This window comes from Cotesia glomerata, linkage group LG2 (genome assembly GCF_020080835.1).
Source record: "Cotesia glomerata isolate CgM1 linkage group LG2, MPM_Cglom_v2.3, whole genome shotgun sequence".
Classification (NCBI taxonomy): Eukaryota; Metazoa; Arthropoda; class Insecta; order Hymenoptera; family Braconidae; genus Cotesia; species Cotesia glomerata.
Window position 1 is genome coordinate 17471236 of NC_058159.1, and position 58984 is coordinate 17530219.

Consider the following 58984-nt stretch of genomic DNA (forward strand, 5'->3'; position numbering starts at 1 on the left):
ATGAGTTCTGGAATAAATTCGACAACACTATCGTTGAATACGAGAGCTGTGATAACGCAGTACCTCTGATAGATGAAGAGAAACGGTCAGCTTTTTACCAAGCTGTCAGTAAAGTAATTCCAGAAGCCCGAACTGCTGATTTATTGCATAGGCAATTTAAAGGCAGATCAATGACTCTGGTTGAGTTAAGGTCTCATTTGCTGCAGCTGGAAGCTGAGAAGAAGTCAGAAACTTCTCAAGAACAAGACGCGTGTGCAAACCAAGCAAAACGGTTTAAATCACACCGTGACAACTGTTATAGATGCAATAAGACGGGTCACTACGTCAAACAGTGTCCTTTAGCAGCAACTAGTGAATGGTACTGTTATATTTGTAAAGTGATCACTGATCACAATACAAATTCTTGTCCAAAAAATGAGGACAGTCAAAATTCAGGCAGGTCTGACTACAGACGTGGTCGTGGACGTGGTAGAGGTAGAGGTAGAGGTGCTTTTAGAAGAGGTACGTTCTTCAAAAGAGGTTTTGGTGGCAAATCCAAAGAATACACCAAATCCAAGTCGAAGACGTTCAAAAAGCAAGCAACCCCACCAAAGGATGGAGATAAAAAGAAACCACAAGCACGACAAGCAGGTATGAATTTTGAAAATATAAATAATGTAGATAATATTACGTTTATTGCGGACTCAAGCGCAACTGAGCATATAATTAACAAGAGTTTGATTTTAAGTAATTTTAAACATTGCACAGGCGAGGTAATTAAAAGTGCAAATAAAAATAAGTCAGCTGACATAGTAATAGATGGAGTCGGTGACCTTTACTTAAAATCAAATCTTAGCAAAATAAAATTAACGAACGTATTATCTGCAGAAAATATCGCAAATAATTTAATTTCTCTTAGACGATTTGTAGATGTTGGATTAGGAATATTTTTAGATGATAAAAAATTAGAAATATTCGATAAAGAAACAGGTGAAATATGTTTAACAGGAAAGTACCCAGTCAGCATCCAAGTCAGAAAGATTTCAGTATGAAGTCTTTTAAAAAACTTCTTATAGAAGTCCTAATGTGACGTCTTAAGGAGCTCTTTTTTACGAGGTCAGAACTAAGAGCTCTTAATGAACTCATAAGTTTGGAGTCAATTTTCTGACATCTAACTGTCCCTTTTTTGGACTTCTTTTTGAGTTGCGTATAATGAGCTTATAGACATTATAAACAAAAACACAAATTTCTTTTTAATATAAAGCTGTCAAAATCTTATTCATTTTTCATTTATTACTTTCCTGATTGAGAAATTAAATTGAAAATGATTAAAAATAATTCGAATTAAATGATTTAAAACAATTTGAATAGATTAATATATAGATATACACTTGTTAATTCATTTCTCTTAATCCAGGTTAATTAAATTTTTCAAAAATTTTAAATTATATTATGAAGTAATAGGCAATAATGTTAAAATCTGGTTCGTAATCAAACTAATTTAGATAAAATAATAAAATTGGATTCTAATCTGAAAAAATTATGTGAACTTTCTACATTTAAGGAGTACTTTGCATGTATCAATTTTAAACATTTTATTCGAATTTAACGATATCTTATAACTATATACTTATTAATTATTGTTGAATTTTTAATATTCATTAATTTATCTATTAGATTTTATATTGTGAAAAGTAAACAAAATTTATATAGACTATTTAAAAAAATATTACAGGTAGACTTTTGAATATTTTTTAGTATATAAATATTCGTAAAAGTTACTTTTTCTCTATCGATACACAGTATCAAATAGAATAAATAATATAGACAATGATCGCAACGTTTCATCACTATATAAACTTAGCTTATAAGAATAATGAGATGTGTAACGACATATCGTTTGAACAGCGTAGGGGGTTAGGTATCGATCTAGCACGCGCGCGACACGGGTTCGAATCTTAGTTACGGCAATTGCGATTTTCACTTTCTCTCTTTAAACCGACAATATTTGGTCTAACTAAAATAATAAACATTCGAAATCAGCATCGGTGCTTCATGAAACTCTGAATTATTTTTCATAATTTACTTTTATTATTATTATTATTATTAATATTATTTTTGTTGTGTTCTTATTATTGTTATCATTATAATAGCGTATAGAGATAAAAAATCATTCATTTGTGCGAGTTCAGAAAAAAGAGCTCTTTAAGAGCTCGTTTTGATGAGTTCTTAAAGTCTACAATAAGCGGCGCATTCGACCTCTTCAGAAGGTCTTAAAGACGTCTTTTAGACGTAGACTCTGACGTCCAAATCAGAAATCTGAGCTCATTCGGAATAACTTAATACGTCATTTTGCTATCTGGGTATGTTAAACCTAACTGGCTTGTTACCTTCGAGGTAAAATATACTGAGGAGGTTAATAGGCCAGATTACACAACGTACTCTTGTACTGCTGAAATTATTTCTCCAAATCAATTTTCCGAACAATCTCAGACGGTACCTGTTGATTTAAATTTGCAAAAGATGGAGGGAGATTTAAATGTTTCCTCTCATAAATCAACATCATCTGAACTTGGGAGGGAGAGTAAGAAGAAAAGTCTTTTGGAGAAAGATAGAAGTAATATAGAAGCAGAAATCACAGATTTTTTATTAGATTAACAAACTTTAAATAGAAGAATTTTAAATTTTAATTCAGCTAATGCTCTAGAAGAATTTAATAATATTAAAAGTGCTGAAAATAATATACAACAATTAAAAATAATAAAAATAGATGAAGGTATGTTATGGTACATAAGACTAGGTCATCCAAGCTTGAATTATCTAAGAAAACTTAAAAAAATTTGAGCAGTCGTTGTGTAATGTAAACTTTAAAGAATATATTTTAGATTGTGAAACCTGTATTCTAGCTAAGATGGAAAAATGACCCTTTAAAGAATCTAGACTAATAGCAGATAGACCGTTACACACAATTCATTTGGACACTATGGGACAATTTAAAATAAATTCGTTCCCAGGTGCTTACAAATACATTATTGTGTTTTTAGATGATTTTTCTAGATTTGCAAAAATTTATTCTATTAAAAATAAAAATGAAGCTGCTAGCTGTTTAGAAAGCTTCATAAATACAACTAGAAATTTATTAGGTAAAAATGATAAAGTGTGCTATATCAGAACTGATAATGCTAGGGAGTTTACGGGAGGTAATTTTGTAGATGTTATGCATAAAGAAAAAATAGAATCAGATTATGCACCACCGTATGGTATACTCCAGAGTTAAATGGTACAGCCGAGAGATTTAATAAAACAATACAACAGAAAATTAGAGCGTTATTGTTTGACTCTGGCCTGCCTAAATCGATGTGGATATTGGCAGCTGAAACAGCTGTTAATATGTACAATTGAACACCTCACAAAACCAATGGTTTTGTATCACCATTAAATAAACTCAATGCAAAGATTAGCACACATATGAATAAAATTAGAAGGTTTGGATGTTTAGCTCATGTTAAACTTCCAATATCAGAAAATAAATTTTCTGAAAGAGCAATAAGATCCATACTGGTAGGTTACTCACGTACTGGTTATGTATTGTGGGAGCCGACCTCTGGAAAATTCTTAAATTCAAGACATATCAGATTTAATGAAAAACTAGTTTATAAGGATATTTACAAAACAAAAGATTTAGAAGTTGAAGATTCTCCAACAATTGAAAAACAAAAAGATGTAGAAGTAGATGATAATTCAATTGATGGGAAAATAGATTCTGAATCTTCTGATGCAAATACTCCTGTAACAATAAACTCTAAAGATAAACTAGTTAATTCAGACAAATCTAAAAAGCGTAAATTAGATGATAATTAGATGATAATATATCAATTGATACCAAATTTAAGAAGTTGAGAGCTTCAAAAAAGAAAACCAAAACCCAAGATAGATGATAACTTCATTTATGCCAAAACAATAAAAAAGTTCACGATTGTAGATGAAGAAGATTTTATACATGCTATGCTTTCTTCTATCAACAAGGATCCCAGTAATTACAAAGAGTGTTTACTGCGGAAAGACTGTGTTGATTGGATGAAAGCAGTTAAAGAAGAATTAAAATCAATAGATGATAACAAAGTCTACAATCTAGTTAAAAGACCTGTAGATGCTAATGTAGTGAACTCTAGATGGGTTTTTAAAACCAAAATTGGCAAAACTGGAGAAACCATCTATAAAGCTAGAGTGGTTGTAAGAGGTTTGCTAGATGTAAACGAGTATGAGCTGAAAGAAACTTATGCTCCAGTCTCAAGACTTCCAGTAATCAGATTAGGACTAGCAATCATAAATAAACTTGATTTAGACGCAAGACAAATGGATGTAAAAACTGCCTTTCTGTATGGGACTCTGGAAAAAGCAATTTTTATGGAGATTCCAGAAGGCTATGATTGCAGTGATGAAATCAGAGAAAAGATGGTCTGGAAGCTTGAAAAATCTCTTTATGGATTGAGGATCAGTCCTAAGAGATGGAACAAAAAGTTCACTGAAGAAGCACTGAAACTAGGTTTGGAGAATGATCTAAACGAGCCATGCTTATTTACTTGGAGAAAAGATGGAAAAATTGCCATCGTAATCCTATACGTAGATGATATGATTGCAGCTAGCAATGTACCCGAAAAATTAGATGAAATTATAAATCATTTCAGTAACGTTTTCGAAATGAAAATTTTGGGAGAACCGGAGAATTTTCTTGGGATGAAAATTCACCGTGATAGAAGTAAATGTGAAATGTCTATTACACAGCCTGAGTACACTGAAAAGATCCTAGAACGTTTCGATCTGAAAGAATGTAATGCTCAAGACACACCCATGATAACTAGACAAGTCAAAAATAGAAACAATAAAAACATAGGAAAATTAGATGATTCCAATGTTCCAGCTAATGCACCTTATAGAGAGGCTATAGGGAGTCTGTTGTATCTTGCTGGTGCAACCAGACCAGATATAGTATATGCTGTAAATTTATTGTCTAGAAGACAGAATAATCCAACCAAAGGAGATTGGACTGAAGTCAAAAGAATTTTCAGATATCTTAGAGGAACAACTGATTTGGGTTTGTACTATAGAGGTAAAACCGAAATTATGGAAGCTATGACTGACACTAGTTTCAGAGATCGTGAAAATTCGACTTCGACAAGTGGTTACATCATCCAAGTGTACGGTGATACAGTAGCTTGGAGAAGCCACAAACAGTCCTCTCCTGCTACATCAACTTGTCAAGCAGAATATCTTGCCATGAGCGAATCTTGTAAGGAAATAATTTCCTTGGATAAAGCGATTAGAGATATAATAGGTAAAACTATGTATCCAGTTACTATTAGATGTGATAATAAATCAGCCAGTGACTGTACTCAAATGGAGGGAAGTCACAAATTGAAAGATTTTGATGAGGACGTTGAGCTTATCAAATCCAATCTGGCTGAAAGAGAAAGAACAGGCAAGAAACCTCAAATGGCTGAAACTCATGGTGATTTTGTTAAATCATGTGTCTTGGCGGGCAAAATAAAGGTCAAATGGATATCCACTAAAGAAAATATTGCGGATATTATGACTAAACCTTTACCCTCTACATCACATATCAAACTCAGAAATAAAATTATGAATATTTAGATGATAAAATTTTAGATGATATAGATCTTAAATATAGATGTCGAATTTAGATGTTAAATATAGATGTTGATTTTAGATGTTAAATATAGATGTTATATAGAAGATTTAAACTAATAAGTTTAATCATATAATTAATTAATATTTACAGAAGTTAATATTCAATCTTAGCAGAGTGCGCAGCGGAGAAAAACAAAGAAGTTCAAGGACCTTGTTCTTAATTGGAACTTCAGATAAAGACTTTACCTTTTTTTATTAATATTTAATATCAGATGTGTTCATGATCGTTAATCGATTTTAGATGTAATTTTTGAAATTATATGTTATTCATTATATTTAAAATATGTATGTGCAAAGGGAGGGAGTGTCAGAAATAGTTTACTTTGCTCATACATGAGGCACCATCTATTAGACGTTTAAAGTAATTACTAGGCCTCTAGAGTAGTCTCTTACATTGTGACATACTCACTCTTGACTATAGCTCTGTACCGATCACACGTACATCTAGAAGTTCTGTGTACAAGACATAATAAAGCTGCAACTACATATAGACGTATATATAATCAAAGTGTTATATTATTACTAGAATAGCCATCCTTCCTATTTTCCACAAATTATTATAAAAGTCCTTCAGATAGGAATCTTTGTGTACGATATCAAGTTCAGCTGAGAATGGATTTTCTCGAATTTTAAACCCAAAAGGGATTGTGGGGGCGTTAACAATGGAAATCTCTCATTTCCAATCAATAGTTTCTATGGACTCGAAGTTTTGTTGGAATCTTTTATTTATAATGTAGAAATCATCTCGAATAGGATTTTACGAAATTCCTCTCCAACATAAAGTGACAATTGTCAAAAAAAAATCATATTCTTCAAATACAGTTCCTACAGATATAAAATTTGATAGAATCTCATGAGAAACAGGCAATTACCGGGATGTCCTCCAAAGTTAACGGATTAAATATTTTGCTTTCTTAATAATTATATTTTCTTAAAACAATCGTCTCTTTGGCAGCAGCAAATAAGACATTGTAAGGTTTTCAAAATTTAACATTACATGTAACTATTTAGTCAACGGACTAAGAATTTTACATATATTTTATTTTTGCTGATCACATAATCGATAAATTGTTCTTATTACGGGATCGCGGGAATGTAACAGATTAAAATCAATGCATCTTCTAAACACTTAAAATATGGAAAAAAAATTTGGCTACTTATTATGAGAAAATTCGTAAAAACCATGTACAAATAATTGTCTATGAATAATTGATGTCACGGAGGAACTTTTAATTAACGGCAAAATAAGTCCCACTTTAAGCTAGAGAAATTTCAACGACAATCATGAGACTTGCAATTACTTTAACTGAAACTTTCAATGATCATTTCAAATTTTTTTCTTCGTATCAAATAATATTCATTTTTGGAAAAAAGCCACAGGAATATTATAGTGATTGCACATTGAAAGTTACAATGAATTTTAGCTAGAATAATCACATGGATAAAAGATACAGGCCAATCCGATGGAATTTGGAATCTGTGCAAGTCAAAACAATACTCCAATTAAATTTCAAATCTAGATCTAAAAATACAATTCTATAAAGTGCCCAGCGGAGCGGGCGGGTAACAGCTAGTAGTTATATATAATTATATATGATTAGATATGATTATGTTTGGCCATTTTTCATATATAATCATATATAACCAATTTATATATAAATATATATAATTATATATAAATATTATATCTCGGGTAATATTTGGTGTTATCGTGTTGAACCATTATTTTGTCGTCGGTTATTTTGTCACGGGTCTTTTGTCGCGGTTATTTTGTCTTCGGTTAAACTGTTACACAACCCTGTTATTTACGAGTACTTCGGCTGAAAACCCGTGAAAAAATATTCTGATCAGGCTTGATATGAGCTGATAAGGCCATATAAAATTTTTTGATATGTTCATATCTGGCCTGATATGATCTGATATGTCCTGATATGGCCTGATATGATCTGATATGTCCTGATATGGCCTGATATGAAAATTGGCCATATCAGGCCTGATCAAGCCTTATCAATTTGATATGTCTATATCAGACTTGATATAGCTTGATATGCTCATATCTAATTTTACATTATTTTTTAATAGGTCCTGATATGCCCTGATATAACCTTATAAAGTTATATATACTTTGATAAACTTGAAAAAAAAAATCCCTGATCAGGGTTGATATAACTTGATATGGATTCATACGATCTGATATACTCATACCCTTACCAGCACATAAGCAGTCTTATGTACTCATATAAAGGCATACCCGAATAAAAAAAACTATTTATCATTATATATGATTCATATCTAATTATATAGAAGCATATGTAATTCATTTATAATTATATAGATGTATATATAATTCATATAAAATTATATATGAACCATATAGAATTCTATATAATTTTTTTTACTCCAGTGAGTATTTTGTGATTACCATAAAACATTCTCTTTTTCTATATCTAAGAGTCTGTTACTCCAATGATTAACAATCTTTTAATATATAGTATTTTTCGGATGAAATAATAGGAATTAAAAAAAAATTTTATTTCACAAAAATTATTAGTTTTGTCAAGTTCAAAAATTGTTAGCCAGGCCCTCCAGCAATATACAGTTCCATATACTAAACAAATAATTCCATTAAAATTTAAGCTTTCAATTCTCATTTTACCTCGATTATTTTTTTAATTTCAAAGAAATTATAAATTTTAAAGCAACGAAGTACCTGAACAATATATCGTAGAATCATTTTTGTGATTTCATGTATACATAGATAATTTTATAAATCTACATATAGATACCATTATTATATATATAAATATTGACAGTTAATAATTAATAAATTAGATAAAAAATTTTGTTCACTACGAATCGATCATGTATACGATTCGCATTACTTGTAGTTATAATAAACTCTGTTCTCCAAGTAAGTCTCTTAGGTAAACGGGTAGTGAATTAGTCTTTCAAGCGGTAGGTCCCCGGTTCGATTCCCACTCGCGCCGATTTTTTTTTTTCCTATGGAAATAATTATATATAATTATACCTAATTATACATAATTATATAGGGCCATTTTTCATTTATAATTATGTAATATAATGATATATAATTTTTTTACCGGGGCGGGTACATAGTCTGATATACTTATATCAAGGCATATATAGTCTGATATGGCCAATTTCCATATCAGGCCTGATATAGTCTGATCAGAAAATTTTTTCACGGGAAGTCGTTTGGTTGAAATGTACGACATGAATGCCCTTCAGTTAAAATGTCGTCGGATGAAATGTTTTTCGGTTGAAGTGTCGTCGGTTGAAATGTCGCGGTTGAACTGTCGCGGTTGAATTTTCTGCGATTCACTTGTGATGGAACCCATTTGGTGCCGCGACTAGTCAACCGCGATACATCAACCGAGCGATAGTTCAACCTGACAACAAGATACGTGTTGGTCTATTTATGAGTAAACATACACAAAATCTATGAAAAAAAACACATCATGATAACAAGATACGTGTTGGTCTATTTACGAGTACTTAGGCTCAAAAGTCGTTCGGTTGAAATGTACGACATGTACGACCATGGTCGGTTCCATCACAATTGAACCGCAGACAATTCAGCAAATAAAAAAAGCATATGTAGCTCCAAGTGTTTAGTTTTTTGATCTGAGTTCCAAAATTTTTTTTAAGTAATCTCAAGAAAACTACCGAGAAAAATTTTTCGAAGTTTTTTTAGTTTTTCTTATTAGTCTACGGACGTGGAATAAATTTTTTTGACTTAATCTCTATATGGACTGGATTACTTGTTTATTCAGCTTCAGTTTGTTTTTTTTTTTAAAACCTCGATACGAGCATTTCTCGCTGAGATATTAAAGATAAAATCGAAGACAAAATGATCCTTTTCCATTCAAGCACCAGTATCTCGGTTTAAGTTTTTAATATGACTTGCTTAATAGTGTTATGATTCTATTTTTTAAAAAACGTCAGGCAGTTGGATGTAGCGACCCATAAACTCGAGTCATGTGGCTCAGAGATGTGGGCTAATATAATTGCCCTCACCAGATAAGGAATATCTAAGTACAATACTATGCACTAAATATTTTATTCAACAATTGTCACTATGGCAATTTAAAATCGCACTAATCAATCTTCGCCCAACGTTGTTAAACTCTGGTCTAAGCTTTCTAACCAAGCCTCGCTGAAGATTGTAAGCTCAAGTATGCTCAAGTTTGTCCAATGTGACAGCCCATTTTGAATATACTCGTTCTCGTGGAGATACCTTGTGTACCGACTTTCATCAGTTTAATTTTCAGGCACTTAGTGGTACTGTCAGTCATTTGGTGGAGAGTTTAGAATAAGACTAAGAAAGCAGGTGGTGAGCAGGCAGTCAATCTTCGAGCGTACCACCAGGTGGGTTTCCAAAGAAGCCAGGGGGCAAATTATCAACTAGATTGAGCCAGTTGTATTAGCGAAGACGAGATTGGCTCCGTTAGATTAGTTAGTTAGTTGAGTCAGTCGTTGGTCTGCAAGCAAATAAATAAGCAGAAAATAAGTTTTAATTTGTCAATGAAGACCATCGTACTATATCATTGGAATGTTCATGGAGAGCCTTCCTACTGAGAAAGATGTCATCGCCAGGAACCGTGACGTAAGTTTTTTATATTCCGTTTGCTAAGTTGGTCATTCATTTTATGGTAGTAAATTCAGTACAATTAAATAATTCATAATCAATAAAATAGACTTTGTTGTATGCCGCCATTTGGAGTCGATAAAATCTTTCGAAGAGGCAAGGCCTTGAAAATCTCCTCCTAAGTTCTTTTGGTTAATTTTGGTTAATTTTGTTTGAAGTTAGTAAGTAAGACCCCAATATGGAGGAGCCGGCGTAGTGGAAGTGAGGAGAGCAGAGGAAGAGATAAACGAACAACTAATTTGATAAAATTCATTGTAACTGAGCAGCTTGACTGGACAACACGTAAACATAAAATTCAACTAAGGTAATTATTTGTAATCCGCTCGACCAACTTGGAATGAAGCGATAAAATTTTAATAATTTAATTGCCTGCTAGGCCTGTATTGCCAGCTTGCTTAAATTAGTTATAAATTTTGATAAATACTAAATGCTGATTTGTGGTTACAGGAAAAATCATTATCGAGACGAATGAGAAACGGTGACCAAGGTTTTGCCAGCGACAAAGTTTACTCCACAGAGGAAAAATTACACCAGTATCCGAGACAAGGAGCAGCAGATCTTCGAGGGGACGAATAACAATTAGCATAACTCCAGGTACTACTATCAGGTCTTAATAATTTCTCGGGTATGCGGTATCAGCCAGGCCGTTCTGTCGGCTGAAGGTCACCGACATTTCGTGCTCTGTCACAATCATTAGATTAGGGATAAATTATTAATTAATAATACTAGGAATAATTTCAGGTGATCCGGGTTCGAGTCCCGGTCTGGGCTGTCTGAATTATTTTTTCGGTTACCGAAAAATTCCTACTGAGTAAGGTCCCTCCTCCCCCCTTTATCCTTTATTTCCCCAGTTCCCAAATTTGTCTTTAATGACAAATTTAGCTATAAATTATGGCTAATAAATGGCTTATAAATAAGAATCTCAGTTTATCCTAAAATTAAATTAAAATAAATTCAAATAAAATTATAGATTTCCAAACTAAATTAAATTAAATAATTTAGACAAAATAAATTAAGTATAATGAATTTATAATTCAGAATTTTAAGGTCAGGATAAAATTGATCTCTGATAATTGGGTTTTGAGTAAATTCGTTTAATTCAGCGTAAATTAGAATCAGTAAATATTTCAATAAAAATTTTTGTAAATTATTTGGAATTAGAATTAATTTAAAATCAGTAAATAATTCAATAAATTTTTCAATGCAAATTTTAGTAAATTGTTTAAAATAAAAGCTGAAATTAGAATCAGGGAATAGTTGATAAATCGTTTAATTAAATTATTTAATGTAAAAGTTGCTTAAAATTGAAAATTAATTAATTTGTAAAGTGTGACTCAAAAATTTATCACAAAAATTCACGATCTTGAGAGAGTTAGCCATCTTGTCACGCGCTAAAACTTAGAGTAAAGATTTTCAGGGTCGAAAATAAGAATCTCAGTTTATCCTAAAAATAAATTAAAATAAATTCAAATAAAATTATAGATTTCCAAACTAAATTAAATTAAATAATTTAGACAAAATAAATTAAGTATAATGAATTTATAAATTCTTACTAAATAATTCCGACAAAATAATTTAAGAAAATTAATTTACAAAATTCTCAGACGGGACAAACATTATGTCGGCAGATTATTAAGACCTCTGTCGTCATTTTTTTAACCGATTAATCGCAGTTATAAAGAACTCTTACAATTAAATATTGATTGTTGTAATATAAAGACAAGGGCAATAAATTAGAATTTAGGAAAATAATGATTGGAAAATAGAATTGGAAAATTAGTAAATAAGTGGAAAAATTAGTGTGTTAGATTTGGGAAATAAAATTGAGTAAGTGCGTGTGAGTACAGTGCTGTCTAGGTATTCATGGTGTCCTCCTCTGTTTCCTAGGCAGTCACTTAGAAACCGTTGTATAGACGCCCAGGTTGGGGGTACAACGGGAATAAGTTAGATACCGCAATATAGACGCTCATTAAGGGGGTACTGTCGGGGATAGTATTTTGATAGGAAACCGCTGCGTAGACGCCCGGGTCGGGAACACAGTCGGGAATAAGTTTTAGTAAAGTGTTAATTATTGTTTAAGGGGAATTATTACTATAAAACGGATTGGTGAATTAAATAATTTTGAAAATGAATTGCTCTGATTAAAATTTTTTATTCCTTCCTAGCAATCTCACACGACCCTGTAGACCTACTCCATACTCGGGTCCGGTTCTGGAAACCGAGTTTAAAATTCCAGTGGCGCCCTAAACAAATTCATAGGGGCGACCAAAGAACGAAACGACATACCGTTTCAAAATCTGTTGTGCGTAATTTATACAACAAATTTTGTCTTTGTTAATTTGATTTTATTAATTCATGTAACCTAGTCTTGCTCCAATCACACTAATCCTGCTCTTCATTGAGATTAATATTAAGTGACCAAATAGCGAACTATCCCACACTCTGAGAGTGATCTGCGACAAAAAGAGGCTTGGTTCCAAGAGGCCGAGCTCTCTTCTATCTTGTGTTTCTCTTGGTGGCGTCTAGAAAGATTTCTGGCGTAAAGAGTCTTTAGGTATCTGGCCAGGAAGTAACGTAGCCTGACCAGGGACTTACTGTTTAACCAATACTGTCAGATTTATTAAAAAAAGTCGTTGATAAAATATTTTTAGAATTTAGTTACTTATTGTTATTCCGAATAGGTATTCAGAATCTAACCTCGAGTTAATTGACCCTTATGAAAAAAAAGATAAAACTTTGCAAGAGGGCTGAATTAATCTGTTAAAAATAGATAGTCATTAGTTAAAATAATGATAAAGATAGACTTTTGTTGAAGACTGCGTCTTGTGGTACCACAAAAATCAAAATCTAATAACTAGGGCCAGGACTTTCGCAGTTGTTTAAATGAGCATTCATATGTTTAACCTGAAATTTGAATAAATAAAAAACGCCAACTTCCTAGCCCTACTAATAACGCTTTTGAAAGCTAGACTACCCAGTCTTGGCCCAAGCTTATGGTTGCCATTGAATGGTAGAGATTAGGTTACTCAATTTTAGCCCAAGCTTGAGCAATCATCAAATGACCGAGGTAAGATCAATTAGTCTCGATTCAAACTTGGGTCACCATTGAATGGCTAAGGCTAGGTTATCCAGTCTGGATTCAAAATCTGGTAATCATCGCAATGTCCAAAGCGGAGTACCTAAGCATAATCCAATATAAATACGACAAAGTTCGGGTTTCCACTGCTGGTTCACGAATAACCCTTCATTAAACTCTAAGAGCTCCTGTATGGGCAGTAAATAATCAATTTCGTCTATTTTTGAACAATTCTTGTTCTTATTTAATCAAATATGACTCATGTACTAACCAAATGAAGTTTGGCTTGACGTAACACTTGATGTAGCATTTTTTTCGAAAAAAAGTTGCTTGAAATATTTTAATCGTTGAACACTGTTAGGATATTGAATCTCAACTACTTCCCCTCGTCGTTGATCAAATAATTCTAAAATCTGATTAATTTTTGTATGATTATCATTATTGATGCTCTTAAAATGAAACAAAAATATGGAAATAACCTCGTGTGGGATGTTTATGATGTCAGAAGTGATCGTAATCAATACAAGCATTTTAACTGATCGATTTTGTCCCTTCATGAGGGAGATGAAAATATTTCGACAGATTTGATCCACTAAATTCCACCACAAAAGAATATCTGGTACGTAGAGAAGAGATGGAAGTGTATGCTTAGCACTTTTGACTTTCTGAAAAACAAATTATGTAACTATAAATATTAAGTTACTATTGAATTAAGTAACTATGAATTTAATTTAAACCTATGTAAAAGAAAATTATTGTTAAGCATGTTATCGTGAAAAGTAGGCTTATCATTTTTAGCACAGAGAAATTGAACCATTTTCAAGTAGAAAATTAATCTAACGAGACCTCCTAGGGGATGCCCTAGTGAACACATGACCTTAATATGACGTCGTTTATAAGTCGCGCGAACGTCATGATATTTTGACGTAAGTTTGATATAAAACTGTCCTTCCTTATGACCTAAATGAGACGTTAAAACTTGTGATGTAATTTCTACATAATAATGATGTAAATCATGACTTTTGTAAGATGTCGTGGTTACAACTTATGATGTATAATGTATTACGTTCTGTGGCGTAAATATCAAGGGTTCACGCCAAAACCCTTGATAACTCCGCACTCTACCTCACCAGAGGTGCTGTGACTGACGCGCACTTTGAGAGTCATACTCTTGAAGCTAGTAGTTGGCTGCGCGCTAACCGCCACAACTACTCTACTCGCGGTGGCTAGCTACAGGTACGCAGTACATTACCTAAAATTATAAAGTTATTCAGTGCAATCTTTGCAATTAATCAACGTGATCGTCCAATCAAGGGTATTTAACCACAATTGGAAATTCAGGTACATATTTTTTTGTCTCTCGCAATATTTATTTATTAATATCCTATTAAATAATAATCAATCATAATTTAAACTCTTGCAGACCTCTCATGCCGGTTATTTCATATTTATAAATTCTGTTATTTTTTCATTGTATAATACTTAATAATTACACTCTGCAGTCATAGGGGATTAAGACACCATTTATCAATATTTCAAGAATCTATATGACTCATCATGTATCAATTTAACAAGCATTTTCAGTTTTGTCATACCTGGCTGAGGTGATATCATCACCAAAATACCAGGTATGCGCATAATCTTATAATCCCCTTTTTTTATAATTTTCTCCTATGACTGCAAAAGCCTCAGTTAGCGTTCGTTCTTACTATCGCGTTCATTATCCAGCTCACAGCTCCTCAAAATTAGTGTCGCGTTATTAAGATTAATTAATGTGTTAATTATTAATTAATGAACTTGTGATATTTTAGTAATCTTAATATTAATATTTATAATATTGTTAATTTAAAATCAATATTCACGCTCATCTCAAGTAAATAATTATATCTCTATTTAAAAATATTCATTGGAAAAAATTACAAAAATTCGCTCTATGTAAATCATATATCTATAGATATATTATACTAAGAAATTAAAATCAATTAAAATTATTGAAAAAAATTAGGAAAACGGTTGACCCTAAACGCCATTCCTGCAACTTCCCGCTAATTCCGTTAATACCTGGGCGCTTAAAATTGCAGCTATGAAGTTTTTGAGCTCTTCGAGTTCAAAAATACAATCGATACGTTGTTTTGAGTTCTCCGAGCTGAAAAAGATACCTTTTCTATGCTTTTGAGCTCTGATAGAAGTCTGATAGAAATTTCATAGAACACTATTTTTTGAATTTTCAAACCGCAATAACTTTTGAATGAATGAACCGATTTTCTCGCGGTTGGCGGCATTCTACGCAGTTTTTTAAGCCTCATAAAGAATTTTAAGTTTAAATTGGTCAAACTAGAAATTTCGGAGTAACTCCGAAAAAACATTTTTTTCGGTTTTCTTTCGTTCACGATATCTCTCGAACGAATCAACCGATTTTGACCAGACCGGTGGCGATCGACGTGGTTTTTTGAGGTTAAAAACTGTTAAGTTTTTAGAATTGATCGATAAAGCCGTTTAAAAGTTATAGCAAAAAAACCACATTGAAAAAAGATTTTTTTCTCAGTTTTTTTAAGAATTCTCCAAATTTCTCAAAATCTATCGGTCCGAATCGGTTCAAATTCAAAGGAAATCTCTTTTTACAGGACGTTTGGCCAACCCCTTTCGAATGGCATCAACCGCGATGAAATCGGTCAAATCGTTCAAAAGTTATAATCGGTTCACATACTTACACACATACACACACATACATACATACATACATACATACATACATACATACATACATACATACATACATACAGACAGACATAGTGACAACATCGCGGGGGTAGTGGAAAATCTTCCAATGACCTTTAAACGTCGATATCTGATGAAAACTCGATTTTTGCAAAACTGGATAAAACCAATAACTTCCTGATTTTTGAAAATCTTCGATTTTCTTAGCGGAAGTTAAAAACTTCAAAATGAAAAAAAAAACAATAAAATTATAATTCTGGAATAAACCTTAAAGAAATTTTTAACTTCCCGCTAAGAAAATTGAAAATTTTCAAAAATCGGGAAGTTATTGTTTTTACCCCGTTTTTCGAAAATCTAGTTTTCATCAGATCTCGACGTTTTGAGGTCCTAGGAAGCTTCCCTGACTATTCCCGCGATGGTGTCCGTGCGGCTGTATGTATGTATGTGAGTGTGTGTGTGTGTATGTATGTAAACCTCTTATAACTTTTGAACGGCTGGGCTGATCGGATCGAAATAGGTGGCGTTCCAAAGAGTATCATTGCCATTAAATTTCGTGAAAATTCGAATCGATTCGGTTCGCTAGATTTTGAGAAAACTCAAAAATAAAATTTTCAAAAAATCGTTTTCTTGGAATAACTTCTAAACGGCTTCACCGATCAATTTCAAAAACTAATCAGCTCTTAAGCTTAAAAAATCACGTTGATTGCCACTAGTCTTATTAAAATCGGTTGATTCATTCGAGAGTTATCGAAAACGAAAAATTTCGAAAAAAGTGTTTTTTTCACATAACTTCGAGATTTCTTTTTGGATCATTTTTGACGAAATGAAATAATTATTAGAGCCCAAAAAATCACGTCAATCACCACCAATAACGTGAAAATCAGTTGATTGGTTCGTGAGTTATCGTTGTCGAAAAAATTCGGAAAAAGTGAATTTTTCAAATTTCTCTAAGATTTACGGTTCGATCAGTTTGTGTTCAAAAGTATATCATAGATTCTGAAAAATTGCATGGAATAGTGCCAACCGCGTGAAAATCGATTCATTCATTTAGAAATTATTACAGTTTGAAAATTCAAAAAATACTGTTTTATTAAACTTCTATCAGCCTTTTGAGCTCGAAGAGCTCAAAAGCATACAAAAGCTATTTCTTAGAACTCGGAGAGCTCAAAATAATACATAAATTGTATTTTTGAGCTCGAAGAGCTCAGAAACGTCATAAGTGCAATTTCAAGCGTTTAAGTATGGAATGGGCGGGAAGTTGCAGGGATGGCCTTTAAGGTCAACTATTTTCCAGATTTTTTTTACTGTACATAGAACTATATTTTAATGGAGCGAAAAAAAATACATAGCCGTTCCGAGTAAATCAATTTAATATATATAATTAATTATTAATAATTAATAAATTAGGTATAGTTAACTCCATTATCTATAAGGTGTAACGAGTAAAATTTTTGATAAAAGGGATTTTAGCCCCTTTTATTATCTAATTTTACCTAAATTAACCTGAGTCCAGTTTCCATGATCCAAAAATCCTAGAATAGACCGTACTAGACAATATCAATAAATCCCTGGCTCGAATTTAGAGCTCGCCGATGTCCAGGGTCAGAAAGGGGATTGTCTAAATAAACCATAACAAAACGTAATAGAAGAAACAATAGAAATCTTTCATTTAGTAACAATAATTAAACATCGTGGTGAAAAAAAAAACCTTCTATCACCTTTACAAAATGGTAGACACACTCATTCGTCCAAATCCGCGCTTCCCGGGTTTTTTTTCTGTTTTATCTGCTGATGATAAAACAGGAATCTACTTACGACTTTCTAATACGATTACTTTTTGTTATACCGACCGATGGTACAGTGGAAATCCACCTTACCGCCTTTTTGGTGTGGTCAATTTCTGTTTTACCGACCGTCTGGGGGTTTCCAAAAATCGCGTTCTCCAGTTCGCGGCGCTAGTGGGTCAATTTCCTACTCGGGATTCCCCCGGAGAAACGAGAGGATAGTCTCCAACTCCCTTCTCCCGCGGTGCTGCCACCCAGGTCCCCGAAGTCGAGGTATCTAGCCGACTTCCTCGACCTCCTAATCGCCGTCCCCAAGGATCGAGAGGATAGCCTCCAGCTCGATCCCTCCTACTCGACTATGATCACTTGCCGGACCCTGACAGAAGGTCGGAGAACGGGGAGTCCGTAATACCCTTAAGAGATGAGCTCCACTTACCTTGGTACAGTCGTACTCTGGGTAACTTGAGTTCCTTAGCGTTTTTCCCTTCTGGATAGCCTCCACAGGGAAAATCGTCTCAGTGGTACTGGATCCCTTTTCCGCGATAAATTTGGGACTTTATCATTTTTCCAAAAGTCACTTGCAACGAAACGGAAAGATCGTTTTAGACACCTATCGCCAGGTTTGGAAGCTCGAAAAACGTCAATTAATTCTAAGTTTTTAATTTCGAAATTTCATTTTCAATAATTAATTTTGCACAAAATTATTTCCCTCACTAATTTTTGCCCGGGGACTTATAATAATTTTGGCGTTCTTACAGCCATCCTACGGCGCACGAAAATAATTTACACGGCGTTCTCCAGTCCAATTCTTACGATTCTGGATTCTTCAAAATTCGAGCCTATCCTGGCGGACATTTAGCGCATGCCAAAATTAAACATAAATAATAATTACGTAACAATAATTGTAATAAACAATCCTCGTTATGCCCAAAAAACGATATGCGCGGGGCAAAATAATTTTCCTTCGTCGGATTTTATCGGCAAAATTCCAAATTTCATATAGGTTTATACCTATATATGGTCTTTAGTTAACCATTAAAAAAAAACAATGACAAAAGATATAAATAAACAATAAATTTCGGCTCTTTAATGCCCTCCTGCGCCGGTTCAGCCGGCATAACATACCCAATTCGCCGGGTGCGTCACACGAATAACAAAAATAATAAAACACACTTTAAACAAAGATAACTAAGTAAACAAATTAAATATTACATATAATACTAAAATAAATCTTGAGATAGTGTTGGGTTCCTGGGGTCGCCATGACGATATCTATGTTGCAAAGGATAAGTCATGTATAAAATTTAAATTATTTGTAGTTTGAAAGATACCTCAAAGTAAAGATAAGTCATTTAGTCAAGAGCTAAAGTATCAGTCTTGAGAGCGCGATGTCTACGGTTTGAATCCCCACAGGCATCACTTTTTTTTTTTGGATTTGATCAAGTCAGACAGGTCTGATCAGACCCGGTCATTTTTTATATCTGATCAGACATAAAGACTCATGCCTGTTCATATCTGATCATTTATTCCCGGGAAGTCATTATTGTACGTAATATGGACATAACTGTAAAAATCATTGTTTAACATCAGTAGAAAGTCACAATTGTACGTAATCTATATATAAGCGATTTACCACTGACTCATCACGAATTCTCTAAAACTATCCGAACGATTGACTTCAAATTTAACATAGTACCTTTTTTCGGGATGTAGACGCCCTCTAAGAACTGATTTGATCAAAATCCTATACAAAATGAACTTTCGCTTATTGACCCTCCCCCCGCTCATAAAAGAAAAGACCGTTGTCATGGTTATAGTTGCGATGCTTACCATTGACACAGTAACCGTTGTCATAGTCACCGTTGCCATAGCTACTGTTGCCATGGTAACCGTTGATGATTTATAGATAACTATTTTTAATTTTTAATTTTAAAATAATAAAAATAAAGTGCCAAATGATACATAAGAAATAAATAATTACTGAAAAAACTAGATGAGGTAATTTAAAGTTGAATGTATTCCCATTATTTCACATTAGTTTAAGAAATAAAAGTAGATAATTATTTAAAATTTTAAAATAATTGAAATAAAGGGCCAGCGGATGAGAAAGAAATAAATATTCACTAATGAACAATCATAAGGTAGTGTGCATTTGTTATTGATTACACAGGTCCACAAAAAAAAAAATTAGGAAAACGGTTGACCCTGAAGGCCATCCCTGCAACTTCCCGCTACTTTTGTATTTAAGCGCTCAAAATTAGACTTATTTCGTTTTTGAGCTCTTTGAATTCAAAAATATAATTTTCGTGTGATTTTGAGCTCTCCGAGTTCAAAAGTCTGATAGAAGTTTAATTAAACACTATTTTTTTAATTTTTAAACCGTAATAACTTTTGAATGAATGAACCGATTTTCACGAGGTTGGCAGCATTTAACGCAGTTTTTCAAATTTTTAACTTCCCGCTAAGAAAATTGAAAATCTTCAAAAATCGTGGTTATCGTTTTTACCCCGTTTTTTGAAAATCGAGTTTTCATCAGATCTCGACGTTTTGAGGTCCTAGGAAGCTTCCCTGACTATTCCCGCGATGGTGTCTGTATGTATGTGTGTGTGTGTGTGTGTGTGTGTGTGTGTGTGTGTGTGTGTGTGTATGTAAACCTCTAATAACTTTTGAACGGCTCGACCGATTTGATCGCAGTTGGTGCCATTCGAAAGGGTTTGACTAAACTTAGATTTTAAATACAAGTTGGACCGATTCGAACTGATAGATTTTGAGAAATCTTAAAAAAACTGCGAAAAAAAATTTTTTCCAATGTAGTTTTTTTTTTGAATAACTTTCAAACGGCTCGACCGATCAATTACAAAAAATAATCAGCTCTTAACATCAAAAAACCATGTCGATCACGACCAAGCCAGTCAGAATCGGTTGATTCGTTCGTGAGTTATCGTTGACGAAAAAAATCGAGAATAAGTGTTTTTTTCGAATTACACCAAAACTTTCGGTCTGATCAATTTGTTTTTAGAAATATATCATAGAATTTGAAAAACTGCGTCGAATGCCGCCAACTGCGTGAAAATCGGTTCATTCTTTCAAAAGTAATTGCGGTTTGAAAATTCAAAAAATAGTGTTTTATTAAACTTCTATTAGACTTTTGAGCTCGGAGAGCACAAAACTACTCGACAATTATATTTTTGAGCTCGAATAGCTCAAAAACGTAACAATTGCAATTTTGAGCACTTAATTACGAAAGTAGCGGGAAGTTGCAGGGATGACCTTCAGGGTCAACCGTTTTCCTAATTTTTTAATATACTTTCAATGACAAATTTTTCAGACCGGAAATTTCGGTGTAATTCGAAAAAAAACACTTTTTCTCGATTTTTTTCGTCAACGATAACTCACGAACGAATCAACCGATTCTGACTAGCTTGGTAGTGATCGACATGGTTTTTCGATGTTAAGAGCTGATTAGTTTTTGGAATTGATCGGTCGAGCCGTTTAAAAGTTATCCAAAAAAAACATTTAAAAAAATTTTTTTTCGTAGTTTTTTTTAGATTTCTCAAAATCTACTGGTCCGAATCTGACCAAACTGTATTCAAAATCTAAGTTTAGTCGAGCCCTTTCGAATGGCGCCAACTACGATGCAATCGGTCAAGCCGTTCGAAAGTTATGAGAGGTTTACATACATACACACACGCACACACACACACACACACACACACACACACGCACACGCACACACAGACATACAGACACCATCGCGGGGATAGTCAGGGAAGCTTCCTAAGACCTTAAAACGTCGAGATCTGATAAAAACTCGATTTTTGCAAAACGGGGTAAAACAATAAAGCAATAACTTCCCGATTTTTGAAAATCTTTGATTTTCTTAGCGGGAAGTTAAGAATTTTTTTCATTGAAAAAATGAATAAAAATCTCACAATTGCTCAAATGGTGATTTTTGCGAAAACAAAGAATTTGAAGCTTCGGGGCACTATGAAACAAAAATCGCAGCGCTTTGAATTTTTGAGGGATTTTAGGGAACACTTTGAGGTTCAAAAATTACTGACGATATCCTTCGTTTATCCATTTTATCCAAAGTTATACCAAGTTATCCAAATATCCTTAATTATGCGAATTTTTATCTTTCTTTCAGTCCGAGTTTTCAATTCAAAAAAATATTTTTTTTTTCAAAAGCTGTTTACAGTTTCTCATAGAGAATATCGTGTATTTTTCAAAATCTTCCTTAGATTTCCTATACGATCATTATTTCCAGAGTTATTGATTATCAAAGTCAAAAAGAACTTTTTTTGACAATAACTCGGCGGCAAATCATCGTAGAGGCTTTTTGATTACGTCAAATTAAAGGGTATTAAATATTCTAAAAGAGCTTTGTAAAGAAACAATGGAAAAGAATTTTTTTAAGCCCGTAGACCTTTTGTTAGACGAGAAAAAACTTGGAAAAATTTTTAACTTCCCGCTAAGAAAATCGAAGATTTTCAAAAATCGGGAAGTTATTGTTTTTACCCCGTTTTGCAAAAATCGAGCTTTCATCAGATCTCGACGTTTTAAGGCCCCAGGAAGATTCCTGATGACCCCCGTGTGTGTGTGTGTGTGTGCGTGTGTGTGTGTGTGTATGTGTGTGTGTGTGTGTGTGTCCGATAGATTTTGAGAAATTTTGAAAAATCTCAAAAAAACTAAGAAAAAAATTTTTTTTGAAATTGGTTTTTTTGGAATAATTATTAAACGGCTTTATCGATCAACTCCAAAAACTAATCCGCTCTTAAGCTTAAAAAACAAGGTCGATCGCCGCTACTCCGGTGAAAATCGGTTGATTCGTTCGAAAGATATCGTGAACGAAAGAAAATAAAAAAAAGTGGTTCTTCAGAATTTGTAACAGGGGAAATCGAACTTCCCGGGGTCATTATCGACCACTTAATTAACGTACGGTAGGTCAGGGCTTTCCCTTACCTTTCGATTTTTGACAAGTAGTTTCGACTTGTCACCGGGCGTGCTAATCGAAAGTCCCCACTACAGTCCCCATAAAATAAAGCGGGGCATAACAATAGAAAAGTTCGAGAGTCGGAGTTGGAGGCCAGTGGCCTTTTGCCCTTGTGAATCAGTGACCTTGTTGAGATCAGTTTAAGTCAATAGAGTGCAAATTTGGACGTCGAGAATAAAGAGCAACTGCAGAGGAAGTTATCGGGGCATTTTTGGAATTGGACAACCCTGCTGCACCCTGGTTCAAGACGACAAGACGCCAAGCAGCTAAGCCCGCCAAGTTGGATCGGAGTATCAGTCGTCGTTGAATAAAACAATAATTGAGTCTCCAGGTATTTTCGATTATTGTAGACCAGATTTGATTATTGATTTAATTAAGAGGCTGAAATAATTAAATTTAATTTCTTAAGCGGTCATTTTTATATTAACGAATTCGTACTTTAGTTTTTATTGTCAAGGTCAAGTAGTTAGTTTTGTCGCTGAACTTTTATATTTAATGGATAAATTGTTAATTTATTGGTAAAGAATTTATTAGTAATTTATTATAGGCCTGTTGGCTATAATAAATTAATTTTAGTTAGGAATTTTCGAGACAGAATTTAATTAAGAAATATCGCTTAGAATTTATTTAAGGAGGATTAAGAATTAAAATCGAAGGTCGGAATTTTGTGTTAAGTAATTGTTAGGCGTAATTTTGGTAATTTTGGAAAATGCGAAGTTTTGAGATTCAGTTTTATTGGTAATTAAGATGTATGAATAAAGTAGAGAACTCTATAGAATGAAGTTAGCGTCGGTGGACGATTTTATATGGAAGTTAGGTAATTATGGTATTATATGGTATTCCGTCAGGTAGACGAGGTTGTTTATGTGAAATTAGTTCAGATAATTGAATAATTAAGAAGTTTTTATTGGGTAAAATATGTTGTTTGTTATTCCGTCAGTTGGACGAGGGTTTAAGAAATTAAGAATCTAGATGCGTAATGGTCTATGATTAAATTAAGAAATTAAGAATCTAGATGCGTAATGGTCTATGATTGAATTAGGAAATTAAAGATAGATGCGTAATGGTCTATGATTGAATTAGAAATTGAAGATAGATGCGTAATGGTCTATGTTGAGTTAAGAAATTGAAGATAGATGCGTAATGGTCTATGTTGAGTTAAGAAATTGAAGATAGATGCGTAATGGTCTAAAAGTGAATTAGGAAATTAAGAAGATAGATGCGTAATGGTCTATGTTGAGTTAAGAAATTAAGAAGATAGATGCGTAATGATCTATGTTTAAAAGAATTTAATGATATTTAGTTGTAAGTTTTGGCAAGTGCCTGCGTAGGTGAGAGGTTTTCAAATTTAGTGATTGATAGGTTAATTTTAAGGGCAATATTTTAAGAAATTTTGTTAGAATTAAATTGTTTATATTAAATAAATAATTGAATTGTTAATTGTTAATAATTGTTTCTCAGCATTACTTTTACAGCCTTTCTCAACTTCTCACGACCCGATCTTTCCTTCTCATGCTCCCCGGTTTCTGGGACACCGAGTATAAAATCCCAGTGGCGCCCTTTTCAAAGAGGAAAGGGGTGACCAATTGGACAAGGCTAACCACCCCGTTACAAATTACTCCAAATGTCCTATTTTTATCAATTCAAACTTAAAGATTCTTTATGAGGCTAAAAAAACTACTTCGAATGCCGCCAATCGCGTGAAAATCGGTTGTTTTATTCAAAAGTTATTGCGGTTTGAAAATTCAAAAAATATTGTTCTATGAAACTTCTATCAGACTTTTGAGGTCGAAGAACTCAAAAGCATAGAAAAGCTATCTCTTTAAGCTCGGAGAGCTCAAAATAACACATAAATTGTATTTTTGAGCTCGGAGAGCTCAAAAACATCATTGGTGCAATTTTAAGTACCTAGGTATGGAATTAGCGGGAAGTTGCAGGGATGGCTTTCAGGGTCTACCGTTTTTCTAATTTTTTTTCGGTAGTTTTCTTAGGATTTCTCCAGACCTTGACATGACAAAAAATTTTCATGATCATGTCTGAAAACTAGACACTTGAAGCTACAATTTGCTTTTTTTTTCTGACCATTTTTCTCGGAGTTACAACTTGTTGAAAATCACCTAAAATTTTGGAATTTTTTTTATATCCCTTAATTTTTGTGACTAGAGTATTATTACAATCGTAAGATAAATTTCTAGATTCAAATCAAATATGTTAGTAATATTTTCGGTGTCATGTGTGGTGTAATATGTGAAAATCTCAAAAACTCAATCTTTGGAATCTTATATCTTCGAAACTATATTAATCACAAATTAAACTTTTTTATTTATCTACGTAGAGTGATTGAAGAAATAATCTGTATGTTCCCAAGAAATGTTAAGTAAGTGCCTTTGACAGTGTAGCTACATTGTATATGAAAAGTTAAGTTCTCGAAAGTATTGAAAAACTTGACTGCGTTAAAGATTAATTATTCTTACTTGTATTATTATTTCTTCAACTGCTTTCCCAGTTTCTTCAAAAAGAGTAATAACATCTAGTACATGGCATGGTAAATGTTCAAATTCATGCAAGACTGCTGGAGCTAAATGATGGGTATGACTATTATCTAGACCACAGATTAAAATCCTCGGACAATTGATACATTTAGAAATTGATAAATTTTGGCTAATGAAGAAAAAATCACACAGTGATTATCGCACATTTTTATAGGTTATTATTAATGCTTATTTAATACTTACGTATTTCTCAGAACAAGCATTTCTGGAGGAGAAGTCGTATGTATTAAATTTAAAATAAAAGAAAAAACATCTTGTAATAGAGGAACAATTGTATTTGACAAGCACTTGACAACTACTAATTTTACTCGATACGATGCGGGAATAATATTTTTCTGTGCTTTTATAAAATCTTGTTTTTCAACCTGCAAATGTGTAATTTTCGTTAAATGAAATCATGCAATACTTAATGATTGTGCACACCTCTAATATTCAATTATACTCCTCCCAAAAGTTAAAAAACGGCCGTTCGGCAGCCGAAATAGAAGTAGATTTCATAATGAATAGAAAAAAACTACTAGAATTGTATATAAAAAGAAAAAGACCACTCGGCAGCCGAAATGGAAGTAGATTTCTCGAATAAAAATAACATATTTTTTATAAAATAATATTAATAATAATATTCAAGGTCTGTTACAATAAAACAATTACATCAAAACAAATGCAAAAGTAAAATTTCATTAAATCTGTCTGAGAAAGTAGATAATTTTTGGCCTAGACTGATAGTGAGGTATGCAAATTGAAGTTTATAAATTAAGCTTTCAGATGCAATTTACGAAAATTTTACAAGTTATCGCACCCATTAGTTATTTCACAAAGAAACAGTAAAATTGCAAATTTTTAAGGATTTTAAAGAATTCAAATTTCTGTTATTCCTAAACTATTTAATTTAAAAAAATATACAAACATGCAAATTAAAGCTTGCTTAATAAGCTTTCAAATGCAATTTACAGAAATTCGATAGGATATCGCATTTATTGCGCAGAAATACGGTAAAAGTGAAAATTTCTGCGATTTTTGAAAATTTTTGAATTGCTTTCATTTCTAAACCACACGGAAAGAACAATAACCCACTGTACATCCTCGTATAGTATACTCCGTAGTATTTGTAGTGAAAAAAAATTTCAGATTATAGTCAATATCCTTCAAAGTATACTAAATTATTTTTGGACTGTACTCAGTGAAGTCTCCGATTTAATCGATTAATTTTTCTGGTTATATCGCGTAAAACTTCACGGGATATAATCTGAAAGATTATTTCGTGTAAATTAAATTATACTCGGTTGAAATTTGGATTATGCCCACGGTGACTCCGCCATTTTTTTTTCTAGGGCCTGCGCGTAAAGTGCTGTTTATAATTTGTGAGTTATAGTTAATTAGCATATTGGACATTAATTAAAATATAATCAGTGAATTATATGAGTGTGTGACTATTTATATATTTTGATATGTAAAAATATTTTTTTTTTAGCCTAACATTTTTAAGTTCGAAGAGTCTAAGAAAAGAAAAAAAAATTTTTTAACCCCAAATTATCGGAAAAATTGTGCTTTAATGCTCCTTAAATGTTTTTGATGTATGTAATAATTATTTAAAACAATATTTGACTAACCTAATATTTAAAATACATAATAGATATGATAATGCTAAGTGCGCAGGCGTTAGAAAAAAAATTGGCGGAGTCACCGTGGGCATAATCCAAATTTCAACAGAGTATAATTTAATTTACACGAAAAAATTTTTCAGATTATATCCCGTGAAGTTTTACGCGATATAACCAGAATAATTAATCGATTAAATCGGAGACTTCACTGAGTACAGTCCAAAAATAATTTAGTATACTTTGAAGGATATTGACTATAGTATGAAATTTTTTTTCACTACAAATACCACGGAGTATACTATACGAGGATGTACAATGGGTTATTCTTCTTTCCGTGTAATCGACAGATTTGACTCATCTTAGAACTTAACCTCAGAAATCGTCCTAGAAATAAGTATTATTAATTAATTAATTTATTTATTATGCCAAGGCTAATGCCTTATGGCAAGCTTTAATAATACAATGATTTTATAAAGTATAGTAGATACATAGTAATAATAGTGATAATAGTAATAACATAACGCGCGCGCTGCGAGTACAGTGTCTATATTTGATGATGATAATAATAATAATAATAATAATAATAATAATAATAATAATAATAATAATAATAATAATAATAATAATCAGAAGTGCTCCCCACAACCGGTCCTTTTCGGATGAGGACCATTCATCAGGTGGGAGGAGCACGCCGGACCCGATGAACGATGACGACCCTGGCGCTTTAAGGACTTTCTTTAAGTGGACGGAGGAACTACGAGTCGACCTCTTGGTGTGCTACCAACGTAGCGAGCCGGGGGTGAGCGGTTATATGGCCCGGATGCACACTCTTTGGAGTGATATGCATCCGGAGCTAGAGCATTTTACGCCTAAACACCTGCGTAATTATGCCGCTTATCTTCGGCGTAATAGAAGATCGCTTGTGCCGGATAGAAGGCAGTCTAATAGACTTTCCTTTCCAGCGCAATTACACCAAGAGCAACGCCGTTCCTCCTTGGATGACAACAATCCCTTTATAAGACGGCAAGTAAGTATATCTAAAAAGATAACTTACTCCCAACAACAGCTAGAAGCGGTAAATGAAGATCTCCGTGCAAACATCCTAGAGGATTCCACCCTGCTCACTGTGAGCCAGGTTGTGTATGGTGCAGCAGTTTCGGCTTTTCCGAGAGAGAGACATTGTCTCTCAATCGAGGCAAGGTTGAGACAGCGCATCTCACAACTTGGACTCAAAATTGACAGATCCCGGAAACAGGTCTCCCGCATTCAGTGTGTGATTGAGTTTGAAACAACTCAAAGAGCATACACGCCCCGAATTCGGCGCATTGCTGCTGAACTTCGGTGGCGTCATCACACACTGAATAAAAGTACTCTTCTTGTCATCAAGGAAGAGTCTCTCAATAAATTGCGGGCTTTAGTGACTGCCAAAAAGTCACTAGAGAAAAGGCTGAAGCGGTTGGTCGACAACTCGTTGTTTCGATCCAGCCCTTCACGCTTTCTGACACCAAAGACCGATGTTACCGGAAATTATCCAACACCTGAGCGGGTGGAAGCTTTTTGGACTGAGTTGTATGGAGATCAACCAAACGTGAACGCCAATACTCCAGCTCTGCACGACTTTAAAGCATTCTGTCGGGAACACCGTAGACAGAATGCTGATGAAGAGAGCCCTGCAGTCAGTGTGAATGAAGTTCGTTCAGCTCTAAATGGCAGCAAAAATTGGGCTGCCCCGGGACCAGATGGCATAAATGTCTTTTGGTGGAAGAAGTTTACTTCTACCCACCTCCATCTGGCCCGTATATTTACATCGTACATTAGAGCTGACGAACCGATTCCAGACTGGCTCGTGGAAGGGCGAACCGTACTGATACCAAAAAAAGGTGACTTGTCTGACCCAAAGAATTACAGGCCTATCACCTGCTTGAATGCGGTTTATAAAATTTTTACAAAAATTTTAAACAACCGTATTTTGCATGAGATAGAACCTGTATGGCAACAGATATATGAACAGCGTGGCAGCAAAAGAGGCCTGTCAGGTTGCAAAGAGAACTTGATAGTTGATCGATGTGTCACACAAGATGCGATCTACTATCAACGCAACCTGTCAATGGCCTGGATCGACTATCGCAAGGCATTTGACTCAACTTCTCATGAGTTGATTCTATATCTCCTCAAATGCCTGGGGGTCAATCCTGAAATAGTGGAATGCATTCGGCGTACAATGCAGCTCTGGCGAACGCGTTTTCACATTGGAAGTGGAAACGCATTGCACATAACCGGAGTTGTAGAGTACAAACGAGGGGTCTTCCAAGGTGATTCCTTAAGCCCTCTGCTGTTTTGCATCTCATTGCTGCCTATATCTGTTGCTCACCGTAAAACTCGTGGGTACTCTGTGGGGCCTCCGGGTGATCGAAAATACTCGATTACCCATCTGCTTTATATGGATGACCTGAAGCTTTATAGTGCTGATGAAGATCATCTACAGGCGGCTCTTAACATCGTAGCAGAGTACACGCGGGATGTCGGAATGTCTTTTGGGTTGGACAAGTGTGCGGTCGTACATCTGGCGAGGGGTAAGTGCTCTGTTACGGATGATGATGTCGAGTTGGTAGATGGGAGCGTTTTAAGACAATTAGACGCCGGAGAGTTGTATAGATATCTAGGAATGGAAGAGCACCGCATGCATGCGGTCTCCGAAGTCCAAGCAACTCTCCGTAGCGAGTATGTTAGGAGACTCCGGAAAATTTGGTCCTCCGAACTTTCCGGTAAAAATAAAGTCTCCGCTACTAACACGCTCGCTGTCCCAGTCTTACTATACTCTTTCGGTGTCTTGAAATGGGCCCGAAAGGATCTACGAGATCTTGACATCAGAACCCGTAAGACTATCAACATGAACCGGAGCATGCACCCCAATTCATCAGTCGCCAGATTATACCTCTCCCGGTCCATCGGTGGGAGAGGTCTGCAGAGTTTGGAGCGGCTGCATGATCGTTTGGTCCTGGGTTTAACACACGAAGTTGTCAATTTCACTGCAGACGAGGATGACTTTCTTATGCAAATTGTTCATAAACATGAGAATGCGCATAAGGGGTCGTTCTTGTATAAGGCAGCTATATATGCAGCAAGAACCCTTGGTCTTGGAGAAATAAACGCTCTTATGGAACTCCGAAAGGAGGAATTCAAGAGCGCCATCAGGAACGCCGAGGAAAAACTACTCCTAGGCGAACTGATGGACAAGTCCATGCACAGCGTGTTCTTCAAACACGTGCGTGATCATGGCTTGTCCACCCAGCTGACGTTTTCCTTCTTAAAGTCAGCTGGCCTGATGTCCGAGACTGAAGGGTTCATATTTGCTTGCCAAGATGGTGTCATTAACACTCTAGAATACCGTAGCAAGGTGCTCCAGGTGCAGCTTCTGGACACGTCATGTAGGATGTGTAAACAACACCCGGAGACGCTCATGCACCTTTTGTCAGCATGTCCTGTGCTGGCGAGAGGTGCATATATCCAGCGTCACAACGCTGCCCTGAGAGTACTGTACTACTACCTTCGTCACCGCTACGGTATTGACGTGACACCGCTGCTGCCTTATCTGCCAGGAGATATTCCCCAGGTTGTTGAGAATGACAGTTGCAAAATTTATTGGAACATGCCGTTTGCAACAACTCGGCGGATCGATCACAACAAACCTGATATTGTGCTCGTCGACAAGGCTACTTGTGACATTTATGTCATTGAGTTCTCGGCCCCGGCTGAATACAACATCTCAGCCAAAGAAGAGCACAAAAGACAGATATATCAGGATCTCCTGTTTGAAATTGGCAAACTTTACCCAGGTTACCGTGTCAAGCTCGTCGTCCTGATTGTTGGCGTCCTCGGAGGGATGAAACAGTCTTTTGTATCCTCACTTGCCAGAGTTCCAGCTTGCTCATCAAAAGCTGAATTCTTGGCGGTCAGGATGCAGAAGGCTGTCATACTAGGTTCCCTCCGTCTACTTAGGAAAATGACTTTGGCCTGCTGTGATCACTAACCGCCTTGTTGTGCGGAGTGGTACAGCAGTAATGGATGGAGCTCAGGCTGGGCCCTCGGAGAATCGGACTCCGGGGACAACCCCCCTGAGCATTTAATAACACAATAATAATAATAATAATAATAATAATAAGAAGAAGAAGTGTCTCAGAAGAAGAATAAGAAGAAGAATCTCAGAAGTGCTCCCCACAACCGGTCCTTTTCGGATGAGGACCATTCATCAGGTGGGAGGAGCACGCCGGACCCGATGAACGATGACGACCCTGGCGCTTTAAGGACTTTCTTTAAGTGGACGGAGGAACTACGAGTCGACCTCTTGGTGTGCTACCAACGTAGCGAGCCGGGGGTGAGCGGTTATATGGCCCGGATGCACACTCTTTGGAGTGATATGCATCCGGAGCTAGAGCATTTTACGCCTAAACACCTGCGTAATTATGCCGCTTATCTTCGGCGTAATAGAAGATCGCTTGTGCCGGATAGAAGGCAGTCTAATAGACTTTCCTTTCCGGCGCAATTACACCAAGAGCGACGCCGTTCCTCCTTGGATGACAACAATCCCTTTATAGGACGGCAAGTAAGTATATCTAAAAAGATAACTTACTCCCAACAACAGCTAGAAGCGGTAAATGAAGATCTCCGTGCAAACATCCTGGAGGATTCCACCCTGCTCACTTTGAGCCAGGTTGTGTATGGTGCAGCAGTTTCGGCTTTTCCGAGAGAGAGACATTGTCTCTCGATCGAGGCAAGGTTGAGACAGCGCATCTCACAACTTGGACTCAAAATTGACAGATCCCGGAAACAGGTCTCCCGCATTCAGTGTGTGATTGAGTTTGAAACAACTCAAAGAGCATACACGCCCCGAATTCGACGCATTGCTGCTGAACTTCGGTGGCGTCATCACACACTGAATAAGAGTACTCTTCTTGTCATCAAGGAAGAGTCTCTCAATAAATTGCGGGCTTTAGTGACTGCCAAAACGTCCCTAGAGAAAAGGCTGAAGCGGTTGGTCGACAACTCGTTGTTTCGATCCAGCCCTTCACGGTTTCTGACACCAAAGACCGATGTTACCGGGAATTATCCAACACCTGAACGGGTGGAAGCGTTTTGGACTGAGTTGTATGGAGATCAACCAAACGTGAACGCCAATACTCCAGCTCTGCACGACTTTAAAGCATTCTGTCGGGAACACCGTAGACAGAATGCTGATGAAGAGAGCCCTGCAGTCAGTGTGAATGAAGTTCGTTCAGCTCTAAATGGCAGCAAAATTGGGCTGCCCCGGGACCAGATGGCATAAATGTCTTTTGGTGGAAGAAGTTTACTTCTACCCACCTCCATCTGGCCCGTATATTTACATCGTACATTAGAGCTGACGAACCGATTCCAGACTGGCTCGTGGAAGGGCGAACCGTACTGATACCAAAAAAGGTGACTTGTCTGACCCAAAGAATTACAGGCCTATCACCTGCTTGAATGCGGTTTATAAAATTTTTACAAAAATTTTAAACAACCGTATTTTGCATGAGATAGAACCTGTATGGCAACAGATATATGAACAGCGTGGCAGCAAAAGAGGCCTGTCAGGTTGCAAAGAGAACTTGATAGTTGATCGATGTGTCACACAAGATGCGATCTACTATCAACGCAACCTGTCAATGGCCTGGATCGACTATCGCAAGGCATTTGACTCAACTTCTCATGAGTTGATTTTATATCTCCTCAAATGCCTGGGGGTCAATCCTGAAATAGTGGAATGCATTCGGCGTACAATGCAGCTCTGGCGAACGCGTTTTCACATTGGAAGTGGAAACGCATTGCACATAACCGGAGTTGTAGAGTACAAACGAGGGGTCTTCCAAGGTGATTCCTTAAGCCCTCTGCTGTTTTGCATCTCACTGCTGCCTATATCTGTTGCTCTCCGTAAAACTCGTGGGTACTCTGTGGGGCCTCCGGGTGATCGAAAATACTCGATTACCCATCTGCTTTATATGGATGACCTGAAGCTTTATAGTGCTGATGAAGATCATCTACAGGCGGCCCTTAACATCGTAGCAGAGTACACGCGGGATGTCGGAATGTCTTTTGGGTTGGACAAGTGTGCGGTCGTACATCTGGCGAGGGGTAAGTGCTCTGTTACGGGTGATGATGTCGAGTTGGTAGATGGGAGCGTTTTAAGACAATTAGACGCCGGAGAGTTGTATAGATATCTAGGAATGGAAGAGCACCGCATGCATGCGGTCTCCGAAGTCCAAGCAACTCTCCGTAGCGAGTATGTTAGGAGACTCCGGAAAATTTGGTCCTCCGAACTTTCCGGTAAAAATAAAGTCTCCGCTTCTAATATGCTCGCTGTCCCAGTCTTACTATACTCTTTCGGTGTCTTAAAATGGGCCCGAAAGGATCTGCGAGATCTCGACATCAGAACCCGTAAGACTATCAACATGAACCGGAGCATGCACCCCAATTCATCAGTCGCCAGATTATACCTCTCCCGGTCGATCGGAGGGAGAGGTTTGCAGAGCTTGGAGCGGCTTCACGATCGTTTAGTCCTGGGTTTAACACACGAAGTTGTCAATTTCACTGCAGATGAGGATGACTTTCTTATGCAAATTGTTCATAAACATGAGAATGCGCATAAGGGGTCGTTCTTATATAAGGCAGCAATATATGCGGCAAGAACCCTTGGTCTTGGAGAAATAAACGCTCTTATGGAACTCCGAAAGGAGGAATTCAAGAGCGCCATCAGGAACGCCGAGGAAAAACTACTCCTAGGCAAACTGATGGACAAGTCTATGCACAGCGTGTTCTTTAAACACGTGCGTGATCATGGCTTGTCCACCCAGCTGACGTTTTCCTTCTTAAAGTCAGCTGGCCTGATGTCCGAGACTGAAGGGTTCATATTTGCTTGCCAAGATGGTGTCATTAACACTCTAGAGTACCGTAGCAGGGTGCTCCAGGTGCAGCTCCCGGACACGACCTGCAGGGCGTGTAAACAACATCCGGAGACGCTTATGCACATTTTGTCAGCATGTCCTGTGCTGGCGAGAGGTGCATACATCCAGCGTCACAATGCTGCCCTGAGAGTACTGTACTACTATCTTCGTCACCGCTACGGTATTGACGTGACACCGGTGCTGCCTTATCTGCCAGGAGATATTCCCCAGGTTGTTGAGAATGACAGTTGCAAAATTTATTGGAACATGCCGTTTGCAACAACTCGGCGGATAGATCACAACAAACCTGATATTGTGCTCTTCGACAAGGCTACTCGTGACATTTATGTCATTGAGTTCTCGGCCCCGGCTGAATACAACATCTCAGCCAAAGAAGAGCACAAAAGACAGATATATCAGGATCTCCTGTTTGAAATTGGCAAACTTTACCCAGGTTACCGTGTCAAGCTCGTCGTCCTGATTGTTGGCGTCCTCGGAGGGATGAAACAGTCTTTTGTATCCTCACTTGCCAGAGTTCCAGCTTGCTCATCAAAAGCTGAATTCTTGGCGGTCAGGATGCAGAAGGCTGTCATACTAGGTTCCCTCCGTCTACTTAGGAAAATGACTTTGGCCTGCTGTGATCACTAACCGCCTTGTTGTGCGGAGTGGTCCAGCAGTAATGGATGGAGCTCAGGCTGGGCCCTCGGAGAATCGGACTCCGGGGACAACCCCCCTGAGCATTTAATAACACAATAATAATAATAATAATAATAATAATAATAATAATAATAATAATAATAATAATAATAATAATAAGCGGTGCTTGCTACGTGGCCTCCAAGCGGCGCATCGCGGGAAACGCAGACCATAACACCAGGTCTGTAGGCGAACGACGTAGCCGATGCAGTGGGCCAACTACCCACTGCATTGAAATACTGAGTTACAACAAGACGTAATCTCAGAAGTGCTCCCCACAACCGGTCCTTTTCGGATGAGGACCATTCATCAGGTGGGAGGAGCACGCCGGACCCGATGAACGATGACGACCCTGGCGCTTTAAGGACTTACTTTAAGTGGACGGAGGAACTACGAGTCGACCTCTTGGTGTGCTACCAACGTAGCGAGCCGGGGGTGAGCGGTTATATGGCCCGGATGCACACTCTTTGGAGTGATATGCATCCGGAGCTAGAGCATTTTACGCCTAAACACCTGCGTAATTATGCCGCTTATCTTCGGCGTAATAGAAGATCGCTTGTGCCGGATAGAAGGCAGTCTAATAGACTTTCCTTTCCGGCGCAATTACACCAAGAGCGACGCCGTTCCTCCTTGATGACAACAATCCCTTTATAGGGACGGCAAGTAAGTATATCTAAAAAGATAACTTACTCCCAACAACAGCTAGAAGCGGTAAATGAAGATCTCCGTGCAAACATCCTGGAGGATTCCACCCTGCTCACTGTGAGCCAGGTTGTGTATGGTGCAGCAGTTTCGGCTTTTCCGAGAGAGAGACATTGTCTCTCGATCGAGGCAAGGTTGAGACAGCGCATCTCACAACTTGGACTCAAAATTGACAGATCCCGGAAACAGGTCTCCCGCATTCAGTGTGTGATTGAGTTTGAAACAACTCAAAGAGCATACACGCCCCGAATTCGGCGCATTGCTGCTGAACTTCGGTGGCGTCATCACACACTGAATAAGAGTACTCTTCTTGTCATCAAGGAAGAGTCTCTCAATAAATTGCGGGCTCTAGTGACTGCCAAAAAGTCACTAGAGAAAAGGCTGAAGCGGTTGGTCGACAACTCGTTGTTTCGATCCAGCCCTTCACGCTTTCTGACACCAAAGACCGATGTTACCGGGAATTATCCAACACCTGAGCGGGTGGAAGCTTTTGGACTGAGTTGTATGGAGATCAACCAAACGTGAACGCCAATACTCCAGCTCTGCACGACTTTAAAGCATTCTGTCGGGAACACCGTAGACAGAATGCTGATGAAGAGAGCCCTGCAGTCAGTGTGAATGAAGTTCGTTCAGCTCTAAATGGCAGCAAAAATTGGGCTGCCCCGGGACCAGATGGCATAAATGTCTTTTGGTGGAAGAAGTTTACTTCTACCCACCTCCATCTGGCCCGTATATTTACATCGTACATTAGAGCTGACGAACCGATTCCAGACTGGCTCGTGGAAGGGCGAACCGTACTGATACCAAAAAAGGTGACTTGTCTGACCCAAAGAATTACAGGCCTATCACCTGCTTGAATGCGGTTTATAAAATTTTTACAAAAATTTTAAACAACCGTATTTTGCAGGAGATAGAACCTGTATGGCAACAGATATATGAACAGCGTGGCAGCAAAAGAGGCCTGTCAGGTTGCAAAGAGAACTTGATAGTTGATCGATGTGTCACACAAGATGCGATCTACTATCAACGCAACCTGTCAATGGCCTGGATCGACTATCGCAAGGCATTTGACTCAACTTCTCATGAGTTGATTTTATATCTCCTCAAATGCCTGGGGGTCAATCCTGAAATAGTGGAATGCATTCAGCGTACAATGCAGCTCTGGCGAACGCGTTTTCACATTGGAAGTGGAAACGCATTGCACATAACCGGAGTTGTAGAGTACAAACGAGGGGTCTTCCAAGGTGATTCCTTAAGCCCTCTGCTGTTTTGCATCTCACTGCTGCCTATATCTGTTGCTCTCCGTAAAACTCGTGGGTACTCAGTGGGGCCTCCGGGTGATCGAAAATACTCGATTACCCATCTGCTTTATATGGATGACCTGAAGCTGTATAGTGCTGATGAAGATCATCTACAGGCGGCTCTTAACATCGTAGCAGAGTACACGCGGGATGTCGGAATGTCTTTTGGGTTGGACAAGTGTGCGGTCGTACATCTGGCGAGGGGTAAGTGCTCTGTTACGGGTGATGATGTCGAGTTCCAGCTTGCTCATCAAAAGCTGAATTCTTGGCGGTCAGGATGCAGAAGGCTGTCATACTAGGTTCCCTCCGTCTACTTAGGAAAATGACTTTGGCCTGCTGTGATCACTAACCGCCTTGTTGTGCGGAGTGGTCCAGCAGTAATGGATGGAGCTCAGGCTGGGCCCTCGGAGAATCGGACTCCGGGGACAACCCCCCTGAGCATTTAATAACATAATAATAATAATAATAATAATAACTATAGTTAGATAGATTTCTTGAGAATTTATAACAATGAGATTATAATAAGACAATTTAAAATTTAATTATAATAGATTTAACTAAGAAACTCATATATAAAGAAAGTTATTTTTATGTATATATGCTTGCTTATAAATTGATCATAGCAATTTCGATGTGTTTAAGAGAAGTAAAATAATAAGAGAGACTCATTATCTTAAAAGTTAATCAAAATCCGAACAAAAACAGTTTCACTGTAAAAAAATCGCGCCAAGTCCACGTTCATAAGACTATTAAGAAAAAAAAAATTTGTTTTTTTCTTTACAAAAATATATAAAATAAAAAAATTAAAAAATCCAAGTAACCGATATGATTGTTTATGATTTTCGGAAATTAAAAAAAATTTTGTTATAAATTTAAAAATTAAGAAAAAAAGTTTGGAACGTATTTAGTGTGCGCGGTTGCAAAGTTTAAAAAAATTGAAATACACAATGACGCACACCAAGTACGTTCCAAAATTTTTTTCTTAATTTTTAAATTTATAACAAAATTTTTTTTAATTTCCGAAAATCATAAACAATCATATCGGTTACTTGGATTTTTTGATTTTATATATTTTTGTAAAGAAAAAAACAAATTTTTTTTTTCTTAATAGTCTTATGAACGTGGACTTGGCGCGATTTTTTTACAGTGAAACTGTTTTGTTCGGATTTTAGTATTTTGTAATTATAATAAAATTTACAATTGGTACCAACTTAATTAAATCTCGCGTTGGTTGCATTTTTTATAGCAAACTATCCCCTTGAAACTACAGTTTATGTAAAAATAATTCCAGCGCACCCTGGCGGGCGTAGATGCAAGCTGTGAAATATCTATTTTTAACTGTAGTTTCCCATCTAATGAAGGATTACTATGCAATCTCGAATTATTTAGTCTGTGGCAGATCACTTTGCCCATCGAAAAAAAAGTCAGGATCGAAATTTTTGCGTTGCTATAGTTTGTGCTGATTAAATTTAATAATTTCAAGTAGATTAATTGTTATAAGTGAATATAATTAATTAATAACAGTCAAATAAAGTATGAATTACTGTTATAATATACAATTTAGGAAAAAAAGTACCGTAGAATTAAATAAAATTTTGCAACCTCAAAATACCGTTCTGCTTACAGTAAACACAGTCGGTAGTCTGGCGCTCCGTTTACAGCAGATTTGAACGGAACTTGGCGCCAGATTCTACCGAATCTGTGGATCGGATTCTAACAAATAATCAAATAAATTTGATTTGAAAACTTCAAGGCTACATGAATTTACAATATTTAATGGCAGATTTTGCCAGAGACGTATGATGGTTACAACAAATGAATTTTCATAGTAAGACGAAGTAAAAGGTGGTATTACAAAGTTTACATTATTTGTTTTATTTGCAAGTCGTTGGGAACGTCGAAATACATCTTCTACGAATAATTCTCTTAAATAGCTCTCTTACCTTGGTTTTTCCACTCGTAATAATTTATAGAAATAGGTTGCTAGAACGCACGTTTTTCGCTCTGTACAATTTTCCTCGTATTTTGTTATCAATAAATATCACGTTAATATTTAATTCTTTCGAGTTTATTAATTTAAGTAGTGATTTCCCCAACCATAAATCTTACATTGGTGACCCCGACGTGATCATAAGTGATATAAAGTGAGTGAAACGGTGAATAACCCGCGTTTTTACCGGCTTACGTAATCACCACATGTCGTGAAAGTCGTGAAATAAAAAAATAGCGAAAATTATCACCACCAGTGCACCGCCGGGCAACATTTGGACGTTTTGCTGCATTGGTAAATAATTTAAGGGACCATTAGTGCGAATTAAATTGGTGAAAAATTTCTGACGAAATCCCAAGAATTCGGCCCGTACGACTGCGCAGAAGTCTCGCGCAGATTTCTCTCGTGTTCACGTGACACTCAAGTGATTCTTTTGTGTTCTAGCAGTGACGTAGTGCATTCCACAGACAATGACGAAGCTAGACTAAGACGCAGCCGCAGCCGCCGCACAAGCTGTTTCACCGCCGATGTTCGTCACTCCGCCCCCGGTTTTTAATCCGAAGACAGCCGCGCTGTGGTTCGCGCAACTGGAAGCGCAATTCGAGACGTATAAAATCGCTGACGAGAAACAAAAGTTTAATCACGCAGTTTCTCTTTTAGACGCAGATTCCGCAGTAGAAGTCGAGGCGCTGATTGTCACACCGCCACCGGTTACGCCGTATACGCAGCTCAAAGAAACGCTGATAAAATGATTTTCAGCCTTTGAATCCTCGAAGCTGCGAAAACTCTTAGATGGCGAAGCCATCGGAGACCGTACACCGACGCAGTTCTTCCATCACCTTAAAGCGCTCGACCCAAGGATCGACGAGGCGATAATAAAAGCCAAATGAATAGCTTTTGTCACGAACGGACTGAGTGATGGGCGCAAGGAATATGAAATAAAAATCTCAAATATCCGAACGTTATCACTTTGTCCGTTCGGGAGCTAAATTAAAAATTGCGTTGGAGTGTGGAGCGGTACACAAGCTCGAACGTTATCTCTAAGTGTTAACTTAGAGAGAGTAAGGATGATGGATCCTGCTGACTTCGGTCACGAGTAACCTATTCTATTGTTTAGTTGTTGCTTTATTTTGTAAAGGAGATCTTATTTTATTTTAAAAAGTAAAAATGAAAGAATCGACTTGTTTATTTGTTTGAATTTATTGAGAAAAACAAGTGAACGTGTTACAAATTTGGGTTTATAAAATGGTTAATAAAGATAGAGATAAAAAGAGGAACACAAATGTTAGAAAAATCATAATGTCTTAAAAGTAGATAATGTTTTGGGCTTACCCTGGAAGTCTGTAGAGAGGCTCAAATTTAATGGGCCCTTTCACTTTCTATGGGTAGTTTCACTATCAAAATACCGTATCTCGTGTATCACGGAGAAATTAAATATTTACTAATAATGATATTATTTTAATCTTCGCGACTTTACGCGGAAAACTTAGCACTCAATCGACGCTCAGGTATTTTCGCTACCGAATTACCGGATCTCGTATATCGCGGAGAAATTGAATAATTTCAAATAATGAATTAACCTTCGCGACTTTAAGCGCAAAAACCTAACACTACTCGACGCTCTTCGGCGGAAAACAATATACTTCGCGATTCTCGCGGAAAAATCAACGCTCAACGGCGGAATAATCAACAATCGACGCTCAACGGCGGAAAATAATAAAAATAAAGACAAACGGAATATAATTATGGCATATATCGAATAGCCGATGAATCTACCACGTTAGTGCTACTAAGTGCAGCCTAACCACGAGCAAGGCACTGTCTCGTGTATCACGGAGTACTTTGTGCTTCCGAAGAATTTGATGCCCGGAGCCGATTGACGCGGAGCTAACCAGTGGTATCCTGGTCTAAATGGTATCGAACTGCCTGAAAATGATTTTCGGGCGATTTATATAGGGTTAGCAACATCGGTGATTGTATGGGACTCATCGGGAAATTAAATCAGAAAAATGAAAGGGATCTCAAGGGTATTTTGTCGAAAACAAGCGTCATCGCGTTTCTAGATTTTTCGAAACCCGGATAAACCTATGCGTAGTTTGAACTATTGCCTTATAGGTCTTACTTTTACGACTTTAAGCGGAAAACGTGATGGTGACTTCACCATATTACAAATTTGCAAGTTAGAAAAACAAAGTCGTTAAATTCTGATAGATACAAAGAGATCCGGGTAACTCGTGTGAGCGTCATCAAATCGTGGGAAAGATAGGCCAAATTTCTCTTCTACAGACTTCAAGGGTAAGACAAATTGTATACTAAAAATAAAAAGTTACATATATTTAAAAATAAACAAAAAATTTTGGATTTTAGCAGACGTCACACTTTTATGGAAAGCTAAAATGGAAAGCTAACCTGCCAAAGAAGACTCAGAAACTGCTCTCTGTATCTCTGTCAGCGATGACGAGATTTTTCGGCGTAAAACACTGAGGACAACCCCAGGTCATCCAAGAGCCAACGGAATTGTAGAACGTCTGCATAGGCAACTTAAAGCTGCCCTGCTGTGTCACAACGACACATGGTCCGACGCACTACCCGCAGTACTCCTCGGTCTACGAGCAGCCTGAAAAGAGGACATCCAAGCTACACCAGCTGAACTGGTATACGACAAGCCAATCCGCCTGCCGGGTGAGTTGATAGTCCCATCAAATAGGCACGCCGACGTTCAAAACGTTTTACGAGACCTTAGAGCACATTTTCATAATTTGGCACCGGCCGACACAGCGTGTCACAGAAAAAAGTCTGTTTTCTGTTTCAGAGACCTGGCTACATGCACCCACGTACTGGTAAGCAACGAGCAAATTGAACCAGCCTTCTCGGCACCGTACGAGGGTCCGTTCGAAGTCGTGTCAAGGCATGGAAAATATTTCGTCGTAAACTAAAGACAAGCAAACACAGCGATATCTGTCAACCGACTAAAACCGGCGTATTAACTCGCCGACGATATTTAAGATTTTTTTTTTATCAGTATTATTTCGTTTGTAAATAGCAGTTAATTTTTTTTATTATATCTATTGTTAAATAAACAAATTTTTTTTTTTTTAAGAAGGAAAGTATTGTAGCGACAGCTACACCAAATTTTGAGTCCCATTCGGGTGACTTCGGCGAGACTCGTGTGTAGACGCCGGCGCGAGCCTCATATACACATACAGTAACATATAATAATAATCTCGAGCAACCGAACTGCGACACGCACGTTTTTCGCTCTGTACAATTTACCTCATATTTTGTTATCAATAAATATCACGTTAATATTTGATTCTTTCGAAGAATTTAAGAATACAATGAAAGAATGCAAAGAAAAGTAGGTAGAAGAAATGTGTAAGGAGATTAGTAGAGCCAAAGACATGAGCAAGTGGTGGGAAGCCATCAATAGATTTAGAGGAAAGAAGAGGAAGCATAAAAAAAATAAAATAACGGAGGAAAGATGGGGAACTCATTTTGACAAACTATTGAATGGGGAAGAAAAAGAGAAACAAAAAGATGAAGAAGAAGAAGAAGAAGAAGAAGAAGAAGAAAATAACCAATTGGAAGAAGAGAGAAATGAAGAAAGTGTAGATAAAAGACTCGACGAAGAATTTAGCAATAGAGAAATCTGGACAGCAATAAGAAAATTAGGGAACAACAAAGCACCAGGGGAGGATGGGTTAGCAGCAGAATTTATAAAAAATACTACACCAGAAGTGTTAGAACAAATAAGAGAAGTTATGAATAAAATATGGATAGAGGGTAATATGCCAGAAAGATGGGATACGGCAATCATAGTACCGCTTTATAAATCAGGAGATGAGGAAGTGACAGGGAATAACAGGGGGATATCGCTACTATACAGGATATAAACTACTAACAACATTGATGATAGAAAGAATAAATAGATGGATAGACAAGGAAAAAATAGTACGGGAAAGCCAAGCTGGGTTTAGAAAGAGAAGAGGGACTAGAGATCATATTTTTGTTTTAAGCGGACTGATAAATAAAAGATTAAAGGACAAAGGAGGAAAGTTATATATAGCATTAATTGATTTCAAAAAGGCGTTTGATAAAGTGGAGAGGAGAAAAATGAAAAGGAAAATATGGGAGAAGGGGATAAGAGGCAAGATGTACAGGATGATAAGTAAGATATATAAGAACACATACAGTAAAGTAAAACTAGGACCAAAGAGAACAACCAAAAAATTCGAAACTAGAAAAGGGGTAAGGCAGGGATGTGCAATGAGCGGTGCATTATATGGAGTAGATATAGATGGACTCGAAGAGTAGATGGAAAAAAAGAAAATTGGGGGGACGGCGATAGGGAACAAGAGAATATATGCGATGAAATACGCAGATGATGTGGCACTAGTAGCAGAATCAGGAGGAGAACTAAGAAGTATGCTGAATGAACTGAGAAAATATACCAAAGAAAATAAGATGGAGGTAAATGCAGAGAAAACAAAGATAATATGCAGGAATGGAGGAAGAAAGAAAAAAGAAAAAAAATGGACATAGGAAGGGGAAGAAATAGAGGAAGTAAAAGAGGTGAAATATTTAGGATACTGGTTTACGACGAAGAATAGTGCAGCAAAGCAAAGAAAAGAGATGGCAAAAAAAGCATAAAAAGCAACGAACGTGGTATGGGGCATAATAAAGAGAAGTAAAAGGAACAGCATAAGGGAGAGGATGTATCTGATGAACACGGTGGCAAAATCTGTAGCTATGTATGGAGTAGAAGTGTGGGGGTGGGAAAAATCGGAGGAGATTAGGAGGGTGCATAGAAGGTTGTGCAAGATGGCTTTAGGAGTGAGTAGGGACACACCAGGGTTGTTCGAGACCGAGACAAATAACTAACAGACGTACGGTAAAATAAAAAGTTTGTTAAATACAAAATTTTTATAACTTTCAAAACATCTGCAAAACAACTATACAAGAAAATTCTCTCACGCTCTTAAATTTATGATTTTAGTCTAAATCTCTTTAGTCGAAGTCTGTAGAACCACTAGTTTCGAAGTTATAGCCCGTGAAACGGTAACATTTAATGAAGACATATTGAATTCCATCTATTTTTTAATTTATTACTCTGACATGAATAATTTTATTTTATTGTACATTTTGGAGCATTAAAATTTTAAATTAAAGTATTAACTCGTTTTTATACAATAATTTAAGTCAAAATGTAATTAATTAACCGTTATAATTACAAGCAATATATTCCTTAAAAATATATTAATTACTTGAAAATTTATTTGTTTGAAGAACAATTTTCACTCAGTCAGACAGAAGCTTTGGGGATCGACATATATGTATTTTAATCGTTTTAGTATACATAAAAGTATGGTATTGTGTGTCTTCAACGATCCAATCTCTTTGACACGATTTAGAATTTATGAAAGATTTACTGAATTATGAAAAAATAAATAAAAATATTTCAGAAGTAGTATCAAAAAAGTTCAGTAATAACTTGTAGCATAAATCTATAAAACTTATTTGTTTGTCATTATTTGAGGATAATGTTAGTATAGAAATCAACTTAAATTAAATTGAATCGATCCAGAAAAAAAAACAGTCAAATTAAAAACTTTAAACAAATTGATGGAAAAAAATTAGAAAAACGGTTGACCCTAAAGGCCATCTCTGCAACTTCCCGCTAATTTTATACTTAAGCGCTCGAAATTGTACTTACTACGTTTTTGAGCTCGTTGAGCTCAAAAATATAATTTTCGTGTCATTTTCATCTCTCCAAACTCAAAAATCTGGTAGAAGTTTAATAAAACACTATGTCTTAAATTTTAAAACCGCAATAACTTTTGAATGAATAAACTGATTTTCACGCGGTTAGTTGCATTCGACGCAGTTTTTCAGACCTCAACGAATTTAAAAATTTTAATCGATCGAAGTAGAAATTTCGATGTAATTTCAAAAAAACATTTTTTTCAGTTTTTTTTAGACAACGATTAATTCACGAACGAATCAACTGATTTTGACCGGGCTAGCAGCAATCGACGTGGTTTTTTAATGTTAAGAGCTGATGATTAGCTTTTGAAATCGATCGGTATAGCTGTTTGAAAGTTATTTCAAAAAAACCAACTTTCAAAAAATTTTTAACTTCCCGCTAAGAAAATCGAAGATTTTCAAAAATCGGGAAGTTATTGGTTTTACCCCGTTTTTCGAAAATTGAGTTTTCATCAGATCTCGACGTTTTGAGGTCCTAGGAAGCTTCCCTGACTACTCCCACGAGGTTTTCACTATGTCTGAATGTGTGAAAGGGGGGGGGGATCCTCTTTACGGATTCTAGGCATAGTTGTTTGGCCTGGATATGTGGCGACTCGACGCAGTGTCATACTAAAACTCGACGCTAGCGCCCCTACCCACTAAACCCTAAACCCCTTTTCCTCTTTCCCCTAATCCCTCATGGAAACCGCCATTAGGCATTACTTCGTGAGGGGAGGATCTAGCTACTGCTCTTTCTTCTGGTAGCTAAGGTGTTATTTTAACTTTCTTCTAGTTGTTGTCATTTGCTCTTCTTCTTTCGATGGAACGCAAGTCTATAAGGACTTCTGTTGCAAATGTGTTGATGGCGTTCCAGGAGGCTCTTGATGACAACATTGCTTCTACTATTGTCTCTGGTTGGATTTTCTTCTTTAGGATCATCTCCAGCTCATCTCGCTGTGGGTAAAATCGTGGGCACTCAAAGAAAACGTGCTCCGCGTCTTCATTGATTCCTGGGCAGGACGGGCACTCCGGTGAATCATCATGCTTGAAGCGGTGAAGATACGTCCGAAAACATCCATGTCCTGACAACAACTGCGTCAGATAGTAATTGACCTCGCCATGACTTCGGTTTAGCCAAACGTCGATCTTCGATATGAGATGGTGTGTCCATCTCCCTGTTGTCGCGGCGTCCCACTGCGATTGCCATCGTGCGATGCTGTTCTGCCGTTCTTCAGCTCTGAGTTCCTCGGCACTTTGTGTGGTTGTCCTCTTTCGTTGGTAAAGGTTCCGTCTTTCCTCAGCTAAGACTCTGAGCGGCAAAGTTCCGGAAATGACACACACTGCTTCCTTTGATATTGTTCGAAAGGCGCTTGCAACTCGTAGGGCACTCATACGATATATTGGTCCAGCTTTTCTCCATGAATCTTGCACCTCTAGTGCGTCAGCCTAAATGGATATTCCGTAGGTGAGCACCGATGTGACCACTGATGACAATAGTAGCCTCCTGCTCTGCTTTGGGCCTCCGACGTTCGGCATCAATCGTGCGAGACTAGCTTTCACTACTGACGCTTTCGTACAGACGTGTTCCACTTGCTGCTTGAAGTTGAGTCGGGAATCAAGCATCACTCCCAAATATCGGATATAAGGTTGTGATGTGATTTCTTGTTCGCCGACTTTCAGCTTAATGGTCTCTACCACTTTTCTGCTGGTAATAAGTACTGCCTCAGTCTTGTGTTGCGCCAGTTGCAGGTTCACTGCGTCCATCCACCGGTTAACGTGCTCAAAAGTGAGATTGAACATATGATTTATCTCGTCAAGGTGTTTCGCAACGATCACTACGGCTACGTCATCTGCATATACTACGAGTTTGACGTTTCTTGGCCGAGTTAGTCTTAATAGACCGTCATACATAATGTTCCACAGGAGCGGGCCTAGAACTGAACCTTGTGGTACCCCTCCAGTAATATCATACTCCCTCGGACCGTTCTTCGTGTCATACTTCAGGACCCTGTTTTCAAAGTAGCTTGCTACGATCTTAAGCAGGTATTCTGGTACATTCTTCTCTTGGAGGGCCTGCATGATGCATTTCCAATTAGCGGAGTTGAAGGCGTTTCTGATGTCTAGTGTCGCCACCAGGCAATACTTCTTCGTTCCACCTTTCCATCTAGTTCCTGCGATTGCTTCCTTGGTCGTATCAACAACCTGTTTGATTGCGTCCAGGGTTGATCGTCCTTTCCGGAATCCATACTGATTGTCTGCCAGGAGTGGGTCGACTACTGCTTCAATTCTGTGTGTGTGTGTGTGTGTATGTGTGTGTGTGTGTATGTATGTATATGTGTGTGTATGTGTGTGTGTGTGTGTGTGTGTGTGTGTGTGTATGTGTGTTTTGTAGGGGAATCCTTTTTACGGATTCTAGGCATAGCTGTTTGGCCTGGATATGTGGCGACTCGACGCAGCGTCATACTAACTCGACACTAACGCCCCTACCCACTAAACCCTAAACCCCTTTTCCTTCTTTCCTCTAATCCCTCATGGAAACCGCCGTCAGGCATTACTTCGTGAAGGGAGGATCTAGCTACTGCTCTTCCTTCTGTTGGCTAAGGTGTTAACTATCTTCCTTCTATCTTCTGCTATTTGCTCTTTTTCTTTCGGTGGAACGCAAGTCTTTAAGGACTTCTGTTGCAAACGTGTTGGTAGCGTTCCAGGCAGCTTCTGATGACAACATTGCTTCTACTAGTGAATCTGGTTGCATTCTCTGATTCAGGATTCTCTCCAGTTCTTCACGCTGTGGATCGAAACGAGGACATACAAAGAAGACGTGCTCCGCGTCTTCAGCAGCTCCTGGGCAGGACGGGCACTCCGAAGAGTCATCATGCTTAAAGCGGTGTAGATACTCTCGAAAACACCCATGTCCCGACAACATCTGCGTAAGATAGTAATTGACCTCACCGTGATTCCGGTTAAGCCAAATGTCGATCCGAGGTATGAGACGGTGCGTCCACCTACCCTTCTCTGCAGCATCCCATTGTAGTTGCCATCGGCCTATGCTCTTCTGCCGTTCTTCAATTCTAAGTTCTTCCGGGCTCAGTGCAGTTGACCTTTTTCGTTGGTAAAGGGCCCGTCTTTCCTCTGCTAGAACTCTAAGAGGTAGGGTTCCAGCAATGACGCACACTGCTTCTTCTGATATAGTGCGGAAGGCACTAGCTACTCGTAGGGCACTCAGTCGGTATATTGGTCCAGCTTTTCTCCATGATTCTTGGGTTTCCAGTGCATCAGCCCAAATGGATATTCCGTAAGTGAGCACTGATGTGACTACTGATGACAATAGTAGCCTCCTGCTCTGCATTGGGCCTCCGATGTTAGGCATCAGCCGTGCGAGACTAGCCCTCACTACTGACGCTTTGGCACTGACATGTTCCACCTGCTGTTTGAAGTTGAGTCGTGCATCCAGCATCACTCCCAGATAACGGATAAATGGTTGTGATGTGATTTCTTGTTCTCCGACTCTCAACTTGATGGTTTCTACCGTTTTTCTGCTGGTGATGAGCACTGCCTCGGTTTTATGCTTGGCTAGTTGCAAGTTCATCATGTCCATCCACAAATTGACTCGTCTGAATGTAATATCAAATGCCATTTCTATCTCTTCGAGGTGCTTTGCGACAATCACGACAGCTACGTCATCCGCATATGCTACAAGTTTGACTCCCGTAGGCAATGCTATTCTCAGGAGGCCATCATACATGATGTTCCATAGCAGAGGACCTAAGACTGATCCCTGTGGCACTCCTCCGAAGATTTCGTACACTTCCGTACCATTCGTCGTGTCATATTTCAGGAGCCTGTTCGTGAAGTAGCTCGCTACTATTCTGCGAAGGTATCCTGGTATGTTTTTTTCTTCTAGAGCCCGCATAACGCAGTCCCAGTTAGCGGAGTTGAAGGCATTCTTGATGTCCAAAGCAGTCACCAAGCAGTATTTCTTCTTTCCACCTTTCCATCTCGTTCCAGCGATTGCATCCTTGGCTATATCAACAACCAATTTGATAGCATCCAGAGTTGACCGTCCTTTTCGGAAACCAAACTGGTTCTCTGCTAGGAGTGGATCGACTAAAGCCTCTATTCTCTGATGAATTATGCGCTCGAATATCTTGCCGGCCGTGTCTAACATGCAGAGTGGTCGGTAGGATGACGGTTCTTCCGGCGGCTTTTTTCCCTTCGGAAGTAACACTAGCCGTTGCTGTTTCCACTTCTGGGGAAAAGTCCCTTCCTTCAGGCATGTATCGTAAACGTCCAGGAATAATGTTGGTGCTGCCCTAAGGATTGATTTCAGGGCAATATTAGGAATTCCGTCCAATCCCGGCGCCTTATTATTCCCTACTCGATTTCCTGCCTCTATCAACTCGTCCAACGTGATAGTTGGGATGTCTTCAGAATTGAGCTGCTCCAACTTGCAGGTGAATACCAGCTGTTGGGGAAACAACGTAGTAACAATCTTCTCTAGGAGTTGTGGACACGTAGGTGATGGCATTGGTTGGCATTTCAAGTGGGTCATAACCACCTTATACGGTCTGCCCCATGGATCTTTCTCGACTTCTGCGACCAGTTCCTTCCAGCAACGTCTTTTGCTTTCTTTGATGGCTCTGTTCAGTTCTCGACGGGCCTTTGTATACTCTGCCAACAGCTCTGCGGAGTTAGATCGTCTGTAGCCACGCTGAGACTTTCTTCTTTTTTTAAGACACTTTGAGCGTAGAATGCTAATGTGATCGTTCCACCAGTGCATTGAAGGTCTTGAATTTATGCGACGTTTCCGAGACATACTAGCGTCGCAAGCCTGGGTGACTCTTCTCATTAGGTCCTTGGTCTTCTCCTCAGCAGTTTCTACGATGATCGGATTGCAGTCTAAGGCTACTACTAAAGCAGTGGGGTCGAGAGACTTAACTTTCCACCCAACCGCGCTAGCGCTCCTGTTGTCTCTTGTTAGTTTCTGGCCAGTTGATATTTCCCATAGTATCGCACTATGGTCGCTGGCTGTATAGATGTTCAATACTTTCCAAGAAAAACCTCTTCGAGCTAAGCAACTGCTGACAAATGTAAGGTCGACAGTTGAGTTTGCCTCTCCCTTAGTATACGTTGGCGTGTCACCGGTATTAAGAAGGATCACGTCCAGAGTGGCCATTGCCTCGAGAAGTGCTTTTCCACGTGTATTAGTGAACTTGCTGCCCCAGTCTGTTGCCCAGGAATTGAAGTCACCAGCTATTACCACGGGAAAGTGTTTTCTTGCGTCCTCAGTTAGCCGATCAAGGAAGTCTTCAAAATGGTCATTAGAGAGACGAGGTGGTGCATAGCAACTGTAGAAGCGGATGCCATCTACCCATGCTGCTACAAAGCCAACTTCTTTATTGTTGACTGTTCTCTGAAAAGGACATTTACCGCAGGACCAGATGACGGCTTTGTTAGTGCTGTCAGATTCCCAGGGTTGGTTACTCAGATGTCTATAAGGCTCACTTATAAGTGCTACATCTGCCTCTAATTCGCGCACAGTTTGCATGAGCAGGTCATGCGCAGCCTCACAATGATTGAGGTTGAGCTGCACTATCTTCATGTTCTTGGCTTCGTTATCTTCTGGAGCGCTTCTTGGAAGATGGGGCATCTGTTCGTGCCTGCATGGTGAGCCGCCTTTTCTACGCCGTGCCGTTCAAAGCACAGTGCACATTTAGCTGGATTTTTACAATCAGCAATTTTGTGTCCTTCTTTTCCGCACCTTATGCAGAGTTTAGACCGGTCGACTTCGCTTTTGCACTGCGATCTGAAGTGCCCAAAGTGCCAGCATTTGAAGCATTGTATGGCTCTCTTCGTTGCTCTCATTCGGCAATTAGACCAGCCTATCCTTATTTTGCAGTTTCCCTCCAGTAACTTTTGTGCTGCAGCTGCTGGTAGTGACACTGTGGCTGTCTGTGTACCCCTAAAGGCTTTACGGATCTTGATTGCCTCTAGTGGGATTTCACAACTTTCTCCAGCTTCCCTCTTTAGAGCGGTCTGAATATGCTCTTTCGTCGTGTCGTCATCGACATCTCGGATCTCGATGGTCTCCTGTGGCCCTTTGCAAATCACTTTGGCCTCCTCCTTAAGGATGTCCGCGATCGTCTTTTGCAGACCTTGGCCTTTGTCAGTGCTCTTCCTCGAAATCGTGATCAACAAGTCCCCACTTCTGGTCTTGTTGATCTTATCCACAGTTGAACGAACCTGCTCATCTGGGACGTCCTGCTTTATACGACGCAGAATCTCGGCATACTTTGTTTTCTCGGCCGGGCGGATGATCAGTGCGTCGGGTCTGATCCATTTGCGTGGTTTTTTCTGCTTAGGCTCTGGCCTGGGCTCCTTCGGCGGCTGTTTTGAGAGTTGCTCTCTAGCTAGCCTTCTCTTCTCCTTCTTAGACTGTACTTTTTCCCAGTCAGTCGTCTTCTTGGGTTCGTCGCCCTGCCCTGCCAGTCGTTGGAGAGGGCTTTTTTTCAAGTCCTTCTTTGTGACTTTGTCGGTTGACTCTGGCGAATCTCGGTCTTTTCTCTTTCCAGACCTTGTGTCAGTTTCACCCTTGTCCTCAGCAGCAGATTCACCGTCACCGTCGGCTCCAGTGTCCATTGCTTCTTCCGTCTCAGTTTCAGTTTCAATGCGGCGTCGTGATGACTGCCATTCCTCGACCAGTTTCTTGAATCTTCCAAGAGCATTGACCACACCGGTTGTCTTGGTCTTTATCTCCTTGTGGATATTGACCTTAGTTTGGACAAACTCTTGCAGCTCAATGGTTAGCTTCTCAAGGCGCTCCAACGCTTGCGTTCTCTTCATGTCAGCGCTTGCTTCAATCGCTGCTTGTTGAGCATGAAGCCCGTTTCTATTCATGTTTGTTTCCTGTAACTTACTCATTCTGTGTGTATGTGTGTGTGTGTGTGTGTGTGTGTGTGTGTGTGTGTGTGTGTGTGGGTGTGTGTGTAAACCTCTCAAAACTTTTGAATGGCTTGACCGATTTGATCGCGGTTGGTGCCATTCGAAAGGGTTCGACTCAACTTAGATTTTAAATACAAGTTGGACCGATTCGGACTTATAGATTTTGAGAAATCTTAAAAAAACTGCGAAAATAAATTTTTTCAAATGTGGTTTTTTTTAATAACATTCAAACTGCTTGACCGATCAATTCCAATAACTAATCAGCTCTCAACATCAAAAAACCACGTCGATCGCTACCAAGCCGGTCAAAATCGGTTGATTCGTTCGTGAGTTATCATTGACGAAAGAAATTGCAAAAAAAGTGTTTTTTTCGAATTACACCAAAATTTCCGGTCTGATCAATTTATGTTTGAAAATACATTGTAGATAGTGTTTTATTAAAATAGTGTTTTATTAAACTTCCATCAGACTTTTGAGCTCGGAGAGCTCAAAACTACACGAAAATTGTATTTTTTAGCTCGAAGAGCATACTTCAAAGCAACCTGAATAGGTGCGCCTTGGTGCAAAACCTGCTGCGTCAGCGTGTCTTTGAAGATAAAATCAACGTTTGCTTTATCTGCGAGCAATATCTAAACATCGAAGGTAAAAACATGGTTCGCAGACGAAACTGGCACGGCAGCAATTTGGATTGTGAACACAAAGAACGTTACCGTCAACAACAGCGGAAGTGGAGCAGGTTTTGTCTGGATTCAAACCCCCACAACCTACTTCATGCGTCTATCTCTCACGTAACGAAGGAATTAGTGTGTTCCGACAGAAACTGGCAAATATAGAAGATGCGGTCACTAAGTTCGACGGCGAAGTCATCGTAGCCGGAGACTTCAACGCTAAATCGGCTGAGTGGGGCGCTGCTTTCTCCGATACCAGAGATAACGATGTCGCTGACGTCGCGGCTAGACTCGACCTCATAGTGCTGAACACCGGGAGCACCACGACCTTTAGAAGGCCAGGGTACCAAGAATCCATCCTCGACATTTCGTTGGCGATTCCAAGGACTGCCACCATGATCGAAGACTGGACTGTATCTGAAGAATACAGTGGCAGTGATCACTAGTTCGTGACATTCAACGTTGGATTGGCATCTGCTCCGGTTTCACAATGCGACCTTTCTAAGCGGAAGTGGAATGCCAAGAGGCATTGCGAGCTTCACTTGCACGAAGCTGGTCTATCCTTCAGAACAACCCGACTCCGGATACCTGCAGCGAGACAGAAAAGGCAGTGCTAAATACGATGAAGGAGATTGCTGCCGCATGTGTCGCCTCCATGCCGCGGCTGAAAAATCAGAGTTTCCACAGGCCGGCGTACTGGTGGTCAGCAGACATAGCAGAACTTCGCAAAATATGCCATCAGCTACGTCGCCGCGCAACGAGAGCCGCGAAACGCTCCCCAAGCCAGGACTTGTATTAAAAAGAGTACAAGCAGGCTAATAAGACGCTAAACCAAGCCATCAAAGCAAGAAAAGCAATGTTATGGAAAGAGATCTGTAATGATCTCGACAAGGACATCTAGGGTAAAGCCTACCAAATTGTCACCAAACGACTTGGAAAGGTTTTACCAGAAGCGCCGAAGTCTCTTGCCTTGAAGGACAGTATTGTAGCAGAGCTTTTCCCCAAACACCTGCCGCGGGAGAAGAAACACTACGCAAAAAGCAGCAAAGTAACACCCTTCACAACTGAAGAACTACAAGACGCAGCCAAGTCACTCAAAACAGGAAACGCACCTGGACCTGATAGCATCCCGGCATCGGCGATCAAGATTGTAGCCCTGGAATACCCAGACATACTCTTGAACACCTACAACGCATGCTTGGCAACTGGCACGTTTCCCGCGGTCTGGAAGCGGCAGAGATTGGTTCTCTTAGACAAAGGTAAGGGAACCCCTATAACACCTTCGTCGTTTAGACCACTCTGTATGCTAGACATTGCTGGAAAACTGCTCGAGAAGCTCATACAAGGGAGACTTCGCAACGACATAGACCGTGCTGGAGGTTTTGCCACCAACCAGCATGGCTTCCGAAAAGGTCGTTCGACAGTCGGAGCGATTGAGAAAGTCATAAAAACAGCAACAAAAGCATGGTCTGGTAGCCTCAAAGCTCGTAAAGTATGCTTTCTCCTCACGCTAGATGTCAAAAACGCATTTAACAGCACATATTGGGGAGACATTTTAGACGCTCAGGAGCACAAGTTTGACGCGGAGCCAGAGAATCTGGCACTAGTCGACAACTACCTTGACGATAAAAAGCTAATAGTGGAAACCACTGAAGGCCCACAAGAATACGCCATAACGGCTGGCGTGCCGCAAGGCTCAATAATGGGTCCCGATCTATGGAACGCAGACTTGGTAACCTGCATGATCAAAAAATAATAAAACTGGACAGCTGTCGCAGCCTACGCGCAGCGCCTTTTAAAAGAAAAAATCGCAGAAAGGGATCAGAAACCAGTGGTAACAAGAAGTAGGTGTCGTGAGACACAACATGGACTGAATTGAAGTAATGCTAACGCGGTCCTGATCCAGTCTTCCCTGTAACATCTATAGGGAAAGGAGAGAGGAGGATGTTTAGTCGGTATTGTTGCAAAATAATATTGACTTCTGAGTCCGATATACCCAGGCAAACACCTAGTCCTGGCATACGTAAATGTATTTTACCTCCTCTAAAAAAAAAAAAAAAAAAAAAAAAAAACACACACACACACACGCGCGCGCACGCACGCACACGCATACACGCACGCACACGCATACACGCACGCACACACACACAAACACACACACACACACACACACACACGCACGCACGCACACGCACACAATATAAAAAAAATTAATGGCTATTTGAAAATAAAAAAGCCATTTTTTAAAAAAATTCATAACTTTTATTGGGTTGGACAAACAAATTCTCAAAAATGTTTCTAAACGGAAGTACGTAACCATATCAATAGAATAATTCTTATTGTAGGAATCGGAGGCACATATTATTCTGAAACTTGTTATATCACCTCTCATATTTGAGGTATGCCAGTTGACTTTTTGCTTACTCACTATCACAAATAATATTTTATAAAACTGACCTTTAATGATTTTTCGTTGATATTCAATTTAGTCTTAGACAAATAAATTTGAGGATAGTGTCTCCTAACACAACACATTACTGCTTCTGCACATAAAGCTTGAAGATCACTACCACAGTATCCAACTGTTTTTGATGCTAAGTATGCTAAAAATTTTACTGAAGGTTTTTGTTTCCAATTCTTAACATAAACCTATTGAAATAAAAAAACTTGTATAATTATTCATAACTTAAACAGTATTAAAAAATAGATGTCAAATTGACGAATTTAGAATCAAGAAGACTATTCAAATAAAATAGAAATTAGTGATTGTTCTAAGAAATGGTTTAACATGAATATGGCTTATTTTGGTCATACATTTTTAATACCCCGCTAAGAAAATCAGATTTTTAAATAATCGGGAAGTTATTGTTTTCACTCAGATTTTCGAAAATTGAGTTATCATCAGATCTCCACGTTTTAAGGTCCGAGAAAGCTATTCTGACTATCCGTATGTGTATGTGTGTGTGTGTGTGTGTGTGTGTGTGTGTGTGTGTGTGTGTGTGTGTGTGTGTGTGTGTGTGTGTGTGTGTGTGTGTGTGTGTGTGTGACCCTCTTATAACTTTTGAACGGCTTGACCGATTTCATCGCGGTTGGTGCCATTCGAAAGGGCTTGACCAAACTTAGATTTAGAATATAATTTGGACCGATTCGAAAGTGTTTTTTCGGAATTACTTTGAAATTTCTGATTCGATCAATTAAAACCTAAAGATTCTCCGTGAGGCTTAAAAAACTGCATCGAATGCCGCCAACCGTGTTCTATTAAATTTGTATCAGATTTTTGAATTCGGAGAGCTCAAAAACGCAATAAGTGCAATTTTGAGCTTTAAGTATGGAATTAGTGAGAAGTTGCAGGGGTGGCCTTTACACAGAAAGAATGGTGCACTTGAACCAAGAAAATATTTTTCTTGCTAATTATTTTCTTGGGCGAAAAAAAAAATTTTTTTTGACACAAGAAATTTCACTTATCTCCACAAAATTAATTCTCTTGCTTCAAGAAATACGTATCTTGATCCAAAACAATTTATTTGAATCAAGAAAATTTTCTTGTTTTGAAAAAATTTTTCTCTTGCTCCAAAAAATTAAGTTCTTGACAGAAGTAAATTTTCTTGTCTTGAGAAAATTTTTCTGTTGCTCCAAAAAATTAAATACCTCGATAATAAATTTTCATTAATATTTTTATTGACAAACATGTCAAATGGGAAGATCAAATAATATTGAACCATTTTCTTTCATTCAATATGTATAATTGCGTGCTAAAATAATCTAAAATGGGTATCAAATATTCAAGAGAAAAGTTTTCTCAAGGTGAGAAAATTTTTTTCTCAGCTGAAGTAGGTGGTGCTGCTTCTCTAAAGTATCTAAAAATCTTGATCGAATTACACGTTCCCCTATTTTAAAGCTGGGGGAGTAAAAAAACTCTTCGGATTTCTAAAATTTACATATTTACAACAAAATATAGTAAACAATTAACAGCTGTTATACAAAATACAAGATAAAAGGTAACCTTTATTGTCTCTTACTCAACATTTGTAATTAGTCAAAAGTTATCACCAATTAAATAAAAAGAAGAGCAATAACCTACAAATTGCCGCATGGCGGCACCAAACCAAGGAAACAATGATATCCACATGAATGAGCCGGACGATGAACAATTTAGACTGGTAGATCATGGAGAATATACCAACGACAATTTTTTGCGAAATTCAGATTTATACATGAGTTTAGTCAGCGAATCTCAATCCAAGTCCAGCAATAATCGTGTATATCCTCCAAAAAATATCAGAAAAGCAAGTAGTTTAGACAGGTGAATCAGACAAAGAAGAATAGACTTGAGGTAACAGAAAATGTCATCATGACAAGAAATAGAACTATACGGAAGAGCAGAACATCTACCAAAACAGACAAGAAGAATTCAACTCATGATAAAAAGTCGGACTATCCAGCAAGCGATGACAGTAGCAGACAGATTGATCAGCAGCAACAACATGAAACGAACAGGCAATCACTTAACTTCACTAACTCACAGAGTTTTTCATAACAAAACTTTAATGCCAGTGAATTACCAGCAACACCACCAGCAGTAGCAATATTGAAGTACGACAGGAGTGACAAAGCTCCATTCTTGGTACACATCAAGCAAGATGATCAATCTCAAAAGCCCAAAAGCTTAATCGAAATAACAAGAATCTTAAGAAAATGCAATATAAACCACAATCTTATTGAATTTATGTCAAGAGGAACGTGGCTTCTTACTTTCGATCAGTATGATGAAGCAAATAAAATAATAGATAATTATTTAGTCAAGAATCATGGTTACTCAACCTTCATCCCAAGAGCGAGAGTCAGCAGGAAGTGCGTCGTTCGAAGAATCGCAAAAGATATCACCAAAGAAGAATTTATAGAAGAAGTCAACTCGTTTAATCCTAGCTTGAAGGTCCTAGATATGTACAGATTCACCAGAAGAATTCAAGGAGAAAATGGTCCAGAGAGAACAGAAACGGAAACGGTTTGTTTCACTGTAAAGGGTGCCAATCTCCCACCCTATATAGTACTGTTTGCCACTCGTTCCAAAGTCACTCCATATATCCCAGCAATAAGACAGTGCTACAGATGCGGAAAAATTGGTCATATCAGCCGCTTTTGTAAAGAGGAAGAAAAGTGCTTAACATGTGGGGAAAGTAAACATGAAGAAAGCCTCGGGTGCACCAAACCACTTAAGTGTCGCAACTGTAAAGGATCTCATCGAACAATCTCCAAGGACTGTGAAGAAATAATTAAGGCCAAAGAAATTAGCAAAATTATGGCATACGAAAATCTACCCTTTATACAAGCAAGAAGAAAATATGAAGGAAGATCCTCTGCTATGTCTTCAGCACCAACTAGAACTATCGAAAATTTCCCACAGCTAAATTCTAGAACTCAAACCCAGATACAAGAAAATGTCGCTCTTCCATTCTTTACCTTTCAAAAATAGGCTGCCAAGTCTAACAGCAGTGCAGAAAAAGTAAGAAAATATCTAAAAGAACTAAAAACGCCAAGAGTCGAGGAAGTCAGTCAAGCCTCAAAGGAAGAAATCAAGAATCCTGGCAACGAATTTGGAAAACAGCGGAGTTACACCTAACTCAGTCATATCGCCAAAATGGATCGCAACGCTAATCAAATACGTTTTCTTCAATGGAATTGCCGCAGTTGCAGACGAAAATTACCAGAGCTTCAACATCGGTCTAAGGATTTTGACGTCATCTTATTATCGGAAACATGGCTCAGCCCTAGAGATAACGTAACTGTAAAAGGCTTTGATGTGGTAAGGAAAGATCATGATGAAAATATAGGTGGTGGAGTAGCCATTCTAGTAAGTAATGCGTTAAAATATCAAAGAATTTATAATCTTGACAATTGTAAAGGTAATATTGAGCTTTGTGCGATACAACTTTTTCTAGCTGACTCCAAATTAACAGTAGTTTCTTGTTACAGGCCTCCAACTAATAACATTAAGGGGTTAGGGGTACTCAGAGGCACGAAAAAATGAGAATTTTCAGTATTTTTTTTTTGCTATTAAATCATGTTATTTTACAAAAGTAGTAATATGGCATTATTATACAATGTTTTGACTTGAAGTCACGAAAATTTCAAAAAAAAAAAAAATTTAATTTCCAAAGTTATAGCTGTCTGTGTTGACCCAGTTCCAAAAAAAGGTCCTTGCGGTGACAATTATAAGTCCTTGGAGATCCATCTAAAATCAATCGGATGAAAAAAATTAGTTTTATAAATAGATAATCCTGGGCCTGATCGAAGGATTTTTTTTTTCAAAAATTAACAAAATGGCGGCCTCAGGAAATTTTTGTCTAGATTTTTGGGAAAAAATCAACAGTTAATTGGTCTTAAAAAATCGAAATTTTTGAAAAAAAAAAAATCCTTCGATCAGGCCCGAGTTTATTATGTATTCTAAAAGCTGTATAAATTTTATTAAAATCTACTGAGCGGTTTTCGAGTTACAGTTATCACCAGTTCAAAAAACATAGTTTTGAGAAAAACGCGTTTAAAGTTTCACACTAGATTCACGTACAGAAATACGAATTAATAAATTACTTACATCGAGTCATCTATTCCTGGGCCATATAATAGTTCTTCAGCCATTGTGGAAGTTTCCAAAACATCTATTTGCTGTTGCCTACGAAGCATTCTGCCTTCCCAAGTGTTGTCGTTGGCGCGCTGATCTGCCACTTTCACACGTGCAGCATCCAATTTTTCAGCATACCGATGGGAATTAGACCCACAATTAAGTCCTAGGGTATCCATAATCATTAATAATGAATTTGTACCTTCATTAAATATACAAGTAGCTATGTATGCAGCAATTTGTACGATAGTAGAACTAATATTCACGGTTTTTGGGTATATTTTCCACAC

The 58984-nt window shown here is 37.9% G+C and overlaps 2 protein-coding genes across 2 annotated transcripts; one reads left to right on the forward strand and one right to left on the reverse strand.

The window, feature by feature from the left end:
* Window positions 1–13671: 13671 nt before the first annotated feature.
* Window positions 13672–56291, reverse strand: LOC123259029 (ATPase family AAA domain-containing protein 2-like). The gene is made up of 6 exons (XM_044719289.1): window positions 56256–56291; window positions 54533–54724; window positions 25664–25845; window positions 25403–25589; window positions 13913–14098; window positions 13672–13846 (listed from the first exon to the last, which is right to left on the reverse strand). Exons 1-6 carry the CDS (start codon window positions 56289–56291, stop codon window positions 13700–13702), a joined length of 930 nt encoding a protein of 309 aa, XP_044575224.1. The 3' UTR covers window positions 13672–13699.
* A 135-nt stretch (window positions 56292–56426) lies between these two features.
* On the forward strand, window positions 56427–57548 carry LOC123259030. The gene is made up of 2 exons (XM_044719290.1): window positions 56427–56572; window positions 56630–57548. Exons 1-2 carry the CDS (start codon window positions 56427–56429, stop codon window positions 57546–57548), a joined length of 1065 nt encoding a protein of 354 aa, XP_044575225.1.
* Window positions 57549–58984: the final 1436 nt, after the last annotated feature.

Excerpts from the sequence above, each read along its gene's own strand:
- LOC123259030 (XM_044719290.1), top strand. The coding sequence starts at position 56,427 with ATGACAAGAAATAGAACTATACGGAAGAGCAGAACATCTACCAAAACA. Across the intron at positions 56,573-56,629 it reads CAACAACATGAAACGAACAG|TGAATTACCAGCAACACCAC; the intron begins GCAATCACTTAA and ends CTTTAATGCCAG.
- LOC123259029 (XM_044719289.1), bottom strand. The coding sequence starts at position 56,291 with ATGTATAAATCTGAATTTCGCAAAAAATTGTCGTTG. Across the intron at positions 25,590-25,663 it reads ATGCTTGTTCTGAGAAATAC|CCAAAATTTATCAATTTCTA; the intron begins GTAAGTATTAAA and ends TTTCTTCATTAG. Across the intron at positions 14,099-25,402 it reads TTGAAGAAATAATAATACAA|AAAGTCAAAAGTGCTAAGCA; the intron begins GTAAGAATAATT and ends TTTGTTTTTCAG.